We start from the raw sequence: 60,948 nt of genomic DNA on the forward strand, positions 1-60,948 counted from the left end.
TCTCAGAATTAAATATATAACAAAATAGCAAATGAACCAAAATAGCATAACAACACACAACACATCACATAAATAACATTAAACTTTCATTGAACTTCACATAAATTCCAACATCAAGAGGTTTAGCTCATAGTGAGCTGTACAATACAAATAACAAGAGGAATAGATCTACACATCAGATGAAGATAGAAATGTAAACCTACAAACACGACCACCTAGAGGTGATGTCTCAACCTCCAAGTCAGCAGCGTCGCGCCTCCAGTTATCGGAACTGCATCAGAGTTGCGACGGCTCAAGTGGCTCTCCAAACTAGCACCCCTTCATCTTCTACTTCTTGCTTTCCAATGTTCATTTAAGTATATCAGATCTAGGGTCATTGGCTCCTTTATATACAGATCAATTTTGGATCATGGGCCATAACCAATTAGAATAAGATAAGCCCAAAGAATAAAGCATATTCCCAAAAGATGATAACTCTGTAATGGGAAATCCTCCAGCTGTCTTATCTCTTGTCCGGTAGTGCTTTTGTCTTCTTTCTCAGTATACGTGGAGCTTTGGCCGCAAATGCAACGTCCACGCAAGCAGTTGTATGGCACTCAAGTCTTGACTGTAGTTAGCATGAGATATCTCTGGACCCTTTTTGTCTTGCTTTAGGTCCAGTGGTCTGTCTTGACTCAAGTTATCACTAGAACTCCTCTTTTTTGGATGAAGGATTACACTTAAGTCCTAGTTACATGCTAGACTAAAAATACATTAAAATGGCTCAAAACATTGAATGATCACCTTATGGTCAGACAATAATTAAAGTAAATAGGGACAACATAAAGTGAGTTATCACACCCCCAAACTTGAATCATTTCCTATCCTCAGGTAATGCAGTAGATAGCATAAACCATTAAGAAATACTCACTTTATTGACACTAAAACAACACATTCAGACCTTAAGCTTCAAACCTTGGATTGCATTTTAAAGATTGGTATAACTCTTGTATGTCATCTGTCAACAACAGCCTTGCCTGTGTGTGTGTACTGCCTACTACAACTAATCAGAGACATGCCAGGATCCTTCTCCAAAACTACTCAATCAGGATACTAAGTCATCAGTTTTCTCTCCTACAACTTAGAGTTTAGGTTCAGATTTCAGCAAGGGGGGAACTATAGCTTTTCATGATATTACATGCTTTTTGATACTTAGAGTTCATTTTAATTAATGCTTTAGGTGCTACTCTACCTTTTCACCTGACGGGATCTCACTTGTAATGAGTCCAACCTGTTACTCAGAGTAGAGCACCCTACACAGCATTGTTCCTCCAGTTTCGGGCACAGGAACTTCTCACACAAAACACATGTTCATCCATGTTGAGGTTTTTATGTCGGCTACATTTTGCAAAAACATGTTATAGCCATAATGCTACACAGGATGTTGTAGCATCGCGTACAACATTGTTGATGCTCTGTTTTACGCAGAACTTTTATATCATATCTTTGGAAGATTTGTTTCAGATATAATTTTTGTGCTTATCTAACAAGCCAATATGTGCCTTGTCCCACAAGTATCTGAAGGCGGTTTATGTGATACAAAAATATATCGTGATATATTTTTAAATTTCATCAAATATTGTTTTGGAGTAAATCTTTGTTGAAGAATTATTTTGAAGGAAATCTTGTGAGCTGACCAATGAAGATTTCAGCTATTTATTTGAAGCCTTGCTCCTCAAGCTTATGGAAGGCGGTTTGCATGCTTTATGTGAAACAAAAATATAACATAATATATTTTGCGTGAAATCAATTATTGGTTTTATTTTTAAAACTAGGCCTGGCCGCAATTCCTACAAGTGTGAGTCTGGAAACGTAGCTTGCGTATCAAGACAAATTCTGGTTATAAATACATGAAGAATCAGACCTATTTTTGCACTGAAGCCATTGTTCATCAAGATGTAGTCTTTAGGGTTTCGTGTCTTTGAGCCACTCTCTAGGAGAGTTGGTGTAAGTGAACCACTCGGGTTGTGAGATGGTCACTATGTCCTCACTCAGAAACCTGTAGGTAATGAGTTGAGTATTGTACTTGGAGGAAGCTTGTAAGCAACTCCAAATTGTGAACTTAGTCAAGTGTTGGCTAGGTATTAGTTTCTTAGGAGGGTGTCTCCATCTTGATCGTTATAATTGACAGCAGCACAATACATGTTGTTAGAGAGAATTTGGAACGAGGTCTCATTATCTAGGAGGTTTCTAGATAGGATTGCACGGGTAGTGTCTAGGTGAGAAGTCAAGTACCGGGTGTTGGTCGACGGCTTTGAACGAGAGCTATTATAGTGGATTCATTCATGGATTTGTATCCCTCAGATTAGGTGACGTTGCACCGAACTAGGTTAACAAACGATCTGTCTTATTTATCTTCCTGCACTTAATTTATTTATAACTTGTCTATTGTGTTCTGTACTAGTACGAGATGTTGTAGCATCTTTTGCAGCATCTTTCCACCAGCCTGCCAGAATTTCACTCCAGATTTGGCACATGAACTTATTCTTTTTTTCATTTTTTTTTATACAGCCATGTGGTGTCCCATCATAAATCAGCCATGATCCATCAATCAAGCAATCAAGTTTATACCCCTAAACTTAGTCCTAATCATACCCCTCATCATGGTCAATACTTCAGATAACTTAGGCTAATGATTGAGTATTTTAAAGACTTATCAAGGCATTACTAAGATCAACAGTATTCAACAGTTTGTGCATTAATGTGCAAAGGCTATCATATCAAGAATCAAAACAAAAATTCCCAAAAATTTCATCAATCCTACAGCTACATTCACTTAAGATCATACAAACTCTGTCAAGTGTCAATAAAATGCTTAACGCAAAATTTTAAATGCCAATCTGACCCAATAACACTAAACAGACTCAATTTATTGACTCTTGCCTATCCCCCACACTTAAACTAAACAGTGTCCCCACTGTTGACAGGTAGAGGCATCTACTGACTCGATAGAAAAATAAACTAACTAACTTATTAGACAAGATAAGGCAAGATAGTTACCAATTAGGCTTTAAGCCTAGAGCTTTTCCTAGGTCCTTCAAAATGAACCTTTGACTTCCTCTTCTTGGCAAAGCCCTTTGATTCTGCCACTCCTTCCTTGGTATGCTTCTCTTTTGCTACTGGAGTTGGCTCAAGAATGGGACTGGCAGACTTATCAGCAGTTGTCTGCTTTACAGCTTTTGTTGGTGTCTTTTTATTCTTCTTTGGAGGGGCAATATTAATTGCGGGCTCCTCAGATGCTGCACCCTTATCCGTCATAGCCAAACCAGCTTCTGGGGTAGTCACCCCATGCTCACCTTCCTTGGGCTCTTCATCTTTCTCAACCAACTGCTTCTCAAGCAAGACAGTGGTTATCTCAGCATCCTGGCCTTTCTTCACTCTCAGCACTTACTTCCTCATCTTCTTCCTTTTCTTCCTTCTCTTCTTCATTCACCAGATCGTCATTGTTTTCTCCTTCCTCCTCAGCTTGCAAAATTTCTTCAACAACCTTCTTCACAGAACTCTCCCCTTCCTCAGCTTCCTTCTCAACCTCCATAGATTTTTGTTGTTCCAAGACCGGCTCCTCTCTGTTAGCATCATCAACATGCTTTAACAAGTGATCATCCTCAGGCAACCTCTGATTAGACTCTTCAGTGTTCAATGGAGGGCTTTGCTCTGAGTTGATAAGGGTCGTCTTATATTCTCCTTCTTTCTTCTTCTTACTGCTTTTTCTCTTCTTGCTCTTCTTCTTTTCTTTAGCAGGCTTGGCAGGTGTTGCCTCCGACACTGCTTCTTCTTCTGGTATCACCTGAGGGAAAGTGTTATCATCAATTAGCTCCCGAGGGAATGGTGGCATAGCTAATGACTTGCCCTCAGGAAAGGCAAATATAAACTAATTCTCGATCCAATCACTGAATCTAGCTTGCCACCCCTAGTATGTCTTAATCTTTTCCTTGAAATCCAAAAACTCTGTAGCTTCAATAGCTTGGCTCCCAGCAGTGCCACTCGGTGTGGCTTCAGATAACTGCTGTCTTGGCTTCCTTCTAGTGTTACCCTTTAGCAAAGTCTCGATAGACCTTTTGTCAAAGCATTAAGTTGGGGAAAACACTTCATCCTTTCCATCGACATGAACCAAATTCTTCTTACACAGATCAGTAATCAAACAAGGGAAATAGAGCATATCCTCTGTAGTCTTCCTTGTTGAACAGTTCACAATCTCTTGATAGATAATCTTGCCCACATTCACCTTTGGTTCAGCGGTTATACAGTGCAACAGAACAAGATGAGCTTTGTTGAGTGTCTCGTTGTGAGTGGTAGGCATAATGGAATGCTTCAAAAACTGGTACCATACTCTAAATTCAGGCTTCAAACTCATCCACTTGATAGACCATTCATTCACACCTTTCCTATAATTCCACTGCGTTCCTTCTTCAGTCATGCCTTGCATTATCTCAGTCAGTGAGGCATCAGTCAAGATTTTCCTCATAGTCATCCAATTCATCGTCAACAAAAATCAACCCATAATACCTATTGATGTTGGCTTCAGAGTAAAGCACTCATTTGCCTCGAACATACACTTCCTTCTTTTTTTGGTTAGGGTTGGTCAGGTTTGAATAAAATTCCTTCACCATCTGGGCATTATAACTTCCTAGTTGCTAAGCTAGCTTCTTCCACTTAAGTTTTTCGATCAGCTTAGCAAACCTTTCTGGTAGACCCAAATTCTCTTTCTCAGTGTTGAAAATAAATCCACGTTCAGAGTGGAAGCTCTTAGAACTAAAGATCGTTACGAAACGATCAGCAACATCACTGTTGACAAAAGTGTTGATCTCAGAATCAGATCCAGAATTAGCAGCACTTGACCTTCTTGTTGCAGACATGGTGTGATTTTGATAGAAAAGTGTTTGAGTTTTATGGTTGAGAGAGAAGAGAGGTTAAGCTTTTTGTATGTTTGAGATTTGAATAATTGAGAGATAAGTGATTTAGGGTAGAGAAGAGGTGGTTATATAATTGATGAGAGAAGATGGAGAATTTTTCGCACAAATCATGGAAAGATCCGTTTGAAATTAAAAATCGTGGGATAATGGGCTTTTTGAAATGATGAAGGTTGCAGGAATTGCAGACTAGCGGTTACTTGTTTAGGTGGAAAAGTAGTTTCCAATGGGCAATTCAGCGCGTGCATGTTACTCTCCTGACACAGCCTCAGTTATCTGCCAGATGGCAATAACTATTGTCTCTTCTGTTTACAGCTATCCTCCACTTGACCTTTACATCTTCTGACGCCAGCTAACCATCAACTTGACAACCTAACGATCTGGTTCCATCTTTCAGTTGCATCACAACGAGCTAGTTTCCTTCTCCACAGGCAATTAGAATCAAGACACGACAATGACTGACTTGCCTTAAGTTATCTCATAACAGCTCTTGGTAACTTGTTACACTTAACCTGTCTTAGACAAACAAAACTAAAATATTTACATTAGTAATCTGGGTTGCCTCCTAGTAGTGCTTGGTTTTGAAAGTCCTTAGCCAGACTTATCAATTCTTATCAGGGCTCAGCAAGAATGGTGGTGACTCTCATCCTTGAGTTGTCACCCTAATAATTTTTAACTCTTTGTCCATTAACTTTGAACTCTTGCCAAGTTGACTCATCAAGAAGATCTACAACACCATAAGGATAAATTTTCAAAAGTTTAAATGGGCCAGACCATCTTGATTTCAACTTGTCAGGAAATAACTTAAGCTTAGAGTTGTAGAGTAAAACATGTTGTCCTTCTACCAAAACTCTTTTTTGAATCTTTTTATCATGCTATAGGCTTAAGTCTTTTCCTTGTAAATCTCAGCAAGATAAAAAAATATAATGGCAATATAGTGGAAATATTTGATGTAAATTCTCATTGATTTTTTGGTATCTGAAAGTTGAATCAATTATCTCCCGAAACATTATTTTCCTTACTTATATCTGTCTCTCGAACTTTCACACTTTCATCAGCAATCATCTTTAGTGTATATCTTTGTATTAAGGCGTGAAATTCAGATAATAAAAATCTAATTTTTAACTCATAATTTCTCTTTTCCATACAACATTAATTACATTTCTTAATTTGTGTAATTTGTTCAAAGTGACTTACATTTTGGAACGGAGGGAGTATAAGAGAATATATACTCCCTCCGGTCCTATATATAAGATATTCATTATAGAATTGATGTATGTAAACAATAGGCTTAATTAGTTAAATGGTCCTACTCTCATACCTTCCGCCAACCCCGGATTTACGTGGCTAGCTAAAAATAAATCACCATCCCATCTCCAATCATTCAAATTCCATTCTCTAGACCTCTTTCCCATACTAGTCAATTCAGATGAACCACCAACACCATAAAAATGATAACCTTCACCACCCAACAATTTAGTTAAAAGTACAAAATTAACAAATTAAAGTACAAAATTAACAACACAAATCAAAGTTACTAAGCTTCAATTTATCCCCAACAATCCAAAATAAAATCAACATCTTGTGCTTTAACAATGTTTTTAGGATTTGGGTTTTTTGATTTAGATTCACATGAAAAACTTTGATTTTGGATTTTAATTTTCTCAGATCTGCGTTTTGGTTGAAGGTTTATGAAGATGATGATAAATGTGAAAAAGAAATTTAAAAAGAAGATGAGAAATAGAGAAAAAGTTTAGTTGATAATGGTGCATTATTAGATATAGTGTACATTCAAAATTCAATGGCTATTTTTTTTCCCAATAAGATCAAATGGCTTAAATTAAAAGAAGTATTGAGATCTATGGTAGACCACATGCAATAGTGGTCCACCTAATACATTTGGTGTTAAAAATTAACGGAAAGGACCATTGTGACTAACGGTCATATAGTTAAGGAAACAATCCAGACCTTTTTTTTAAGGGACCATTATGAAACATAAAATTTCTTTAAGGAACCATTTAACTAATTAACCATAAATAATATTATAGTCTAGATACATCATTTTTATAATGAATCTAAAAAGTGAAAGTTTTCTTATAGGACTAAAGGGAGTAATTTTTAAATTCATTGAGAATCTAATGTATTTCCTCTATATTATAGGCTAGATATATATTAAATTCTCAATGTATCTAAAAAGTAGATGTTCTCAATGTAGTCAAACAGGTCATTTATTTTGAGACGGAGGGAGTAAGTATTTTTTTGACTAAGTTAAATACTACTCCCTCGAGTCCTAAATACTCTGGCCCTATATATAAGAAAAACTTTACTAGTTTTTATATTCATTATAGAATTGATGTATGTAAACAATATTATAGTCTAGATACATCATTTTTATAATGAATCTAAACAGTGAAAGTTTTCTTATACTCCCTCTAGTCCTAATTATAAGAGAACTTTTACTTTTTAGGTACATTGAAATGCTAATGTATCTAAACTATAATATAGTCCAAATACATTAGTTTTCCAATGTACCTAAAAAGTGGAGTATATAGGACTAGAGGGAGTAGTTTTTAAATTCAATGAGAATCTAATGTATTTCATCTATATTACAAGCTAGATACATTGAATTCTCAATGTATAAAAAAAGTATATTTTCTCGATGTAGTCAAACAAGTCATTTATTTTGGGATAGAGAGAGTAAGTTTTTTTTTGACTAAATTAAATACTACTCCCTCGAATCAGATTCTCAATGTATCTAATGTATTTAGTATATATTATAGGCTAGATACATTGAATTCTCAATGTATCTAAAAAGTAGATGTTCTAGTGTGTGTTTACATATGATTATTATTTGTCGTTTTTCTTCTCATTCACCTATAAAAAGCACACTTCTTTGTACTTCAATTCATCAGTATTCCAACAATAAGCATAGCAGTAAGATATGGCGCACAAAGTTGTTCTCTTTCTCCTCCCTTTTGTCTTGCTTTTCATCATTGTAAGTAGTTTACTTGCATACAATGCATTCATGCTTATCTCTTTACATTTATTTATTTTTTTTTTGAAATGGCTATTTGCGGTTTTGATAATTTATTTATAGTAGTCCGTCATTATTTTTCATTCTTTAGCACGCTCTTGATTATTGTGAGTTTACACAGAAGCGGAGCTAGTGGTGGCCCGGTCGGGCCACGGTCCACCCAAAATATTAGGAAATTACCATGATACCCATAGTACTTTTGTAGTGTTAATACTTTATATATCAGATTGGGCAAATTCAAGGTTGAAGGTGCCAACTTCCACTCCTGGTCACTTCCAGTTTTTGCATTTTGTTTATTTATTTATTTTTTTTAACAAAAAATCAACTTTCTTAAGCTTATTCGGAAAAAAAATGTTATTAAGCCACATTTTTCTAAAATATTTAATTTTGATGTGTATATAGAAAAATTAAAAATGTATAATTTCTATTTTCTCAAAAAAAAAACATTTAAAAATTAAAAATAATATGTTTTTTTTTTGTGAAGCATAAAAATAATATGGTTCTCGTATTTAATTTACATGTTATAATTTTTTGGCGGCCCACCCAAAAAAAAAATTCTGGCTCCACCACTGAGTTTACATTCATGCATGTTATATCTTTACATTTACAGTTTTCATCATTTTAATTAGTGCTGCTCTTGATCATAATGAGTTTATAATTTATAATTTGGGGTTGCTAACTTACGCCCACATATTTAGGTGGGAGTAAGTTAGCAAGTATACTCCACTTAGTTTTTACTAAAATATCATCTCTTATTTTAAAAATAGCATTTTCAAAAAAGAATACTTTTGTAATTTCCATTTATTTTTATATAAAAAACATATAAGAACCTCTTCTTTGTTAATAATTACTGTTTTTTCCATAACAGTTTTATCGCTATCTTTTTCAATTTATTTTGGTATACTTTTTTTTTTTGTCAAAAAAAAAAAATAGCAGCAAATGATCATTTTGTGCATAATACCATGAACGAAACTACTATATATTCTTTAACCTTTTTATTACCATAATTACAGTTGGTATTATTGACTAAGAAAAAAGAGTAGGTGAGTTTAAGTAAGTCTCACAATAATTAACACAAAAAATCTCACAAATAGAATATCACTGCCCGCAATAATGTAAGAAACGGTTATGATGTTTTTTTGAAAAAAATAACAAACTTACAAAATTACCCTTTTATTTAAAATTGGTTTTAACAATAGAAAGTGGGCTCTTGGTAAATAACAAGTGGGTGTATGCTTTGCTAACTTACTCCCACATGTTTTAGGTGGGAGTAGCCCCTTTATAATTTATCTTAATTCATAGTTATTTTTTGACAAATGATAACTAGTGCACCTGATGCATTAGTTAAGAGTATATATTTTAAATTTTTTTCTTTAAAGTTGTATAGCCAAACACTTTCTTTAAAAATCTAAATTTTTATTTTCTCAATATACTTTTTTTTTAATTTCTTAATTAGTGCGGGGTGCACTAATTAGCAACACCCTTATTTTTTATCCTTGTGCTGCTCTTGATCATCGTGTTTACTTGCATGCATGTTTGTATCTTTACATTTCATTTGCATTTATTTATCATATCCATCATCACTAGCTCACTTTCATCTTTATTAGCAATTGGGCTCGTTGAATTTATATTGCATGCATGCTTTAATATCTTCCTCTTAAGTTGTTTTTATGTCCATTATATGTTTGATTTTGTAAAATGATGTTTATACTTTGTAAATATGTTCTCTATTTTTATTTTCTAAAATATTTGTTAATTTACCTTTTTAATAATAAAAAAAATATATATAACACTTTTGGAAAGAATAATTATGATCGAAAGAAGATGAAATGCTAGCGAGTAATGATGCATTTGTGAAAAATAATGAAAATATTTTTTTGACACATTTTTATTGTTTTTGAAATAATGCACATAATTGTTGATTTCAATAGTATGTTATCTTATGCCGTTCACAAATAAAATTATCAACTTTTAAAATAGTGAATGATTTCACACAAACTAAACGGGCCTATATTATTCGTTATTTAAAATATGTATCTCATAATAAAACATTTGTGTTTGTATATTTGATCATATATATCATCCAAAACATGTAGTTAAATTGTTATTCGCTAATACTTATTTATTCAATTGCATTGTAGAATGACCACAGAAGCTTTGCCAGAGATATGAAGATTCAGCAAGAGAATGAAAAACAAGCTGATCAACCTTATCTTGATGGTTGGTTGAAAGATAGTCAAGTAAAGTCGACCCCCAACGCCAATCCAGCTTATCTTGATGGATGGTTAAAAGATGGCCAAAAAGCAAAATTCATCCCAAATGGCAACCAAGCTTACATTGATGGATGGTTGAAAGATAACCAAGCTGAGAAGGCAAAATCCACCTTAAACTCCAACCAAGTTTACCTTGATGGCTGGTTGAAAGATAGCCAAACAAAGTCGACTCGAAACTCCAACCAAGTTTACCTTGATGGATGGTTGAAAGATGGTCAAAAGGAGAAATCCAACCCCAACTCCAACCAAGTTTATCTTGATGGCTGGTTGAAAGATAGCCAAGAAAAATCCAACCATAAATCCAATCAAATTTACGTTGATGGTTGGTTGAAAGACAACCAAGCAAAGTCGACCCCCAACTCCAACCAAGTTTACCTTGATGGATGGTTGAAAGATGGCCAAAAAGAAAAATCCAACCCCAACTCCAACCAAGCTTACCTTGATGGCTGGTTGAAAGATAGCCAAGAAAAATCCGACCATAACTCCAACCAAGTTTATCTTGATGGATGGTTGAAAGATGGCCAAAAGGAAACATCAACCCCTAACGCCAAGCAAGCCGAGAAAACAAAATCCACCCCTAACTCCAACCAAGTTTACCTTGATGGATGGTTGAAAGATAACCATGACAAATCCAACCCTAACTTCAATAATGTTTACCTTGATGGCTGGTTGAAAGATGGCCAAAAAGTAATATCCACCCCGAACTCCAACCAAGCTTACCTTGATGGATGGTTGAAAGAAAGTCAAGCCGAGAAAGCAAAATCCACCCCTGACTCCAAACAAGTTTATCTTGATGGATGGTTAAAAGATAGCCAAGTTGAAAAAACAAAAGCTACCCACATCTCGACTCAAGCTTACCTTGATGGTTTGTTGAAAAACTCACACGCAGAACCAATTGATAAATTATCTTCTAAAGTTGACCATACAGAGGCATTCAAGATGGCTTTTTTCGCTATAGAAGATATGTATGCAGGGAATGTAATGACCTTGTCATTTCCTATCAGAGAATATGCTAATTTCTTGCCAAAAAAAGTAGCCGACTCCATTCCTTTATCCAAGTCACAAGTACCAAGCCTTCTTCAACTATTTAAGCTTACAAAAGATTCTCCCCAAGGTGAAGACATGCAAGACATAATTGATCAATGTGAATCTCCACTACAAAAAGGGGAGACCAAAGCTTGTCCTACTTCAATCGAGTCTATGGTTGAATTTGTTCATAGTGTCATTGGTTCTGACGCCAAATATAACGTTCTCACAACTCAATACCCCACAACATCAGGTGCAGCTTTGCAGAACTACACCATTTTGAAAGTATCAAAGGATATCTATGCTCCTAAATGGGTAGCTTGTCACCCAAGGCCTTACCCTTATGCTCTTTACTATTGCCACTATCTAGACATAGGAAGCAGGATCTTCAAAGTTCTTCTAAAGGGTCAATATGGAGACACTATGGATGCTTTGGCCATTTGCCACCTAGACACATCTGACATGCCTCCTAATCATATCATATTCAAGTATCTTGGAATGAAGCCCGGGGAAGGTCCACTATGTCATTTCTTCCCTGTAAAGCACGTTGTTTGGGTGCCACTCCCATCAGAGGCCTCCAACTAAAAAGAAAGGAACTAACTTATGTCTTTGTTGATTGTATTTCTGTGTCATTTTCTATGTTTTTCATTGTGTTTCTTTGTTGTTAATTTCTATGTATTATGAGATCTTGTTTCTATGTACTAGGTAAGCTACTAAATAAGGTTTTATCTCAATGTAGTAAATCAGTTTGCTTAAAATAAACATCAAATTTGTCGGTGGAAGATTGAGTTGTCGTCTCTTTACTTTACTCTTTCAATTTTACTAGCTGTTATGTCATGAAACTCTTTCAATTTTACTAGCTTTTATGTCATGAAAGTGACATTTGTTGATAAATAAGTAGTAGAGACAACTCTATAATACAGGAACAACACGTTGTTAAAACAGAGAAACAACCAAAATCAACCTCACCAATATTAAGCTTCAATCTAATATACAAGACAAAGCACATCCTTATCAAAACAAACAAATAATACAACCACAAAAGATTAATACACTATGGTTGTATTCATTGAATTGTTCTCTCCTATTTCTTTATAGTTTAACTTCTTGTTAAATTTATTTACCGTTTTGAGTAAGAAGACAAAGTTATTTAATGTTCTTGATTATAAACTTGTGTTTCATAATTATTTTTTTTACCAGAGTTAGAAACCCTTGTAATGATTAACCTCTATCATCGATTTCCGACTCTGTAGACTTGTAAGCCTATGTCCCAACTTTCTTCTTCTAACTAAGAAAGCATAGACAAAATTTTAAATAAGGGTCGGCAGGACAAGACTGGCCAAGCCATAACTTGAAAGGTAGCTTAGCCTTTAACCAAGTTGCCTTCAGTCGTAACATTGTAGACGAATTAGTGTGGTTAAGTTTACGTTTAAAAATAATTGTGTCATCCACCGAAGAAATTATTGGGTTGAGTCGCAGACTAGATCGCTCTCTTTAAGACGTTTCGCGGCACTGCCCAAAATTGTGCAAGCAAACTATCAATCACGTTGTCCGCAAGATAAAACAACCAAGTTACAACTGTATAGCGATTTACTACTGCACTGTAGAAATTGAGCAAGGAATACACCTTTGTTAATGGTACTACCATACCACATGTATTGATACTACAATATCAATCAATAATGCACTGAGACCATTCTAATATGGTACTAAGATCAATCTCATATGATAACTAAAACCATTTTTAAGTCAAGGGAATTATGGTACTATGACCATTATTAATTTGAAAGAACTAATGATACTAAGATCACTTTAAAAATAAATTAATACTAATATTAATATTAGTAACACACAACACATAAAATAAACTTCAATATTCTTTACACAATTAGGAACAAAAACTAATAAAAATCTCTTAATTTGCATAACCAAATAAAAAAAATCAATCAATTTGTTTATTCTAACTTTTCACATGACACAAGTCACTTAAGTTAAACTCAAAGTTTCAAATCTTTCATTACTTGAACAAGCCATAAACAGAATTCATTTTCCAAAACCTAGAATTAGTGTTAGCTAAATTAAACAAGTGGTCATCATATCATATCATATATTAATTAGCAAATAGCTTAAGGAAATAATGACCTATCCAATTAATCAAATATGAAATGAATGAACTAAAACAGAATTTCAACATTTAACAATATAAAAAAAATAAAAATAAAAAAAAAACTCAATTAACACACACTCATTAAAACAACCGATCGATAATGATGATTCTCAAATCATTTGTCATTACTAATCGTTAGTTGGTCTAGTGATGATTGCCACTGAATTTAGTAGGGAGGATCACGGTTCAATCCCCGCAACTGCGATCGGAAGGGGGCTGAAGTCACTTTGTAACGACCCAATTTTCATATTATTAGTGTTAAAATATTTTATTGGCGTGGCATTTTAATTAAGTTAATAACTTGAGTTATTTACCGAGCACTTTAGTTATTAAGCGAGTAGTGAGAGTTAACGTGTTATTGGGCCAAACCAATTGGGCTTGAGGCCCAATGGGCCTTGTGTGTGTGTGTGAGGGGCGCCCAAATGGGCATAGTGAGGGAGAGAATTCATTTCTCATTGTTCTTGTGAGTTCTAGAGAGAAGGGAGAGCTCAAGAGGAAAGCTAGGGCAAGGGAAAGTGAAGGGATTCAAGATCATCGTCGTGTTTTCTTCGAATCCAGGTATGAGAGTAGGTTCCATAATCGTGGGTGACTCGAGGAAGGGGAGAATGTCGATTTCTCCTGACCCGAACTTCCTCCACCCCATTTTCGTTTTAGCTTGGAATGGATTTTCTTGATGGAAAACGTTTCTAAGGTTCTTAACATGCTTAACATGCTTTTAACATGATGAATGAACGAATTTAATGGTTAAAAACGAGTTTTATGAAAGATTAAACTCAAGAACTTTGTGTTCTTGAGAGTTTTGATGAAAAAGTGTTCAATCTTTACTTTTTCGATGTTTATGATGTAGATCTATGAAATGAACTGTCCTTTTGTGTTTATCCATGTTTGTTATGCTTGAATACAAACTCTTTTGGGATTTATAACATGAAAAATGGGATTTTTGGGTGATTGGAGTGGAAAACGCAAGTTCTGAGTTTTCATGACAGAAGGCGTTCGCAAGGCCTTCGCTCAGCTAGAGCGTGGCGAACAGCTCGCCACAGCTCGCCACGAGCAGGTGATCCACTGGTGTGGTTCGCTGAGGCTCACTGAACCTTCGCTCAGCGAACAGCTCGCTGATGCTCGCTGATGCTCGCTATGAGTCAGTAATTCTCTGGTAGTGTTCGCTGAGGCTCGCTACAGTTCGCTTAGCGAACAGTACTGGAACTTCAACTTTTTGTTGATGTTTGTAAGTGTAATTAGACACTTGTAACATGGTTTAATGGTATTCTTACATGATTGTTGATGCTTGTTGATGCTTATAATGCTCATTGCTAATCGTTAAATGATTGTTAATCGTGTATGAAGTATAAATGAAGAATATTAAGGTTTTGTTAATCTTAATGATGAAGTATGTTGGATAGTGTTCCACATAGTAAATGAAGAGCTTTAATTCATGAAAAACAAATACATGCATTCATGAATTAAATAGGATATTGGATATTCCAATAAAGAAGTATATCGGATTATATTTATCCGATAAAGAAGGATATTAGACTAATTGTGATAATTGATAATTGATTGTTTGAGTATTCGATTATGTGTTTAAGAACTTATAATTGGATGATAGATGTGTTGGAACAAAATTGATTTAAAAATGTTTGCCCCTAAATCTATTAAGGTTTTGATGATAACAAAGTATTAATATACAATTGGAAGGACTAAAAATAAAAAAAACTACTATTACACCCGCTCGAACAATTCATATTTGCGAATACAAGCTCTGAACCTCTGAACTAGTGTTTTTAACTCTTAGTCCAAATACTTTGTGCTCATTGTATTTGTTTATTAAGGTTCTCTTAGAGCAGTTGTATTCTTTCAACAACTTTATTATCTCTGTTTTGAGAAGTCTTAAGCTTGTGTGCTTGAGCATAGTTGTGAAGTCTCTTGCTTGTGTGCTTGAGCATTTGTAATCTTGTGTGATTATAGTGAAATCCCTTGGAAGTGCAAGGGGACTGGACTACTCTCGTTTTGTGAGAGGAACCAGTATAAATTGCTTGTGTGCTTTCTCTCTCTCTTATCTTATTATTGTGATTTTTATCCGCTGCCAACTTAGTTAAGTTAAGAACTTTGAAAAAGTTTCAACTTGGCTAAAACACAATTCAACCCCCCCCCCCCCCCCCTTCTTGTGTTTTCACACCTTCAATTGGTATCAGAGCACTGGTCTGTTACTTTCACTTAACAGTGAGACAGTAAAGATCTTGTGAAAACATTATGTCTGGAGGAGACGAAAGTACTAATACTGGTACTCCTGGTGATGCCAGTGGTAGTGGTAGAACTGGATCTGCCTTTGGTTTTGATTATTTAAATAATGAATCACATGAACATAGTGGCAATAGAAAAGCCCCTATATTCAATGGTGATGCTTCATTATTTGAGTGGTGGAAGGAAAGACTTTATAGCAATATCACTGCTATTGATCATGAGTTGTGGGATTTGGTTGAGCTGGGAGTAACTTTTGAAAACTTAAATGAACATGGAAGGTTGTCCATTGAGCACAGAAAGTTACTCACACCAGCTAACCTAAAAACCTACACTAAACATCACAGAGTAAAGGACATTGTTGTTGGTGCTATTAGACATGAGGATTATGTCAGAATAGAAAACAAGTCATCAGCCAAATCTATTTTTGACTCTATGTGTGCTACCTATGATGGTAACGAGAAAGTTCAAGAGGCTAAGGCTAGTCTCTTGATAAGGCAATATGAACTTTTCACCATGCAACAAGATGAAAATATTGAAACTATGTTCACAAGGTTTCAAATCCTTGTATCTGGTCTCAAAGTTCTAAAGAGGAGTTATTCTACCTATGACCATGTTCAGAAGATTCTGAGAAGTTTTCCTCTTGCATGGAGACCTAAAGTCACTGCAATTGAGGAAGCTCAAAATCTCAAGACTCTGAGTCTTGAGGCTCTGATAAGCAATCTCAGAAGCCATGAGATGGTTCTGGAAGCTGATTCAGAAGCTAAGAAGAAGTCCAAGTCTGTGGCTTTACAGTCAACTAGGATTTCTTCCAAAGCTCTTAAGACTCAGCTTCTTGACATTGAGGAGGAATCTTCTGCAGATGGCCAAGAGGAAGAAATGGGGGAAGATGAGTTTGCCCTATTCACCAAGTTTCAGCAATGGAACAGGCTTAACAAGAGAAATTTCAGAGGAAACAGCTCAAGAAATTTTGTTAGCAAAAAGGATGATCAAAAGAACTGCTTCAACTGTAAGAAGCCAGAACACTTTATTGCTGATTGTCCAGAAATGTCTGCCAAAGACAAAAGCAAAAGATACAGCTCAAAGAAGCAACAATTTAAGAGCAAATTGAAAAAGAGTCTGATGGCTACTTTTGAGGAGCTATCATCTGAGGAGGAAGAGAAAGAGGCAAATCTAGCCCTAATGGCTTCAACCGACTCAGATGTAGATTCAGAGGATGAATCAGAATCAGACTCAGAAGTTACAGATGAGGTATTTTCTGACTGTTCTAAAACTCAACTTATAACAGCTCTTAACAAAGTTATTGAGAAACATCTCAGAGTGTTAAGCAAACCAAAAGCTTTACAAGAAAAGCTTAATGGTCTAAGTGAACAGGAAGGTCATTTTCAAGGTCTATATCAAGAAACTCTGAATAGAGTAAATGACTTTGAAAAAGGTTGTGCTGTTTGTCACAAACCTATTGATGAGCAGGAATTGGCTCTTCAACAGTTTGTGCATCTCAACTTTGGAAAGAGCAAAGCTGCAAATTTAATTTATAATGTCATGAGACATAGAGGAGAAGGAGTTGGCTATGAATATGGTAGAACATATTCAAGGCTAAAAACTTATCCCAAAAAGGTTGGAAAATCTTGGGTTTATTTTGTTGTACCCCAAAGTGAAGAGGGGAAGAATTTTGGTACTCTGGGAAATGAGGATGATGATCTGAGAAAATTAGAAGCTGACAGCTCAGAGGAACCAAGTGTTGGAGTAAGCCCTAAAAGCCAATCTATTTTGATAGAATCGTCTTTTGTGTTCTTTGATTTGTGATTAATGGTTTAATCAAGATCCGTTCATCGGGATTGTTCCGCTAAGAGGATTAGTTATTTTGAAAAACCTCTCTTAAATCCCTTCAGTGGTATCAGAGCATCGGTTCTGATTAAATCATTAAATTCAAATTTTCTTTTATGCATATCGATGGTTATATGATGATATGATCATGTTTATATGCGTTTGTTTGATTGAATGCGTTAATCACGTGTTTCGAATTTTATTATCCGAAATTTTTATGGGCTATGAATTTTGAATTTGTTCAAAAATATGCTATACATGTTTTCGTTCGTATGTTTGTGTATTCTACTATGATTTGCAAGAGTGTGCTATATATGAAAGTCATATTTGCTTTTTAAAAGATATAAGTGCATCGCTTTTAGTTCTAAAACAATCTATTAATCTTGACAACAAGAGTTGTTCAAATGCCACTGTAGGTTTGAAAAACTAGTGTTTTGCATTTTTTCAATTAATTAATCTTTTTATATATTTTGTTAGATAAATGTTGTTAGTGGTTGTTGATTTAACTAGGGAAGGTATTATCTAGGAAAAGTAATTTTTAGCTTTGTCATTTAATAGGGAAGGTAATTCTGCAACACAAACTTTACCCCCAAGTTTCAAATTCCTTTGTCTATAAATAGCAAAGGATTGATGCATCAAAAATACAATACTATTTCCTTTCATTTTTTATCCTTTCTCTTTTCTTCAACACAAGAGAACTCATCTTCATTTCCTTTTTGTTATTGACTTCTGTTTTACATTGAATTCTTGAGAATTGATTTCTTGAACCTGAAAAGAAAAAACTCATTTGATTAGATCTCATCCATAATCAATATTTAAGTGAGGCATGAATATATGAACAAAGATCGAGGCCATGAACTATTTCTATATGCAATTTATTAGTTACTTTGTTTGAGACTTACATTTTATTATTGATTGGTCTTTTTTATAGGTGACACTCACTTCTATCAAGGATCTTGTGTCTGTGTTTCAAAGGTAAATATATGTTTTTCGAAGATCTCATTTCTTTCATGAATTGTCTTTAGTAATAAATTCTTATATTACTGACCTCATATCATTTTGGTGACATTATGCTTAGTTCTATTATGTACTTTTATATTCATGCTCAAGAATTGATTTTGCAGGAACCATTTGAAGATGAAAATAAGAATAATTTTGGGAGGGAACTTTCAGACAAGGTGTTCAAATAGCCTAAACAGTTTGAACTTGAAGAATATTCATTCAAAATTCATCACAAAACAATTAAAGTACAAAATTTAACACTAATTTTATATTACACACTCATGACATCTTACTATGTCTAAACTCATCCTCTAATAGTGAGTAAATTAATAGTTTTCGTTTGAAGTTTATGACTTTCATCAAGTTTATTTGTCTTTCCTTTTCTTTCCTTTAAAAAAAGTTGAAATCATGATAACATGGACAATCAATCAAACTCTCTTCTATATTGGGATTACTACTAACCAAGGAAATGTAACAATTTTCATTCATAATGCTTTTTTCAATTTTTAATAACAAAGTCAAAATCTTTGATTAATTCCCTTTCAATTTCAAACACATTGGATACAATGAACTATTTATATTCAGTTTTTTATTGTTTACCCCACTCCAATCAGTTCTTACATGAATAATGTTTTTAGTAATACACTATTAAATCACTAACTTCATAATTTTAGTTAGATCATGTTTAACTTTTATTATGTGCATTTATAAATCTAAGAGTACATATAAAACATAGACAATTACAACATTTTTATTTATAACTCTTTAATTAAAAGCTAATAATGTATAGTTTCTATTAACATGTGATATATTAAAAAAAAAAGTTATTGCTATGCAAAGTTGACAAAAGATCTCATAATTAAGCCATATACTCTATATATGTAATAGAAGCAGAATAAACCTAAAATCTCATAATCCCGAAGAAGCAATATTAACAAGTCACTTGCTTAAATAAAATTCAAAGTAACTAGGCATAACCAATCAAGTTTAAAGACATGTGATGCCAAGAGTATCTCCCAATGTAGTCACTTATTAATGTCTTAACCTTGGCTAATTAGTAATTATTTTGTGCCCAAAATTGGAAATGTGGTATACATGATTGTTTCAGTTTAAGGACCTTTTTTAGTGAAGAGCCTTTGCTTTAAAAAAATGAATTCAATCTGTTGCATCATTCGGATGAAATCTTTAATTGATTAAGAATCCTAAGCAATCTCACCCAACTCTTTTGCGGATTACCAACTATGGACTTCCCTCCGTTTACTCGAAAGACATAACCCTATAAACCTATGAATTCCACACTTGAGTGATGATCACATATCCAAGCATAAAAACTAATATTTCCATATTAATATAATGTAAAGATGTTCAGAAAGAACAATTGTAGATAGATACTTTCCATCAGTTTGAATCATTTGATAATGCAAATAAATGAAAAAATTTATTTATTTACTTATTTAATTTTAAGTTGTAAAGTGAATTTAGAAGAAACTTTGAGTGGGAGTTTGATCAAGATTATTTAAATTAGTATTACTTCAAAATTTATCAGATAAATGTTCTTAAGTTGAAAATTTAACAGCAATTACAGAACTAAAATTTTGAACTAAAAAAATCAAATAGAGTTCCTTAGAAAAAACATGCAGTCATAAAAGAGTTTGGGTTAGGTTTTCATCATAAAATCAATCTAAAACTAGGAGGTTACACATACCCAAAATATCAGTGGCTACGATGAAGCATGAAGTTCTGTTGACATCGAGATTCCAATTTGACTGAAACAGAAAAGAAAAAAACGATTTCTCATGAGAAGTTAAATCAAAATAGAACCAGAAGGATATTTAGGAATTTGTTCATACCCGTAGCGGAGACGATTGTCGGCGGTGGTTTCCGGTGACGGTGCCCAGTTCTCAAAATGAAGATCACATATCAATCGCTCAACTCCATGGACGAGCTCAGACGTGGTCGAAAACAGAGCTTTTGGCGACGGAGTTCGATAACACATGATGTTGATTTCACAGCCAGCTGGGTCTGTAGCCGGACGGAGGAATGCAGTGGATAGGTGTTTTTGCTAGGGTTTGAAGGATGAAGAAGAGAGACCGTGTCTCAATAATTGATGAGAGAGAAAAATAAATTAAAATGAGAATGGAAATACAAAAGAAACAACGTGATGCAACAAAGGCAAATATGGGCTTCACAAAAAAAAAAGGCAAATATGGGCTTTGCTGATTTTTTTTATAAGAAAAAACACATGATTTTGCATATAAAAAAGAAAGGAATATTGATGTTTGTGTTGTTATTATAGTATTGTTAAGGAATATTGATGTTTCGTCGGGTTTATACGATGATACACGTCTCACTATTTTATATATAGGGAACAATTATCAGTCCTAAAATTGTAACAGGAATGAATATTGGTGATAATACCATCAGATGCAAATGTTTCAATAAGTTTATGGAGGCGCCAATTTCTTTTGTGTGTTTGCTTATGTATGACAATTAACAAAAGTTAGGGACAAACACTTTCCCGAGACCAGTTTTTACTCATGTCCAGTTATATGCTCAATCATATGTTGTTTTGTATATTAATATCTTAATTTTTAAACACAATATGTCTACCAAACAAAAACCAATTGCCTGTAAAACAAAATGCATTATCAATTTATTATTAAACAAACAAACAAATTAAAGTAGAAAATTTGTGTTGCATCATTTTTAAATATTGTCATTATTTTAATATAATATTTTATTTTAATATTCTAATTTTAAACACAATATACTTTGTTTACTAAAAAAAATTAAAAAAGAAAATAAAAATCGTGCATCGCACGGGTAAAAAACACTAGTTGTATACCATATGAATTCAATATGTTGAATTGTGAGATTGATTTAATAATAATTTATATAGTAACAGTTACTAATGTGGTTTGATTATCTGATAATCAAACAAGTTTATTTCATTATAAACTATAAATTATTAACCATCATGATTTATTCCTGAAAGTGTTGAATTTGATTCAAAAGCTAGTGGATAATATTGGTTCAGTATGATACACGCTTTATTCTTGTCAAAAGAGTTTTGATTATATAAATTGCTATATTCAATGATTGCAGAATTGTCAAAAATATTTGATTCAAAATATTTTATTTAGAATTAAAAGATTTGAATTAAATTAATTTGGTAATTTAAAACAATCATGAATCAAAAGGTTTGATTCTGTTTTTGGATTAATTGTTTGAATTGATTACATATATATATTCAAAATTTAATTTTGTTTATTTATTAAATAAATTGCCAAAATATATTTGGATACTTGATCCTAATTTATAGCCAATTTAAATTAATTCTTAGAGGTATATAGTTATGGCCTTAGCGTGTTTGGCGTTTATTTTATTTGGTTTAAATACGACCTGCGTGTCGTGGTTTATTATTTTATAAATACGGCCTGCGTGATGTGACAATTTATTTACTTTATTTATTTTAAATAATTGTAATTGCTCGTGATGACGGGAGACAAAGCCAAACGAAGGATGTCGACGGAGTAACTTGAAAAGTTTGCTCGAGGGTCAAAGAATTGTAATAAATTAGTTTATTTAATTCTTTCATTTTAGGAGGCCATAACTATACTACCTTAGTTTATTTTATGTATGTGATGCATGAGATGAATGTTTTAATTATATATGTTTTGAATATTTTATATAATTGTTAAACATATATTTACATGAGTGTCATGTAAATTGAAACACGTTTTGTATGAGATACAAAATACGGTGAGATTAAATTTAATTAAAATCCCTTAAAAGAAATATTAAGTTGAAAGCTTTCCAACATTTAGCACTCATCAAGACTAATATCGAATTTTGTGGGTTCGCCAAAGCGAGATGCATTTTCTATACTAGTAAGGTGCGATAGGATAATTGTAATATCCGACTGCTATTTTTTGGGTTAACTTAACTAAACCTATTATAATACAATTATAAAAGTTTAGAAGCAAGAGTTGGGAACAATCTATATGATGGATTAGAATAAGGAGTTATTCACCCAACTAAGTAATATTCGAGAATTGTATAGGATACAATTGGAAGGAGTTCCTACCTAAATAGCTATGTTTTGGGTGATCAGCCAAAGCTGACTTAAGACATGGTGAAATACGGATCTCGACCCACTAGAAAATCTTCCAACAGGATTTTCCGAATTAAATGTGAAGGGTCATTTGGTTTGAGTAAAATAGTGGGAGCATATTTAATTAAAGACCTAGTTAAATATGTTTTAATCATGATACAAATATTCTTATTTTCGTAGTTAGATATATTTGGCATATATTTTATATTTTACTGTAAAATATCCTTACGAAGGATAAATAGTTCAGAAAGGAGTTTTTGAATTGGTACATGTATTGAGAATTGTTCTCTCAAATACGAGAAAAACTACTAATGATTTTGAAAGAGTTAAAGTTGAAGAAAGAAGTAAGACTTCTTCATAGACCTTGTTATAGAATGTTAAATTATTATCCACTTTTTATCTTAGGTATATGATACCAGTTGTTAATTTCATATTTGTTGAAATATGAAGTTGTTTTAAAGAAGTGAAAATTTGACCATAGATAAAGTCAACCTACGTTTAGAATGAAATAGTTTCATTGATTGTAGAAGTTGAGTTTGACATGGAACCAAATAATTGTTATTATGTTTCATTTAATAATAGAAACATTGGACTTAAACCTTGTATTGACAAGAAAAAGGACCGCTTGTTTGAATAATAGACAAGTGTTGTTTCATTATCCAAATAATGTTTTCTATTCTATTATTCTAATTGAGTAATGGAATTGAGTTCCATCAACTTGATAACCTTATCTATAACAATGATGAATAAGGATCAAATAAGATTTGAACCTTGTAAATTAGTGGCAATTAATATTGTTTAGTACTAATAGGTGAGACACACATTTCCATACTCCATTGATAGGAATTTTTGGACTCATTTGATTTATATCATTTGAAGGATGTGAGTTCCACTTTTGAAAATAGTTCGGTATGTCAATTACCAACTAAGGAAAAGTGACATTTGATCTATTTGAAATATATACATATGAGATGTATATGAACCACTAAACTAATTATTTGCTAGATATAATTTTATTTCTTTTACTTCATTTACGTTACTAATTAGCTTAGTAGATGTGAATATGTGTGGTTGACACAAAGTATGATTCTTTGAATTTGTTCAAAGAATTTATGAAGTAAATGAATAATTTTGAAAAAGTATTAAGACCATACAAACAAGTCGTAATGGTAAATACTTAGATAAGGAGTATAGTAATAACTATTTATATTACATCATGTTGGACATGATTACAAATAAGATAGTTCGTTTATCTCCGACGACGCTTTCGAAAAAAAATTATTTTAATTAGAGTTATTCTTTACCCACAAAAGTTTCAATAAAAGAAATCATAAAGACACCATATTTGATATGGAGGTAAAAGTACCTAGTTTGACTTTATGGTAGTTTGAGATTGTAAGGTTTATAACATAAACATAATTCCAACTTGGATTAATGTGTATTTGTGGAGGGATCCTAAAGAAAATTAGAAATACTAATTCTACAACACTCTCTAGGACAAAAGTTGTTTTGTTACTATAATTAAAATATTCTTTTAGAAGGAATGTGTCTCTAGAAGAAATAGTGGGAGTGATGTAGAACTTGAGTAAATTCTAGTACCACAAAACACATATTTTTGAGAATGGAACATGAATCGGTTCAACAAGAGTTGTTGGATCAACAGTTCGAGTAGCACAAGACCTATATAAGTCGGATATGTCATATCACACAGTTGAGAGTCACGGTTTTACCATGACTCGACAAGGTGGTATATGATGCTCATGGAAGATGCGAATGTGACTTATAAAGAGTCCATGTACACAAAACATATATGGATATTGTTTTGTCATCCAATTGAGTAAGACTCATGAGATAAATATGAGTCTTGTTGTAAAGACTCACATGGATGGTATTGTGAATACATTTAAGGTGTGATTGAATGTGAAAGGTTTCATACAAATCATGATGCAATTATGATGAAACCTTTATTTCAATCATAGTGCTTAAACTCATTTGATTCCACTTGCAATTATTGTATGTTTTACTACGAGTTCTGGCAGATGGATAATGAGGTTGCATTCCTTAATTGGAATGACCTTACATATGTATTTGACATATGGATAGGGTTTCGTTAATCTATAGGATGCTAGAAAAGTATATAAATTTCAAAATTCATTTATGAATTTGTTCAAATTTCTCAAAGTTGAATTATCAGTTTTATTGATCAAGTTTTATGAAAACTAAGGTTAATAAAGGAACTCTTGTGCACACAAGAAAGTCAGTGGGAGTATTTAAATTAATCTGGTAATGTATGTGGATGACATACTGATCATCAAGACAATTTTCATACACTACACATGTAAGACATGATTAGGTAATTGTTTCTTGATGAAATACTTAGGCGAGACTTCCTAAAAGTTAGGAATCAAGATCTATAGAGATAGATTGTTGACATATCTCAACCTTAGCCTATGTACAAATTTGATGAAGTGTACAGACACCTCATGTGCTTAATTTTATTGAAATTATTGCATACGTCACATGATGTATTTTTTTTGTCTCAAAGACAATATCCAACCTCGTTGGATGAGAAGGGGATGCATGAGAAGTATCCAAATGCTTTGGCAATTTGATTGATCATGTATATCATGATATGTACTAGACCAGATGTACTATATGTTATTAGCATAAACAATATGTACCAATTATTTCTAGTGATTTCATTAGATCACCATCAAGAATATCCATGGATATCTTAAAATCACTAAGGATGGCTTCTTGATCGGATCTGGAAATGATCATTGTAAATGAGTTACAATGATACTGATTGTCCAAAACCGAAGAACAGTATACCCAGATTGTAGTCTGGAATAAACTTTATGCTTGGATGTCAAATCTGTAAGCTTATAAGCTTCAGAAGATTGATATATCTATTACAAAGGTCAAATATATGATTTGAATCATTTGTCTCATAAGATGAGGAAGAAAATTGTTTTCCTTACGTTGCAGATTCCCTTGACCTCATTAAAGATGGTAATGGTTTAATCTTGCAAGCAACGGAAAACCAGATCTCACCAACGATTCAAATACAAGTTTTGACACTTTATTTCCTTTTGATAGAAGATCAAAAGTGTGAATTGGAAGATGTATCGGGTACCAACATAGGAAAGAGTTCCTTATCCACTAATAGAAAATCTTGCATAGAATATGCTTGATGATGACGCTAGTCCAATAGATGTTGAGTTAATATCTGATTGGCTTTAGTGCTAGTGGGAGATTGTTGGAGTAAGCCCTAAAAGCCAATCTATTTTGATAGAATCGTCTTTTGTATGATGACTTTGATTTATATATTTAATAAATATAATAAGGCATTTCTTTATTATGTTTATTTGAAACTAATAAAGTCCCTAGAATTGCTAGTCTAATTAATGGAACATTAAGTGTGACTTAATAGTGAGACTCCATTAAACATAAGGACACTATTCTTAAAGTATCCATAGTCAAGTTTTACTGTGATGTGGGATAACGATAAAACATAGAGACTATTATGTGAGTAGACTGATGACCTCATCTCACGAGTCATGGATATGAGATATCAAGTCTTCACATAGATATAAATATTAGGAGTAATATTTATATTGGATTGACCCGCCATGAGAATACTACATAGTATGTTATGAAAAGTGTCATAAGTTATTCTCATAGTGATAATGGTGTATACCACCCTTCGACCTGAAACCACTATGGACCCTAGATGTGGAGTAGAGTGCTTAGTTGCCGTTCAAACATTGTCCGTAACAGGATGACTATAAAGTCGGTTGATGGGTACTCCACAAATCATGCTGAGGGACATGAGTGACCTAGATGGAATTTGCCCCTCCTACATAACAGGAGCAATATCTGTAGGCCTCTTGATGGAATATGACTGATAAAATGCGTGGCCACGCCGAACTAAGTCAATATGAGATATTGAGCTTATTCGTTGCTTAGTATATTCTGGGATCAAGAAATAAAATATTGAACCATACAAGGGTGACACGATCTATGTCTTGTGTTCAATATAGATATAAGGCAAAGGGGTAATTATACACACGATCATCATCACGGAAAGGTTTCGTCAGATCACATGACATTCTCGTCACTTGGGTAGCAGTGATGTGTTGCTAGATACCGCTCATTGTTTATAATATTAAATATGTGATTTAATATTATTGCCAACGTTACGAGAACCTATAGGGTCACACACAAAGGACAAATATATGAGAGAAATAAATAAGACTTAATTATTTATAAAATAATAAGTAGGACTTATTAGTAATTAAATAATTAAGTATGACTTATTATTTAATTTATGAAAATAGAGAAATGCGGTCCACCGTAAGGTACGGTGCAGTGCTTGGCTTGATGACCACACAAGTGGTTCTATAAATAGAACCCTTGTGATGAAGTTTTAAAGAGAGCTTAACCTAATTCACAAAGTGAAAACCTAGCCGCCGCTCTCTAAACCCTATTCTCTCTGAATTTCTGGTGGAATTGGCTAGCACCGGTCATCGGAGAAGTTCTGTTCGTGTGGACTGAGTAGATGCATCGCTACTTTGCTTTGCTCGTGATCAGAAACAGTTTCTACCTCAAAGGTTCTGCACTTCAAGAGGTAAACACATAAACTTGTGGTTTTGTGTTCTTTGATTTGTGATTAATGGTTTAATCAAGATATTGTTCCGCTAAGAGGATTAGTTATTTTGAAAAACCTCTCTTAAATCCCTTCACCAAGTTCCTCAGGATCTGGAAAGAAAAGTTCAGAAGATAGGAGTTATTCAGAACCTGAGAATATTAATTCAGATGTTCTGAAAACTTCAATCTCTGAGACTTCAACTTCTAGAACTAAAGGAACTTCAGTACCTGAGGCAAGTCAATCTAAAAGCTCAGAAGTTTTTAAAAGAAAAAAGTCAAACTTCAAACCTCAGAGGCAATACAGGACTCAGATTATTTATGATTCTAGAGTCAGTAGACATAACCAATCAGAACAATGGATTGGTGATAGACACAAATTCTGGAATCATAAACAATCCAAATCCTGAAATAATAACAATTTTCAAACGAAGAAAAGATTTCAAATGAGTTATTATGCCAAACCAAAATCCTTCTCTAACACTCAGCAACATAGTAAGCATTTGTGGACTAACAAGCGTGGACCTAGAAGAAAATGGGTACCAAAAGCTGAAATAATGTACCATTCAGATTTACCAACTTCGAAAGGATATGTCCTGCCTAGAGCATGGAAATAAGTCCAATGCAGAGGAAGAAGGGCTTGTGTCCTAAACAAATGGCTGATAAGATCTCAAGTTTGCAATCAGAACTTGAGAAATGAAGAGGAAGAATACTGGGATGACTTTATCATTAACTGTGATGAAGAGTTCTACCGCAATGATTAAGTTGTTTCTCATACAGCCTACCACTCAAGGAGGTATCATGAATCACTCATGCTATCTGGACAGTGGATGCTCGAGGCATATGACTGGTGACAAACGATTATTTTCTAAGTTAACTCTAAAAGAAGGAGGCTCTGTTGGCTTTGGAGGCAATCAAAAGGGAAAGATAATAGGTACATGTACAGTAGGTAACTCTTCCCTTTTTATTAATGATGTTTGGTTAGTTGATGGACTCAAACATAACCTATTGAGCATAAGTCAATTTTGCGACAATGGTTATATAGTTGTCTTTAATAAGGAATCATGTACTGTAACTAAACAATCTGACAACTCCATTGTATTCAAAGGTATGAGAAAGAACAATGTTTATAAAATTAATCTTTCTGATTTGAATGAACAAAAAGTGGTGTGTCTTTTGACCTTGAGTGAAGAAAAATGGATCTGGCATAAGAGGTTAGGCCATGCTAACTAGAGGTTAATCTCTAAGCTTAGCAAGCTTGACCTTGTCAGAGGTTTACCTAAAATTAAATATCACTCAAACACACTTTGTGGTTCTTGTCAAAAAGGAAAGATTACAAAATCTTCTTTTAAACCTAAAAACATTGTTTATACCTCAAGACCATTGGAACTTCTTCACATTGATTTGTTTGGGTCAGTTAACACTGCCTCTATCAATGGAAAGAAATATGGATTAGTAATTGTTGATGATTACAGTAGATGGACTTGGGTAAAATTCCTAAGAACAAAAGATGAAGCTTATGATGAGTTTAGCATCTTCTTCAAACAAATTCAAAATGAAAAAGGCTACACTATTTTAAAAGTTAGAAGTGATCATGGTGGAGAATTTGAAAATGAACCTTTTGAAAACTTTTGTGAAAAATATGGCATCTTGCATGAATTCTCTTCTCCTAGAACTCCTCAACAAAATGGGGTTGTAGAAAGGAAAAATAGAACTTTGCAAGAAATGGCCAGAACCATGATGCATGAAACTAATGTAGCAAAGTTTTTATGGGCAGAAGCTGTAAACACAGCATGTTATGTTCAAAATAGAATCTATATCAGATCTAAGTTGAACAAAACTGCTTATGAATTGTTCAAAGGAAGAAAACCTGACATTTCTTATTTTCATCAGTTTGGATGTACTTGTTACATTCTAAACAACAAAGTCCATTTAAAGAAATTTGATGCTAGAGGTTATAAGGGTATCTTTATAGGATACTCTGAACGCTCAAAAGCATACAGACTGTATATTTCTGAAACACATACTGTGGAAGAAACTATGCATGTCAAGTTTGATGACAAAGAGCCTGACCAAGTGTCAGAGCTTGTGGAAGACTGTATATTTCTTAAATGATGCATATTTTTACTAAGTTGTATTTTGACCAGAGACAAAAGATAATGATTCCTATGCAAGAGATTTCATGCATTAATATAGGTCGTTACCACTAAAGTGGAACCGCTTATATTATTGATTTGATGAAACTTTTCTTTGTAGTTTTAGGAATGTGTTTTTAATTATTGATTCCTATGCAAGAGAATTTTGTGCGTCGGTATAAACTGTTACCACCAAAGTGAGACCGCTTATATCGATTGATGAGATTTTCTTTGTAGTTTGAGGAATGTTTTTAATTGTAACATGTAGTTTTCTGCCCAAAGGTGATTATTATATGTTACGATTAAAAATTAATTTTAGATGAAGTTATTGGAGGATGTATTGATCGGAGGAATTTGCCTGCCTAAAGGTGACAAATTTCAAAGTTCAATGTATACTCATTGATTAACTCATATAAGGTTTTGACTAGGGTTTTTATCCCTAGTGAGTGCATTCTGCCCAAAGGTGATTGTACTATTATATTGGCCTCTTATGATAATACCAATGTTTTAAGAACCGGACCGGAAGTCGAACCGTTGTGACCACCGGTTCAAGGTTCAACCGGTCGGACCGGTTCAACCATTATTGAACCGTTTATATTGAACCGTTCATATAATTTTACTATAATAACAAAATAGAATAGAATATTTTTTTCTCTATAACAAACTAACAAAACACAACTTAAGAAAGTAATAAATAAATAAATATTAAATAAAATAAAAAAATAATACTTAGCTCAACAATAAGCCCAATTTATTAGTGAAAAAAGAACATACTTGACCCAAGCCCATTTACTAAACCCTAAATATAAATATCTAATCTAGTCTTAGTATACAATACAAACAATATGCAAATGTAATGTAATCAGCCGTCACTGTTCATCTTTCTCTTCTCAATCACGTGAGATTTTTTCTTTCTTTCTTTTTCTTTCTTATTTTTTGTTGGCACATCTTTTCTTATATCTCTTCTTCAAGCTCAATCTTGTTATTTTTCTCTCTTTTCTTTCTCTTCTTCAAGCAAATCTCTCTCTTTTCTTTTACTTTTTTAAACAAATAAGTTACTTTTATTTGTATAAAAGCAAAGGAAAAGAAAATTGAATCCTTCTGGCGTGTATTTCTATGTCCGGATCTTTTTACAACTCTGTTAATTAATTACCGTAAAAGACAAAGGCAAATCTTAATCAATGGATAAAAGGAAAAAAAAATTCTTGACAAAAAAAGAGCGTGAAAAGAAACGAAAAATAGGGGAAAATATATATATATATATATATATATATATATATATATATATATATATATATATATATATAATTTTTTTTTAAAGCTAGATTCCGAACCGGCCGGTTTTTTAAAACCGCCCCCGGTTCGATGGTTTGAGCGGTTCAGGACGGTTCAGAACGGGTTCAAACGGTTTTTTTTTCGGTTCTACAGACTACCGGTTCTTAGCACTCATGCGGACCGCTTCTGTGTCCGGTTCCCGGTCGAACCGGTCGAACCGGCCGGTCCGGTCCGGTTCTTAAAACATTGGATAATACTAATTCAATTTGGTTTTGATTCAAATGAATTTCTCCAGTTATGTTTCCATTGAAATGTTGAACATCATAGATCACTTGATTAGTAGGAGATAACTTATATTCTCTTGATATGCTTGATTAGTGAGAGTTTAAAATTTTATATTAACTCCTTCATAATGTTGAAATTATTTTAATCAAATATAAATAAATATTATAGCCCAGTGTTGGGATCACTATGCCGGTGATCAACACTATTTTGGAGCTGAGGCATTATGTGTAAACATAAATAAATATTATAGCTCAGTGTTGTTAGGATCACTATGCCGGTAATCAACACTATTTTGGAGCTGAGGCATTATGGTATCTTAAGAATCATGTAATTTTTCTGGCTTTGATGCATTTGAGAGAAATTATGTCTAAAATATTGGAACTCGATGTTGATTAGATCATTATACTGCAGTAGTCAACATCATTTGGGAGCTTGGACTTGTGGTATCTTATGGACCATTGAATTTCTCTGGCTTTAATGCATTTGAAAGAAATTGAGGACTGACGAAGAAAATGATAGTATGGTTGAGATCACAAACATATCATTTTCTCGCTACCCTCTAACACAGATGACTAGTCGACGGAGTTTGGTGGTATTTGTAACCATGGAAGGTGTTGTATAAATAATAATATAATTACCGCTATGATTCAATATCATTTAACTTTTGTTGGACGGAGTCTTAATTAGATGTTGCATCTTGGGATCAATGTGGCCACGTTAAAATATATTATCAACCCGAGAGTCATTTTTCAAAATGTTTTATTCAAATTATAAATATACACAATTCATTTTGCCAAAGTGGGAGAATGTTAGAATATTTTCTAATATTTTGTGTGCTGCAATCAATTGTGGGTTTTGATTTTAATAAAAACGGGTTGATGTTGTTGTGATCCATTTGATGATTCTTAAGCCCGATAATTGTGATCAAGAATATTGGGCTTTGGACACTAATTCTGATTTGTGTAGAAACAAAGTGTAGGCCCAACTTCTAGTGTACATGATGGGTAGTATGGCTAGGGTTGTTATCTTATAAATAGATAGGCTAGGTCCCCTTTGGCATCACGACGTTGTCAAGCTACCAATAAGCTGAACGCTCATTTGTTGTCTTCCCCATCAAAGACCTCAAAGACTGGAGCATGTGATTAGGCAGAGGAAGACCTTGTCTAGTATATCGATGTTTTCGATATTGGTGCGCTTCCGGTAACGATGGTTTGTGATTATGATTATCAAGTAAGTGTGTTCTAATTTCATATAATATATCGATCTCTAAATTGTTAATTATTACAAATAGTACTACTAATTCCATCTTAGTTTTCTCTTTTAGGTTGAGTTCCTCCTATTTTCTCACAACAACTCAATAACCACTTTTTAGATAGGGTTGAAAATATAAATAATAAATAAATAAAGTGTATAACCTCACCAATGTGGGACTTGATTTATTTATATTTCCAAATTACACATTAGTATGCTCTAATATTCAATAAGGGACTAAACAAATATAATTTCAATACACACACTAATGTGCTCTTCGTTTCAACAATTCCCCACTTGAATTTATAACAAATATCCAAAATAGCATAGGACGCTTCTATAAGATTGTGCATAAGTAAATGTGTCTATGACTTGAACGTTTGCATACCGATTCAGCAAAAGTGACACTTGTCTTGAACTCTATCTCGGGCCGCACTCAATCTTTTCTTAAGGGTTGAAAATTTATATGAGAAATTTATAGAAGTGGTGATGATGATTATGGTAATTATAATGATTAGAATGATGGTGATGATTATCTTGGATTTATACCGAATGTTTGTTGAAAATAAATGTGCAATAGATGACTTAACTAAGTTTGTATCTCAATAGTGCAGTTAATTTCATTTCTCTTTGGTCGCTTTGTTTTCCAATGACCTTGGTCCATTTTCATAGTTTTTCTTTTTGGCTTGTATATCACCATTTTTTTTGTCCACTAAAATCATTTATATGTGTGTAAATGTGAAACCTATCTATTAAACCATTCTTATGAAGTTATGAAGGTGTAGATGTATCTAGATTATCAGTTGGAATGGACGTGAAGGAACCTGTGAGTTAAAAGCAGAGCAACACAACCAGCATAAAATTGGAGGTTCATACATACTTTCATGAATATGACATGATATCAAATCCCAGTTTGCACATGTTTCTTCGCTTTACATTACTCTGATATGGTTATAGGCAAAAGTCGATATTATTTTGTTAAACCAACATGTATCATGTTCGTTCAAAACTTTCCTAATTATTCAATTTTGTTATTCTTTGGCTCATAAGAACTTAGTGTTATCTTATTGTTAGGAAGCATTTGCTATTGGGCCTAGATTGATTGGGTTTGGCTACTTATGGCCCAACTATTGTAAGCCTATATATAAGGCATTTGTGAAGAATGAATAATGATGGATCATTGATTACCAACAAGTGGTATCAGTTAAGCCTTGATCCAAGACCTGTATTCACGCGCGCTAACTAACTTTCAAGAACTGCAGTTCTCTTCTCCGGTGACAATTCCGGTGACAGTTAGAGTCGTTACGGTGGTTGTTAACCGTCTTCACCGCTTTTCTTGCACAATTTCGCCTTCTGTTCAACTCTTTCTTTCTTCTGCATCGAGTTATCATGGCAGAATCCTCAAATTTCGCTCAACCATCGATCTCAAAGTTCGATGGTTACTATGAACATTGGGCCATGCTTATGGAGAATCTTCTCCGATCCAAGGAGTACTGGACAATGATTGAAAATGGAGTTCTTGCAGCTCCGGCCAATGCAACGGTGCAACAACAACAACTTGCAGATGCAAGTAAGCTCATGGATTTGAAGGTAAAAAACTACCTTTTTCAATCAATTGATCGAACGATCTTAGAAACGATATTGGAACATGACACTGCAAAGAATATATGGGATGCAATGCGACGCAAGTATCAAGGTTCAACCAAGGTAAAACGAGCGCAATTGCAGTCCTTGAGACGTGAATTTGAGATTCTTGAAATGGAAGAAAGTGAATCTGTCACTGATTTCTTTGCAAGAACCCTCAAGATTGCGAACAACATGACTGCACATGGTGAAAGGATGGAACAAGTGACAGTAGTTGAAAAGATTCTTAGGTCAATGACTGAGAAATTCAATTACGTGGTGTGTTCAATCACTGAATCAAATGATGTAACTACTATGTCCATAGATGAGTTACAAAGTAGTCTTCTTGTTCATAAGAAGATAATGAAGGGGAAGAAGAGTCATGGTGTCACTGCTGGTGAGGAGCAAGCTCTCAAAGTTTCCAATGCTGGTAGAGGCACTACAAGAAAATTGTTACTTTGCGACACTTGCATTGCGACCATTAGACCAAAACCGTTGCAATGTGCTAAATTTTAAAATTTTGCAACACCTTATGTGACAGTTAGATGAACCGTTGCAATGTTTTGGCATAATTTTAGAATTTTGTGACAGGTAAGTGGACCATCCCAATGTTTTTGGCTTTGGCGCGCTGTGAAAATTTTGCCCCTTCTTTTATAAATAAAAAATTTACTCACAAATTATTTTTTATTTTATTTTCCTACAGAAACAATATACTATAACTTTTTTTTTGTTTATCTTTCCCCCAACATTTCACAAACCCTCCTCCTGGAAAACAAATCCTCCGCTGAATCGCTAATATGGAACCACAAACCCCTCCGTTGAATCCATAATCGAAGAACCTCAAACTCCTTCACCGTTCTCGTTCGTTCAATCCGTCAATATCTCCGTCGTTCTTCTTCAATTCCTCCACCGTTCTCCTTCAAATCCTCCACCGTTTGTTCACAAATCTGATTTTCTCGACCGTTATTCTCCTTTCAGAAGGAAGAACACTGTGAGATGTTCAATCTGCGTTCACTAATCTTATCCTGACTAATCGTTCACTTTCTTGATCAGGTTTGGCGGATGGAATGAACTCAATGATTCTTACAAGATTCGAATCACATTGAAACTCTGGATGATAAACACTAGCCTTTTTGGTAAGTCTTTATTTGCGTTTGTTTGAGAATTAGTAGTTGTTATTGGCCTCCATGTCAATCATCGTTGTAATTTTTCTTATTCCTATAGTTCCTATATATGTTTTTGAATAGAGTGAAGCTAATAACAAGTATTTTTGGCTTTCTAAACCAGCAACAAGACAAAGTTTAACAATTTTGCAATTTGAACAGTCTTCTTTTGGCTTATGAGTTTTGGAAATTATTCCTAACAATTTTATTAATTTTGCAGTGGGAATGTCAAGTTAACTTGATCATATGGAAGTGTTCTTATGGAAGTGTAGGAACTGTGGTTTGAGTTTTTTTTGAGCTGCTTGAATATCACTTTCTTACTTATTCGTGTCATTTCAATTCTGGTTCTTGTCCTATTGTTTTTGTGGTCCAATGCTCATACCTTTCTTCATAGGTAAGATTCTATGATACTTGTTGATCTATCTATTGAATGTAGACACAATTGTGCATGATAGAATATAAGTTTAATTTTGATTGATACTACTTGTATGATGAATGGTCTTTGGTACATTATTGTAAACTTTTGTCTAGTGCTTGAACCTTATATCTCGATTGAATATTGGTATGTTTGTTAGTGCATAATAAGATTTATTGATTGATCTAAGTTAGGCCAACATTTTTGCGGATTATATAAATAAATCAGAACATATAAATGATTCTACAGGGACCTTTAAAAGGTTAAAGATGCAAGAACTTGTAGCCAAGTTAGGGTAAAAATTGAACTGTGAAAAATGGTGGTGATTGAAGAAAGTTGAAGGAAGGAATAAGGACTAAGGAAGGAAAAGAAAAACACTTGAAGGACATTATGTACTTTTAGTGGCATGGATGTGAAATAAATCAGTGGAATGGAAGTGAAGTAAAGTTTCCAGCATGCTACTAGATGGAAGATAAGGTGGGGGGGCATGAACTATGCAATCTTATGCCATGAACTAAGTCAATTTGTACATCTCAATTCGTTATTTTAAGTATGCTAATATATACTTATTTTTTTTCAGGTAACCGAATAAGAAGGGTCAAACGATGGTAGGCGTTTCTGAGTCTAGTTAACACTAATTAAGGATTATGAAGCAACATCACATACTACGGATATTTAGATATTTTTTTAACTTATTTTGACATAGTGTTATGTTTAACCACTCTACTAATATTTATGTTTTAGTTTTTGAAGGTTTGGACTACCATTAGTTTCTTTCATTTGGAACTTTGTGTACTTGAATTAAATTTTTGATGTATGGATCTTGTCACTATTGAATGAATTATATAAATGAGATTAAGTTATTTATATTTATATATTTGTGCATTTAAATTTTTTTACTCTTGTATGAATATTGTAATTGTTCTTAAATAAGCCATCAAAATGAATAAAAAATATTTTTTTTAAATAGTGAATAAAAAATGTTTTAAATTAATTTAAAAAAAAAAAAAACAAGTCTGCGACGGTTTTGTAACCGTTGCACCATTAATTTAGTGTTATGTGGGGAAAAACATAGCGACGGTTTGAAACTGTTGTAACAACGATTTTCAGAACTGTTGCAAAGTTCTCTTGCGACACACAAATCAGCAATGGTTTGGCAACCGTCGCAAATGTACAATTGCAACAGTTTCAACCGTTGCAAATTGCAATTTTAACTGTCGCAAAGTGCTTATTTTCTTGTAGTGATGGAGAGGTCGTAATTATTCCTCAAGAGGGAGAGGGAGAGGAAGACAGAGTAAAGAACATGTAGAGTGCTATAAGTGTCATAAACTAGGACAGTATAAGAATGAGTGCCCTGACTGGGATGCAAGTGCAAACTATGCTGAGTTTGGTAGTGAAGAAGAAATGCTTCTAATGGCATTTTCTGACATGAACACTGAATACAAGTATGAGGCATGGTACCTTGACAGTGGCTGCAGCAATCATATGGTTGGCAACAAAGATTGGCTGTTTGAACTTGATGAAAGTTTTAGAGAATCAGTGAAATTGGGGAATGACTCAAAGATGGCTGTAATGGGCAAAGGTAATGTGAAATTAAACATTGAAGGAAGAATTCATGTGATTACTGATGTATACTACCTTCCTGGCTTAAGCAACAATCTACTTAGTATAGGCCAATTCACTAGTACAGAAAACACTTTTTACATCTGGCCAAAACCCCATTTTACATCTGAACCAAGTCAGAGGTAGACGTACAAGATGTAGTAAGTTTACGCTTTTTACATCTGACATTCGCCAGATGTAAAATTATCCCCTTTTACCTCTGTTCTCGTGTTTTAGCTGACCAATTTTTTTTTTAATTAAATTGGACCTTTTACATCTGACCAAGTCCAGCAGATGTGAAATAGTAACTTTATTTAATTTTTTTTCTTTCAAAATCCTGCGTTTTTTTTTTTTATATTTTAAATCCTATTTTGTAATTAAAAAAAACTAAAATAGCATTACAATTCAACATTCAACCAAAATACAATTACATAATATGATAAAATGTTATTAAAGCAAAATACCAAGTCATTATAACTCAAGCAAAATAGCAAGTCATTCATCCAAAATGTTATAACATTCAAGCAAAATACCAAGTCATTACAATTCAAAACATCATAATTAATATGAATCCACTGTAACATCACACAAATTAACCTAGCTAGCTCCTAAGCCTCATCATCGACAACATCATAATCTACCTCGGGATTGTATAGGTCAAGAAAACAAGTTGCCCAGCTGTTTCGCAATTCATACAGCTCCTCCTCTATTAATGACGTGGGATCATCGAACACCTACAATATGTATACATGATCAACTTATTCATACTACATGATCTAAAATCGAAAAAAATGCAATAATCCAGGATCTAAATAATCTAGACTTTCATAATTGATGCTAAGATTAGTGGCATCTTTAGATACTATATACAGTCACTCTTACTAATTACTCTTACAGGATACTATTTTTACACATCCTGGATTAATATAGTCAAGATAATGCAGAAAACTAACGCAGAAAAATAATAGCCTGAAAGACACATTACTTCCATCCATATATGCAGAAAACTGTATAACACTAATGCAGAGAACTGCAGGAAACTAATGCAGAAAAATAATAGCCTGAAAGACACATTACTTCCATCCATATATGCAGAAAACTGCATAACACTAATGCAGAAAAATGTTCGGCCTGAAAGACACACTAATGCAGAAAACTAATGCAGAAAACTGGAAACTGCATAACACTAATGCAGAGAACTGGAAACAGCCATATATGCAGAAAAAAAGCAGCAATCAAGACAAAAAATAATACCTCCATCCAATTCTTTGTAATACTAATGGTGACAATGTCAAGCATGTTCTTCATTACATAATATTCACAGTCATTACTGTTAGGTTGTATCCTTGTCTACATATAAACGACATTTAGTTAATACATAAATAAATATCAATCATGTGTTATGAACGTAAATAAATATTAAAATTTACACCACACTTACTTTGGGAAAAATCCATGTAGTCTTCTTTCTATTACCAAAAGTTGCCAATTGATGAACATTAAAAGCACTAGAAAAATTTAAAAATCAACAAAGTTTTAATAGGCAGGAAGTGGACGAACAGAGGCAAACAAAAGGCAAACTAATTAAAATAATAACTTACTCTGTAAAAAAATTCTTCGCTGCCTTAGGTATCTTACGGTGTAATGAACAAAGACAAACTATAACATTGTCCTTATGACACATAATTATTAATTGCCAATGCCCGCTGTACACGTGAAAGAATGAGGTGAATCAAAACATTGTAATGAGGTGATGACAGAATGAATAGCAAGTGAAGTGAATCAAAACTAAAGGTTTAAATCAGAGCTTACTCCAAAAGATGTGGTGCTAAGTAGCACACTTTGTTTAGATCACGCAAATGATTTTGCAAGTTCTAGAAAATAAACAAATTCATGGATACTCTCATAAGATATAAAAAGATAATGGCAATATAGTGGAAGTATTTGATGTAAATTCTCACTGACTTCGGTATTTGAAAGTTGAATCAATTATCTCGCAAAATACTATCTTCCTTACTTGACTCTGTCTCTCGAACTTCCGCACTTTCATCAGCAATCATCTTTAGTGTATATATATCTTTGGATTAAGGCGTGAAATTCAGATAATAAAAATCTAATTGTTAACTCATAATATCTCTTTTTCATACAACATTAATTATATTTCTTAATTTGAATAATTTGGTCAAAGTAACTTACATTTTGGAACGGAGGGAGTATAAGAGAAGATATATTCCCTCAAGTCCTATATATAAGATATTCATTATAGAATTGATGTATGTAAACAATAGGCTTAATTAGTTAAATGGTCACTTAAAGACATTTTAGGTTTCACAATGATCCCTTAAAGAAAAAAATGTCAACTTTGGTCCCTTAACTATATGACCGTTAGTCACAATAGTCATCTCCATTAATTTGTTTTTATATGAACCGTTTGATCATTTTGTTAAAAATGCAATGGTAGGATTTGCAGGTCTACTGAATGTAATGGTGAACCATCATCAAGTAAATATATCTTTTCTTCTGCATCTTCTTCTCTCTCTTATCCTTCATGTTCATCAACAACTTCATAAAAAAAATATAATCCTTAAATTGGTAAGAGGTATTAGACGAACCCCAGCCACCGAGATCCCAGACTCGAGAGGGAAAAATTGATGTCCTACTCTCATACCTTCCGCCGGCACCGGATTTACTTGGCTAGATAAAAACAAATCACCATCCCATCTCCAATCATTGAAATTCCATTCTCTAGACCTCTTTTCCATACCACTCAATTCAGATGAACCACCAATACCATAAAAATAAGGGATAAATATGTTTTTGGTCCCTATAGTTTTCTAGAATTTTCATTTTAGTCTCTGAAGATTTTTTTCACACTTTTTAGTCCCTAAAGTTTCTTAGAATTTTCATTTTAGTCCTTACTTTTCATTCAACTCGTGCATACCATTTTAAATTTTAAATTTTTTTTTGCGATCATGTTTAGTACATTATATGAATCTCTGTTATAAAAATTTAAATTCTTTTAACAAAAGATGAATTTAATATGAATTTTTTAGTTTTTTGCACATAAAAATTCATAAATAATTCATCTGATGTTAAAAAATTCTAGTTTTTTTATCGGAGATGTTCTTATAATATTATAAACATGAATACAAAAAATCATTCAAAAATGTGAAAGTATACACAAGTTGAATGAAAAGTATGGACTAAAAACATTGACGGAAAAAACTTCAGGGACTAAAAAGTGTGGAAAAAAAATTCAGGAACTAAAATGAAAATTCTGAAAAATTATAAGGACCAAAAACATGTTTAACCCTAAAAATGATAACCTTCACCACCCAACAATTTAATTAAAAGTACAAAATTAACAAATTAAAGTAGAAAATTAACAACACAAATCAAAGTTACTAAGCTTCAATTTATCCACAACAATCCAAAAAAAATCAACATCTTGTGCTTTAACAATGTTTTTAGGATTTGGGTTTTTTTGGATTTAGATTCACATGAAAAACTTTGATTTTGGATTTTAATTTTCTCAGATATGAGTTTTGGTTGAAGGTTTATGAAGATGATGATAAATGTGAAAAAGAAATTTAGAAAGAAGATGAAGAAATAGAGAAAAAGTTTAGTTGATAATGGTGCATTATTAGATATAGTGTACGTTCAAAATTCAATGGCTATTTTTTTTCCTATAAGATCAAATGTCTTAAATTAAAAGAATTATTGAGATCTATGGTGGACCACATGCAATAGTGGTCCACTTAATACATTTGGTGTTAAAAATTAATAGAAAGGACCATTGTAACTAATGGTCATATAGTTAAGGGACCAATCCGGATCTTTTTTCTTTAAAGGACCATTATGAAACATAAAATGTGTTTAAGGAACCATTTAACTAATTAACCATAAACAATATTATAGTCTAGATACTAAAGGGAGTAGTTTTTAAATTCATTGAGGATCTAATGTAATTAGTCTATATTATAGGCTAGATACATTGAGAATTCTCAATGTATCTAAAAAGTAGATGTTCTCAATGTAGTCAAACAGGTCATTTATTTTGGACAGAGGGAGTAAGTCTTTTTTGACTAAGTTAAATACTACTCCCTCGAGTTCTAAATACTCTGGTCCTGTATATAAGAAAAAATTTACTAGTTTTTATATTCATTATAGAATTGATATATTTAAACAATATTATAGTCTAAATACATCATTTTTATAATGAATCTAAATAGTGAAAGTTTTCTTATACTCCCTGTAGTCCTAATTATAAGAGAACTTTTACTATTTAGGTATATTAAAATGCTAATGTATCTAAACTATAATATAGTCCAAATACATTTGTTTTCCAATGTACCAAAAAAGTGGACTATATAGGATTAGAGAGAGTGGTTTTTAAATTCAAAGATAATCTAATGTATTTACTCTATATTATAAGCTATATACATTGAATTCTCAATGTATCTAAAATGTAAATAATGTAGTCAAACAAGTCATTTATTTTGGGATAGATGGAGTAAGTCTTTTTTTTGACTAAATTAAATATGACTCCCTCGAATCAGATTCTCAATGTATCTAATATATTTAGTATATATTATAGGCTAGATACACTGAATTGTCAATGCATCTAAAAAGTAGATGTTCTAGTGTGTGTTTACATGTGATTATTATTTGTTGTTTTTCTTCTCATTCACCTATAAAAAGCACACTTCTTTGTTCTTCAATTCATCAGTATTCCAACAATAAGCATAGCAGTAAGATATGGCGCACAAAGTTGTTCTCTTTCTCCTCCCTTTTGTCTTGCTCTTCATCATTGTAAGTGTTTACTTGCATACAATGCATTCATGCTTATCTCTTTACATTTTTTTTTTGAAACGGCTATTTCCGGTTTTGATAATTTATTTATAGTAATTCGTCATTATTTTTCATTTTTTTGTCACGCTCTTGATTATTGTGAGTTTACGTGCATGCATGTTATATCTTTACATTTACAGTTTTCATCATTTTAATTAATGTTACTCTTCATCATAATGAGTTTATAATTTATAATTTGAGGTTGCTAACTTACTCCCACATTTTTAGGTGGGAGGAAATTTATAATTTATAATTTAGCAAGTATACTCCACTTAGTTTTTACTAAAATGTCATCTTTTATTTTAAAAATAGCATTTTCAAAAAAGAATACTTTTGTAATTTCCATTTATTTTTATATAAAAAACATATAAGAACCTCTTCTTTGTTAATAATTACCGTTTTTTTCTATAACAGCTTTCTCGCTATCTTTTTCAATTTATTTTGTTAGTTTTTTTTTGTCAAAAAAAAATTATTTGCAAATGATCATTTTGTGCATAATACCAGGAACGAAACTACTATATATTCTTTAACCTTTTTTATTACCATAATTATGGTTGGTATTATTGAGTAAGAAAAAAGAGTCGGTGGATTTAAGTAAGTCTCACAATAATTAACACAAAAAAAATCTCACAAGTAGAATATCACTGCCCGCAAAAATGTAAGAAACGGTTATGATGTTTTTTTTTTAAAAAAAATAACAAACTTAAAAAATTACCCTTTTATTTAAAATTGGTTTTAACAATAGAAAGTGGGCTTTTGGTAAATAACAAGTGGGAGTATATGCTTGCTAACTTACTCCCACATGTTTTAGGTGGGAGTAGCCCCTTTATAATTTATCTTAATTCATAGTTATTTTTTGGCAAATGCTAACTAGTGCACCTGATGCATTAGTTAAGAGTATATATATTTGAACTTTTTTTATTTAAAGTTGTATAGTCAAACACTTTCTTTAAAAATCTAAATTTTGATTTTCTCAATATAAATATTATTTTTTTTAAAAATTTCTTAATGTTAAGAATATAGTTTGATAGTTAATCAACTAGAGTTAGTTGATAGATTATCAAGTTAGTTAGGAGGTTAGAATGTTAGTTAGGGAGTTAGTTACTCCAAATAATCCTATAAATAAGCCATCCTTTGTACATTTTATTCATTCTTTTATTCATTCAATATGAATTTCTATGAGTATCTTCCTCATGAATACTCTTATGCACTCTATCTTGCCGACATCTATGATCTTTATCCCTTCGATTCCATGATTCATAATATGGTATCAGAGTCTATCCTAGATCCATTTGTTGTTTGTTGTGGAGACCTCCCATATTTGGGCCACCCGTTGTTGTTGATCCCACGTTCCAGCTTGTTCAGTTCTGGACGTGAGGGGGTGTGTTAGAAGTCCCACATTGGCTAGAGATATGGCAAAGATAGCCTTTATAAGTGTAGTGCAAACCTCAACTCTCAAGCTAGCTTTTGTGGTTGAGTATAGGCCCCTAAAATTCTAATACTTAATTAGTGTTGGGTGCACTAATTAGCAACACCCTTATTTTTTATCCTTGTGCTGCTCTTGATCATCGTTTTTACTTGCATGCATTTTTGTATCTTTATTCTTTACATTTCAATTTACATTTATTTATCATATCCATCATCACTAGCTCATTTTCATCTTTATTAGCAATTGGGCTCGTTGAATTTATATTGCATGCATGCGTTAATATCTTCCTCTTAAGTTGTTTTTATGCCCATTATATGTTTGATTTTGTAAAATGATGTTTATACTTGTATTGAAATTCAAAATAGTATATTTTATTTACTTTGTAAATATGTTCTCTATTTTTATTTTCTAAAATATTTTTTAATTTACCTTTTTAATAATAAAAAAAAATATATAACACTTTTAGAATGAATATATATATATATATATATATATATATATATATATATATATATAAAATATATATAACACTTTTCACACAAACTAAACGGGCCTACATTATTCGTTATTTAAAATATGCTATTATACAAAATGAATTTATCTTCATTGTGCAGTAAAATATGTATCTCATAATAAAACATTTGTGTTTGTATATGTGATCATATATATATATATATATATATATATATATATATATATATATATATATATATATATATATATATATCATCCGAAACATGTAGTTAAATTGTTATTCTCTAATACTTATTTATTCAATTGCATTGTAGAATGACCACAGAAGTTTTGCCAGAGATATGAAGATTCAGCAAGAGAATGAAAAACAAGCTGATCAACCTTATCTTGATGGCTGTGTAATATCCCGACTTTAATTAATAGAAGAATATTAATTAGAAGTAAATTATTGAAAACTAGTTAGAAATAAGCGAACAAGTGTAAGAAAGTAATTATAAGATGCAATGCAAGTACACTTTGGAAATAAGAGAAGGGTAAGGTGGTAATTACACGTAAAGTTACATATGTTGGTATTATTAAATGAATAATGCTAGCAATACACTCTTTAACAAACACACTCTAACACACTCTCTTTTATTGGTTGAAATTCACATGGGTCCCATAAAAAAATGTGGACCCATATAACTTTTATGGGACCCATATAAATTTTAATCAATAAAAGAGAGTGTGTTAGAGTGTGTTTGTTATTGGAGTGTGTTGCTAGCACTCCTCATTATTAAATAGGAACCAAAGTGGACTTTCAATTCATTCATTTCCCAAAATCAGTATACTCTCATCTCTCTTTCTCTCACGCCAAGTTCACCACCACCATCCTCATGTCGTTTCCACTACAAGCTATCTTCTACAAGCCTTGCATGATCTCTACCTCACGAACCCAATTTTCAATGAAGCATTTTAAGAAAGACTGCAACTTTATTCTTCTAATTTCTTTGTGGACCGAAATATAACCCAAAGCCTTAATCCATCACCTACTTGAAATTAGGTCCTTGCATGTGTAAATCAACACCTCAACTTATCAATTGAAGTCATCAGGAAGTCAAGGTAACCCATCAAACACCCTATTTCTCTTCTTCAAGGTTCAAGCTCAAGTTTATTAGAAAGGGTTGTGTTCTGTTACATGAGTGTTGGGTGGAATCAAGACATGATTACATGTTAAAATGAAAAACTGGAAGCTGAGAAACAAGAATTAAGAAGAGCTGAGTTTGAATGAAATGGAAGGTCAGAGCTGTGTATATAAAGAGAAATTGGAAGGAGTTTGTGAAATTCGTAGTTAGGACAGACGTCCAATCAAAAGTCGAGAAATGAGGTCAGTAGCTATTTTTGAAGTTGGTGCTCCGATGCAGAATTATGCAGAAAATTCTGATTATGGGTTTAAAGTATTTCAGTTGCAAATTATGCGTTTCGGCGAGCTCTAGAAGTGTCGCTGGTATTGTTCAAGCTTCTTTTCAGGTGGGTTCCCTTAGAAATCTTCACTATTAAATAGAATAGATCCATTAGTTTCCCCAAATTTATCTATGAATGATAACCTTAAGAATGTCATGTTACTTTAGGATTTAACTCATAAAATGGATTAAATAAATAAGTGAAACAAGCCCTTGCATGTGTGATATGACTGTGATCTGTGGAATTTAGTTTAAACCATGAACACATAAGTTGGATTGTATATGGACTGTTTTTAAATTATGCAGGTCTGTGTGTTGAGCCGGTCTTGAACCGACGCATGCTTCCCCTTAACTAAAAATATGTATTTCTGGGCTTTATGAGTCGGTTCACGTGAAGCATGAACTGGTGCATAATTCCCAAGATGCATTTTTAAAACCTGGGTTGTTTGCAGCGGTGCATAACTACCTTGAACCGGTGCAGCCTGAGGATAGTTTATGAAAAACCTTGCGGCTTATGTATTGGAGGATTATACCAACTATTTTATTCAAATAAAACCCCTCCGACATATAAATCATTTTATAAATATAACAAGTGACTGAATTCCACGAACACGGTTCCCTCACATGCCTTAAAATCAATTAAGCTCAGGAATTAGACAGGAACATCAGGAAAGTTAGTAATTACCCGGGAGGGAATTCATGGGCAGGATATCAATCAGGATTATTAAGTTAAGTTAAGAAAGTCAATCAATTATGGTGGTTACTTATGTACCACGTTATGGGATTCGTTAGAATCCAATCATGTTATGATTGTGAGCTTCAGCCGTGTCGATGTACATTATTATCGCAGACGGACATGTCAGGCCTCTGAGACCGGCTCACCTCAGAGTGCCTTTGTTATGAATAAAACGAACAAGATAAATAATGTGTTACACCTTTATGTATTACGTTATGAAATTATGTTATGTAAATCATGTTTAGAGATTGACTATCAGGATCAGAGAACTATTAGTTCATCAGTTGCCCCCGGTGTAGATACCAATAGTAACTGGGTAGTAGGAATCCACTGAGACGAAGTGACTGTTCTCATCCCCCACTTATTTGATTTCAGATAAACAGGTTGATCGAGATATAATGGTTTGCAAGCATGGAGTTCAGATACTTGGATTATGCTAATTGAGCTGACGTCATGTTATCTTATATTTTGTATAAGATTTAGTTTCTTTATGTTTTTAGTTGTTAGCTCAGTTTAGTATTAATCTCTTGGATTTTGTAATCCTATTTATGTATTCGGACGATATGTAATGAAAATTTAATGTTTCCCGATTCAGTTATCTACACTCTTGTCGATATTCTAGATAAATTGATATGGGGTGTTATAGGCTGGTTGAAAGATAGCCAAGCAAAGTCGACCTCCAACGCCAATCCAGCTTATCTTGATGGTTGGTTAAAAGATGGCCAAAAAGCAAAATCCACCCCAAATGGCAACCAAGCTTACCTTGATGGATGGTTGAAAGATAACACAGCTGAGAAAGCAAAATCCACCTCAAACTCCAACCAAGTTTACCTTGATGGTTGGTTGAAAGATGGCCAAAAAGAAAAATCCAACTCCAACTCCAACAAAGCTTACCTTGATGGCTGGTTGAAAGATAGCCAAGAAAAATCCAACCCTAACTCCAATCAAGTTTACCTTGATGGTTGGTTGAAAGACATCCAAGCAAAGTTGACCGCAAACTCCAACCAAGTTTATCTTGATGGATGGTTGAAAGATGGCTAAAAGGAAATATCAACCCCTAACGCCAAGCAAGCTTACCTTGATGGATGGTTGAAAGATAGTCAAGCCAAGAAAAGAGAATCCACCCCTAACTCCAACCAAGTTTACCTTGATGGATGGTTGAAAGATAACCATGACAAATCCAACCCTAACTTCAATCATGTTTACCTTGATGGTTGGTTGAAAGACAACCAAGCAAAGTCGACCGCCAACTCCAACTCAGTTTATCTTGATGGATGGTTGAAAGATGGCCAAAAAGTAATATCCACCCCCAACTCCAACCAAGCTTACCTTGATGGATGGTTGAAAGATAGTCAAGATGAGAAAGCAAAATCCACCGCTGACTCCAAACAAGTTTATCTTGATGGATGGTTGAAAGATAACAAAGACCAAAACGAAAAAACAATCAAACAGGCTTACCTTGATGGTTGGTTAAAAGATAGTCAAGTTGACAAATCAAAAGCTACCCACATCTCGACTCAAGCTTACCTTGATGGTTTGTTGAAAAACTCATATGCAAAACCAAATGATAAATTATCTTCTAAAGTTGACCATACAGAGGCATTCAAGATGGCTTTTTTCGCTATAGAAGATATGTATGCAGGGAATGTAATGACCTTGTCATTTCCTATCAGAGAATATGCTAATTTCTTGCCAAAAAAAGTAGCCGACTCCATTCCTTTATCCAAGTCACAAGTACCAAGCCTTCTTCAACTATTTAAGCTCACAAAAAATTCTCCTCAAGGTGAAGATATGCAAGACATAATTGATCAATGCGAATCTCCACTACAAAAAGGGGAGACCAAAGCTTGTCCTACTTCAATGGAGTCTATGGTTGAATTTGTTCATAGTGTTATTGGTGCTGACGCTAAATATAACATTCTCACAACTCAATACCCCACAACATCAGGTGCAGCTTTGCAAAACTACACCATTTTGGAAGTATCAAAGGATATCTATGCTCCTAAATGGGTAGCTTGTCATCCAAGGCCTTACCCTTATGCTCTTTACTATTGCCACTATCTAGACATAGGGAGCAGGATCTTCAAAGTTCTTCTAAAGGGTCAATATGGAGACATTATGGATGCTTTGGCCATTTGCCATGTAAGACCCGTAATTACACAGTACTTTTGTGTAAGGAAAATAATTATTGACTAAGAGATTTTAGGGTTTTCGTTAAGTTATTTCGTAAGTTCCGTTGTAACAACAGCATCTTTGCTGAGTTAGGGTTTGTTTTGTGCTCGTGCGTTGGAAAGGCACAGACTTTTGGTCTGTGATCCTCTTTCATGAATGAGAAGGTTTCTATGAATTCAGAATGACGAGTTTTGGATTATTCTCGTTTTTGGAAAAACGCGTAGGAAATTTTACCCGCTGACGTAAAATTTTACGGTTTCTGAATTCAGTAAAATTTTGGGTGGAAGTTTTATATATCTGCGCGAGTTAGGATATGTCCTGAGAATAATTTTCAAGAGTGTGGAAGAAAATTACAGTCGCAGAAAAAGATTCGGCGATAAGTTTTGGAAATCGTTTACGGAGGACTTTTAGGTTATAGATTTTCTGTCTGTGCAAGTTTGGTCCGTAACCGAAGCATGACTCGTCTGTGAGGCGAAGACTTTTAGAACCATATGAAAATATCTAAAGTGGATGGGATTTGTTTGATCCATTGGCTAAGGTTCAACATGGCTTATGGTGCACCTTTGATCCAAGGGCTAGGAATGCTTATGACCAAGGTATAGTAAGGAGGTTTAGGCACTTGTGGACTTAGCAAAAAAATCAGAATTTTCACTCACCTCTCTTCTCTCTCAAACCGTGAACCACTCCCCCATTTTCTATTCATCACCAAATTCTCATTTCTTCACCAAATCCTTCCATTCAAGGCTTGTTGGATCATAAGAACTTGCAAGGAATCACTTCACTTAAGGTAACTAACCTCCTCCTTTCTTTTAGTTGGTTGAAACTCATAGATTTTAGGATTTGTTATGAATATGTTCTTGAGCAAATATTCTAGAAATTTAGTTTGGTTCCATGGGAGTGTTTATGGGTAGTAGACTAGCTTGTTTAAGCTTAGCATGTGTTGATTTCCATGGTGATTAAAGTTTTCACAAGATTTTTGTTTTGGGTTTGAAAAATTGATTTGAATTGCTCATAACTTTGAAAATTTGTGTTGTGCTTTTATTTTTGGTGTTGTTTATGAGCATTGTAGTGAAATGGATGTTAGAAAATGGCTTTAATTTTGTGAAACAAGAAAAAAATATTTTTGTTGTGTGTTCTTGAGGATTTCATGAACAAATTTTGGAAATTCTTGCTTTGGCCCTCAAAATTAGTTGGTTGATCAATTTCATAGACTTGTGGACTCATAGAGGCTTGCTAGGACTTTGCATTGGGAAAATTTTGAGTGTGGTCCTTATTTTGAAAACTTTTGGTCATGAGAAATTTCGGAAAAGTGTGGTAGAGGTTTCAAAATTGGTTAGGGCTTTGAGGGAGGCACAATGGTGGCCTAGGGCGAATTACCATGCAAAAATTTTTGGGAAAAAAATGGTTTTAGTGTTGTATGTGTGTTAAAGAACCTAAAATTGAATTTTCGAAATTTGAGGCTTTGCCCGGAAAATTTTTTGGGGCTTGGATTAGTAACTCGGGGGTATTATGGGATATTACCATGCCCTCGTAAGCGAAAAATTTTGAGCGGAAGTGGGTTTTTCATTTTTGGGGGCAGCACCTAAAGGGAAAAATGGGAGGATTTCTAAAATTTTTCTAAGTCCACAATTTGGGAAAAATGATCATGCTTTGATGAAATGATCATAGGTGGGTCAAAGTTTGATTATAGGATTGTATTTGGAAAGAAAAACTTGAAACTTGCGACGCAAGAAAAACTCGATTATTTTGTCGAGATATTTTCGTAAAATTTTTAGGTTGTTTTCAAGTGTTTTGGTAGTGTATGAAAGTGTCCTTTGAAGTTTAAAACCATAGAGAGCAATGATATGCTTTGAAAACGAAAATGTGTTTGTTTTGTGAAAAATAGTGTATTTAACTTCGGGAATTTTTAATCACTATGGGGAGGACTCGGAAATAATATCCGAGGGTGTTAGGAAGTGCCTTAGACACCTCTAGACCTTTGTGGATAGGTTTAGTTTCGTTGGAATATTTTGGGAGGAACTTATGAATTGTACGCTCCTTATTTTAGGGCGCGCAGAGTGTAGAATTGTTCGGAATTGTTTGTAATTGGAAGCTTGCCGAGGTAAGGGCACCTTCTTACTTCCGTATTAAATTCCGTCGATAGCGTAGTTGTATGCTTGTTGTTGTGAATGCTTTGTGTGTTTGTTTGTGCACTATTTGTGAGTGCTTGGCATGTTTGTATTATGTATTCTCGATATGAGTTCGTGATGAATACATGAGGTTACTTGTCTGACATAGTATTTGATGAAATATATGTGTTGACATGCTTGTTGGGAGATTACATATGATTGTGATAATATATGTATTGTTGTTGCATTGGTATAGATAAGGGTATCGTATGCTCATGCGTCCATGGTAAGAGGTGGTTGCGGGAGTGGACCCCGGGTTGTGATTGCGGGAGCGGATCCACCCAAATGTTTGAGGGAGTGTGATTGCGGGAGTGGATCCACCTTAATCCTACGGGATTCTTGTTGAGTTCAATACGTGGTTGCGGGGGTGGGCCACGAGGTGTGATTGCGGGAGTGGATCCACCTTAACCCTTCGTGGTTTTATTGATCCTCAGTACGTGGTTGCGGGAGTGGACCATGGGGTGTGATTGCGGGAGTGGATCCACCTTAAATCCTTCGAGATTTTATTGATTAACTTTTTAGTAGGAACATGGTTGCGGGAGTGGACCATGGGGTGTGATTGCGGGAGTGGATCCACCTTAATCCTTATGGATTGTATTAATTTTTGTACGAGTGTTTGGGTGTGTGAGACCAGTGGCGGTCGTCGCATTTGTTGTGTTAGAGGTTAGCGAGACCAGTGGGGGTTGTCGCATTCATTGCATTAGAGGTTTGCATTAGGCTTTTATGCTTTGGTTTATATGAGCCCGTTGGTCGGAATGTCTATGTGTTTAAAGAGCTTTCTCCGTTGGTATTTGTTTGTTTGGTATTTGTATATGTGTTTCCAGTTGGTGACCCTTGCTTGTTTGTATGTGATACGTGAACGGGTTATCCCCCACCTTAGATGATGGAGTGCCACATGAGGCCGTTGGTCGTGAGGATGGCGAGGACTTCGTGGATTATGCCGGAGAGTAGAGAGTAGCACTTGGTTAGGCTACATTTTGATTAGGCTTAGGGCCTAGGATTTTATGGATGACTGTATATTATACTCAGACATGTTTAGTGGCTTTTGGCCTTGTGATATATTCGGTTCATAACTCGTGTCTTTTGGTTGATGAACTTAATGTATCCGCTGTATGTAAATTATTCAGGTACACACTTTGCTTCGAGGAAGCCCTGTAATATAATGTGTTGATGTTATATTTATTTTCTATTGAATGACGAATTGCCGAGATAGCTGCGGGCGTTCACGCGCGCCATTTTATTTAAGCGTGTTGATTTAAAAAAAAAAAACCCCTTTTTATGCTTTGAAAAACGGGGTGTTACATTTTGGTATCAGAGCTCGGCATTAGATCTTCAAAGGGAAAGTGTGTACATGGGTTAACAGTCTGAGGTCAGTCATATTAGAGTTAGAGTCGGGTTTAGTGAGCATAAGTGCTTGGGTTCTTATGTGTTTGTTGTCTTGAGTCAAGCATGGGTTAAATGCTTAGGTAATTGATTGTTTCTCAACCGAAACAATGTTCCCTATAGTGCTTCAGTGAGTAGGACAGTTAGCCCCTAGAGCTTTGGTTGAACTGGGTCGACGAGTGTCTCCGAATTTTCTCAGAGGCATCGGTCCGAGGAGGATGGATTTGAGGAGAATAAGAAATGCAAGGGATTCTTGGAAGTTAGATTATTGATTAGAAGTGCATTGGACGTGGTCACTCGGAGATGTTGAGTGTGGACGAGTGGACATCATTCTTGTAAAGGATTTCATGTAAGGACTTGATTCGGGGAACTTTTTGAAGAAAATATTGGATGTTTGCTACGGTGAGTTCGGGATGAGACTTGATGAAGTCATTTGGTTGTCAAGAAGATGCAGCCAATGAGGGATGGTGGAACAGACAACAATGTCAATTGGAATTAATTACGATGATTGGGTAATCATCGGGGCGAGCCGTATTTGAGTTAAAGTGGATGTTGCGCGTCAAGAGTGAGCGAACCTGGTGGTGTTAGATGACAGTTATACGTCGATGGGTACCTTAAAGGTTTAAGTTGAGTGTTTAAGATGTGTTAGGATTTTGAAATGTGAGTATAGTTGTGGTTACGAGAGGAAACTTTAAGTAATTAATTGTGGGATAGTACGAACTCGGATAGATGTTTAGGTAAAGAGCGAGTAGTTCAACCTTGGAAAGGGAGTTGTATGTCGATGTTAAGTGATGCTAGAGGTATATAGTGTGGAAATACCTAGAGAGTTGTAGCCGTGTAAGCTAGAATTGTTAGTTTTGGCGGGTAAAACCTAAGAGAAATTAAATTTCTCAAGTAGTTTGACGGGATTAGACCATAAGTGAGCAGAGGCTCGGTATGAATGGGCATTTAAGTTAACGATTTCGATCGACCGAGAGGGATGAGTGATCTAGTAGCACCTTGAGTTTATGATATCATAGGAGTTGAAGTGGAAAAATTCTAAGTAAAACAAGCTATGGACGGAAATTTTCAGAAAATTTTCTAGAAATGTCGTGGATGAATAGAAAAAGGGTTCGTTAGTGAGAGCACTAAGACGATGAGAGTGATAGTCGGAAGGACTTTTTGTTGAATGTAAGATGAATGGAGAAATTTAGATAGCGTGGCTAGTATTTTAAGTTTTTGAGGATTAAATTCGAAGAGATTGATTTAGGAATCAAATGTAATGAGGAAGTTATTGTAGCGTATGGTTTATTCTTGGTGGGTAGTCTAAAGAAGACGAGCATTAAGAATTGAGGAAAAACATGTAGGAAATCTCGGAAGAGACGGAAAAGGGTGATGTTGGAAACGTCACGTGTTAACTTAGGTGCGTGGACCTTCGTAAAGTAATCTGGGTGATTACTCTTGCTTAGTTTCGAGGACGAAACTTCTTTTTGGTGGGTAGTAATGTAAGACCCGTAATTACACAGTACTTTTGTGTAAGGAAAATAATTATTGACTAAGAGATTTTAGGGTTTTCGTTAAGTTATTTCGTAAGTTCCGTTGTAACAACAGCATCTTTGCTGAGTTAGGGTTTGTTTTGTGCTCGTGCGTTGGAAAGGCACAGACTTTTGGTCTGTGATCCTCTTTCATGAATGAGAAGGTTTCTATGAATTCAGAATGACGAGTTTTGGATTATTCTCGTTTTTGGAAAAACGCGTAGGAAATTTTACCCGCTGACGTAAAATTTTACGGTTTCTGAATTCAGTAAAATTTTGGGTGGAAGTTTTATATATCTGCGCGAGTTAGGATATGTCCTGAGAATAATTTTCAAGAGTGTGGAAGAAAATTACAGTCGCAGAAAAAGATTCGGCGATAAGTTTTGGAAATCGTTTACGGAGGACTTTTAGGTTATAGATTTTCTGTCTGTGCAAGTTTGGTCCGTAACCGAAGCATGACTCGTCTGTGAGGCGAAGACTTTTAGAACCATATGAAAATATCTAAAGTGGATGGGATTTGTTTGATCCATTGGCTAAGGTTCAACATGGCTTATGGTGCACCTTTGATCCAAGGGCTAGGAATGCTTATGACCAAGGTATAGTAAGGAGGTTTAGGCACTTGTGGACTTAGCAAAAAAATCAGAATTTTCACTCACCTCTCTTCTCTCTCAAACCGTGAACCACTCCCCCATTTTCTATTCATCACCAAATTCTCATTTCTTCACCAAATCCTTCCATTCAAGGCTTGTTGGATCATAAGAACTTGCAAGGAATCACTTCACTTAAGGTAACTAACCTCCTCCTTTCTTTTAGTTGGTTGAAACTCATAGATTTTAGGATTTGTTATGAATATGTTCTTGAGCAAATATTCTAGAAATTTAGTTTGGTTCCATGGGAGTGTTTATGGGTAGTAGACTAGCTTGTTTAAGCTTAGCATGTGTTGATTTCCATGGTGATTAAAGTTTTCACAAGATTTTTGTTTTGGGTTTGAAAAATTGATTTGAATTGCTCATAACTTTGAAAATTTGTGTTGTGCTTTTATTTTTGGTGTTGTTTATGAGCATTGTAGTGAAATGGATGTTAGAAAATGGCTTTAATTTTGTGAAACAAGAAAAAAATATTTTTGTTGTGTGTTCTTGAGGATTTCATGAACAAATTTTGGAAATTCTTGCTTTGGCCCTCAAAATTAGTTGGTTGATCAATTTCATAGACTTGTGGACTCATAGAGGCTTGCTAGGACTTTGCATTGGGAAAATTTTGAGTGTGGTCCTTATTTTGAAAACTTTTGGTCATGAGAAATTTCGGAAAAGTGTGGTAGAGGTTTCAAAATTGGTTAGGGCTTTGAGGGAGGCACAATGGTGGCCTAGGGCGAATTACCATGCAAAAATTTTTGGGAAAAAAATGGTTTTAGTGTTGTATGTGTGTTAAAGAACCTAAAATTGAATTTTCGAAATTTGAGGCTTTGCCCGGAAAATTTTTTGGGGCTTGGATTAGTAACTCGGGGGTATTATGGGATATTACCATGCCCTCGTAAGCGAAAAATTTTGAGCGGAAGTGGGTTTTTCATTTTTGGGGGCAGCACCTAAAGGGAAAAATGGGAGGATTTCTAAAATTTTTCTAAGTCCACAATTTGGGAAAAATGATCATGCTTTGATGAAATGATCATAGGTGGGTCAAAGTTTGATTATAGGATTGTATTTGGAAAGAAAAACTTGAAACTTGCGACGCAAGAAAAACTCGATTATTTTGTCGAGATATTTTCGTAAAATTTTTAGGTTGTTTTCAAGTGTTTTGGTAGTGTATGAAAGTGTCCTTTGAAGTTTAAAACCATAGAGAGCAATGGTATGCTTTGAAAACGAAAATGTGTTTGTTTTGTCAAAAATAGTGTATTTAACTTCGGGAATTTTTAATCACTATGGGGAGGACTCGGAAATAATATCCGAGGGTGTTAGGAAGTGCCTTAGACACCTCTAGACCTTTGTGGATAGGTTTAGTTTCGTTGGAATATTTTGGGAGGAACTTATGAATTGTACGCTCCTTATTTTAGGGCGCGCAGAGTGTAGAATTGTTCGGAATTGTTTGTAATTGGAAGCTTGCCGAGGTAAGGGCACCTTCTTACTTCCGTATTAAATTCCGTCGATAGCGTAGTTGTATGCTTGTTGTTGTGAATGCTTTGTGTGTTTGTTTGTGCACTATTTGTGAGTGCTTGGCATGTTTGTATTATGTATTCTCGATATGAGTTCGTGATGAATACATGAGGTTACTTGTCTGACATAGTATTTGATGAAATATATGTGTTGACATGCTTGTTGGGAGATTACATATGATTGTGATAATATATGTATTGTTGTTGCATTGGTATAGATAAGGGTATCGTATGCTCATGCGTCCATGGTAAGAGGTGGTTGCGGGAGTGGACCTCGGGTTGTGATTGCGGGAGCGGATCCACCCAAATGTTTGAGGGAGTGTGATTGCGGGAGTGGATTCACCTTAATCCTACGGGATTCTTGTTGAGTTCAATACGTGGTTGCGGGGGTGGGCCACGAGGTGTGATTGCGGGAGTGGATCCACCTTAATTTTTGCGGGGTTTTATTGAGTTCAATACTTGGTTGCGGGAGTGGACCATGAGGTGCGATTGCGGGAGTGAATCCACCTTAACCCTTCGTGGTTTTATTGATCCTCAGTACGTGGTTGCGGGAGTGGACCATGGGGTGTGATTGCGGGAGTGGATCCACCTTAAATCCTTCGAGATTTTATTGATTAACTTTTTAGTAGGAACATGGTTGCGGGAGTGGACCATGGGGTGTGATTGCGGGAGTGGATCCACCTTAATCCTTATGGATTGTATTAATTTTTGTACGAGTGTTTGGGTGTGTGAGACCAGTGGCGGTCGTCGCATTTGTTGTGTTAGAGGTTAGCGAGACCAGTGGGGGTTGTCGCATTCATTGCATTAGAGGTTTGCATTAGGCTTTTATGCTTTGGTTTATATGAGCCCGTTGGTGGGAATGTCTATGTGTTTAAAGAGCTTTCTCCGTTGGTATTTGTTTGTTTGGTATTTGTATATGTGTTTCCAGTTGGTGACCCTTGCTTGTTTGTATGTGATACGTGAACGGGTTATCCCCCACCTTAGATGATGGAGTGCCACATGAGGCCGTTGGTCGTGAGGATGGCGAGGACTTCGTGGATTATGCCGGAGAGTAGAGAGTAGCACTTGGTTAGGCTACATTTTGATTAGGCTTAGGGCCTAGGATTTTATGGATGACTGTATATTATACTCAGACATGTTTATTGCCTTTTGGCCTTGTGATATATTCGGTTCATAACTCGTGTCTTTTGGTTGATGAACTTAATGTATCCGCTGTATGTAAATTATTCAGGTACACACTTTGCTTCGAGGAAGCCCTGTAATATAATGTGTTGATGTTATATTTATTTTCTATTGAATGACGAATTGCCGAGATAGCTGCGGGCGTTCACGCGCGCCATTTTATTTAAGCGTGTTGATTTAAAAATAAAAAAATACCCCTTTTTATGCTTTGAAAAACGGGGTGTTACATGCCACCTAGACACATCTGACATGCCTCCTAATCATATCATATTCAAGTATCTTGGAATGAAGCCCGGGGAAGGTCCACTGTGTCATTTCTTCCCTGTAAAGCACATTGTTTGGGTGCCACTCCCATCAGAGGCCTCCAACTGAAAAGAAATGAACTAACTTAAGTCTTTGTTGATCGTATTTCTGTGTCATTTTCTATGTTTTTCATTGTGTTTCTCTATTGTTAATTTCTATGTATTATGAGATTTTGTTTCTATGTAATGATTAACCTTTATCATTGACTTCCGACTCTATAGAATTGTAAGCCTTTGTCCCAACTTTCTTCTTCTAACTAAGAAAGCATAGACAAACTTTTAAATAAGGGTCGACAGGACAAGACTGGCCGAGCCACAATTCGAAAGGTAGCATAGCCTTTAACCAAGTCGCCTTCAGTCATAACACTGTAGACGACTTATTATTGTTAAGTTTACGTTTAAAAATATTTTTTTCATCCACCGAAGAAATTACTGGTTGAGTTGTAGACTAGATCTCTCTCTTTAAGATGTTTCGCGGCACTGCCCAAAATTGTGCAAGTAGACTATCAACCACGTTGTCCCCAGGATAAAAGAACCAAGTTACAACTGTATAGCGATTTACTACTGCATTATAGAAATTGAGCAAGAAATACACCTTCGTTAATGGTACTATCATACCACCTGTATTGATACTACAATATCAATCAATAATGACACTGAGATAATTCTAATATGGTACTAAGACCAATCTCATATGATAACTAAGACCACTTTTAAGTAAAAGGGATTATATGACCATTATTAATTTGAAAGAACTAATGATAATAAGATCACTTTAAAAATAAATTAATACTAATATTAATATTAGTAACACACAACAAATAGAATAAACTTCAATTTTCTTTACATAATTAGGAACAAAAACTAATAAAAATTGTCCTAATTTGCATAACCAAATAAATAAATCAATCAGTTTGTTCATTCTAACTTTTCAAATGACACAAGTCACTTAAGTTAAACTTAAAGTTTCAAATCTGTCATTACTTGAACAAGCCATAAACAAAAACAATTTCATTTTCCAAAAAGCTAGAATTAGTGTTAGCTAAATTAAACAAGGGGTCATCATATCATATATTAATTAGCAACAAGCTTAGGGAAATAATGACCTATCCAATTAATCAAATATGAAATGAATGAACTAAAACAGTGATTCTGACTATATATATATATATATATATATATATATATATATATAGTCAGAATCAAATGACACCAACTAGTTTGACACCAAATGTTACACCCCTCAATAACGTTTTAACCGATATAAATTTTATAAAATCTACCTTTGGATTGAAAGTTTATTATCATATAGATCATTTATGTAAAACTTCAGACAAATACAAAATCATTTGATATGTTATTGAGATGCATCAAAACTAACAAATTTTACACAAATGATCTATATGATATAAACTTTCAATCTAACGGTGGATTTTATAAAATTTATATCAGTTAAAAAATTATTGAGAGGTGTAACATTTGTTGTCAAACTAGTTGGTATCATTTGATATATATATATATATATAGGGAGCCCCTAATATGATCCTCATTTTTTTAGGTCCATCGGTACTCCTATATATATATATATATATATATATATATATATATATATATATATATTAAAGCAACTAATCGATAATGATGATTCTTAAATCATTTATCATTACCAATCGTTACTTGATTCAGTGATGATTGACGCTGAACCAACTAACGATTGGTAATGATTTAAGAATCATCATTATCGATAGGTTGTTTTAATATATATATATATATATATATATATATAGGGTTTTTAGATTTAGGTTGGGAGAAAACTTAGATGCAATAACATAGGTATTGGTGGTACTGTTCTCTAATAAATATATGACCAATGTTTTAAGAACCGGAGCGGACCGGCCGGTTCAACCGGTTCAACCGGGAACCGGACACAGCAGCGGTCCGGGCTAGTGCTGAGAACCGGTAGTCTGCAGAACCGGAAAAAAACCGCTTGAAACCGGTATGAACTGCCCGGAACCGTTCAAACCGGTGAACCGGGGGCGGTTTGAAAAAACCGGCCGGTTCGGAATCTTTTGAAAATTAAAAAAAAAAAAAAAATCAGTGTATTTAACTTTTTTTTTTTTTCCTGTAACCCTAATTTTTTCCTTTTCAAAGAGCGTGAATGTAACACCCAAACCCGTTATTTAATTAACTCTGCCTTTATAAAATCTTTTTCGAAAATACGCCGCGGAAAAATTGAAAATCTGATTTATAAAGCGCTGGTTTGAATATCACAAACTTCATTCAAAGATAATACTAATACATTTATCTAGTAAAATATTCGAATGAACTAAAAACAAAACCTCGCATCGAACGATGCGTTATTAGTTATACAAAACGGATACTTTTCAAATGAAAGCTTAAGACCAACAGAGTATACTAAGAGGACTACATGCATATACATATAAAAACCCCTTTTTCCCGTGTCTCAATCAGAGCAGAGCTTCACCATTGCACTCGGACGAGGCTAACACATAACCTGTCAACCTGGACCCCCAAAGGTCCAGCAATTAACACAAAGCAGAGAGTTAGAAAACATAAACATAAATATAAGTGTGAGTAGTATACTACACACTTCACACGCTATCATACATTTCTAACTCACGCACATACATCGTCAAATACGACTACCAATCAATCATTCATTTACAAACACACCAATCATATAGTTTCACGTCTTCTCGGACACTACTAAAGTGTTCATTTTATAGTCATGACGGACTCTACACTTGTTCATTTTATAGTCATGACGGACTCTACACTTGTTCATTTTATAGTCATGACGGACTCTACACTTGTTCATTTTATAGTCATGACGGACTCTACACTTGTTCATTTTATAGTCATGACGGACTCTACTCACATACCAAGTCATGGCAACAATCACAGTATTAAACAATTAGTAAATTCCAAAGCTTAACACATACGGAAAACACATTACAATCCAATCAGATATTGTCACATAACAATTATCAAATACATGTGCATTTACCCTAATGCATCTAATGCCAATTATCCAATGTCATGTCATCCCTAGACACGACTAATGCATGTGGTACCAAGGTGTCTCACCAACGGTGGACCAAGAACAGTTTTACATCATGCTGGATAAGCGTCTCACCAACGGTGGACCAAGAACAGTTTTACATCATGCTGGATAAGCGTCTCACCAACGGTGGACCAAGAACAGTTTTATATCATGCTGGATATGTCGGAACTTACCGAACCATCTTATCTCCCTTGGATAAGCCAACACAGTTTTACATCATGTCGGATGCTGCTATTCACCCCATTTAAGATGAACCCAGTTTTACATCTTGTTGGATGCGTCGGAACTTACCGAACCACCTTATCTCCCTTGGATAAGCTCAATAACAGTTTTATATCATGTAGGATATGGTTATCATCAACCATCTCTCCCATAAAGAGGAGTCACACAGTTTTATATCATGTTTGGATATGGGCTCCAGATCTCGGATAACATAATCCCATCTTCGGCCACTTTTCATAAACATAGTCCATTTTCATCAATTATTGGAATTCACATGATTCCCATAACACAATTATTCATGAATGCATGATTACTTTTAAACACATCAAATACATGACGCTATCTAGCTCGAAGCTATTCATTCACTGATGCGGAAACACAATTCCAACATCTAACACATTAGGATAACACAATATCCTATCACTCCAATCATAATTATTCACATGATAATTATCTGCATAACCATTTTTATACACATAAGGTTTCATTTACACTTATGTCATAAAACACACATCATTTCCTTAACATTGTAAATTAATGCTAAAACATAAACATAGTCACTTGAACTACAAGTCATTGCATACGCGTGCGAATCATATAACGATTAACAATAAGCATTAACAACATCAACATGTATCAACAAACATGTAAGGATACCCTTAAACCATGTTACAAGCGCCTAATTGCACTTAAAACAATTATCAAAAAGTTGCTGTCACAGTGCTGTTCGCTGAGCGAATCCGTAGCGAACCCGTAGCGAACACGTAGCGAACACGTAGCGAACACGTAGCGAACACGTTCGCTGTAGCGAACAGG

General features: G+C 34.1%; 3 protein-coding genes and 4 long non-coding RNA genes across 7 annotated transcripts; 5 read left to right on the forward strand and 2 right to left on the reverse strand.

The window, feature by feature from the left end:
- Positions 1-3,042: 3,042 nt before the first annotated feature.
- Positions 3,043-3,874, reverse strand: LOC123905361 (protein gar2-like). Its single transcript, XM_045954966.1, has 2 exons — positions 3,431-3,874; positions 3,043-3,366 (listed from the first exon to the last, which is right to left on the reverse strand). Exons 1-2 carry the CDS (start codon positions 3,872-3,874, stop codon positions 3,043-3,045), a joined length of 768 nt encoding a protein of 255 aa, XP_045810922.1.
- Positions 3,875-7,890: 4,016 nt separating this feature from the next.
- On the forward strand, positions 7,891-11,907 carry LOC123911191 (BURP domain-containing protein 9-like). The gene is made up of 3 exons (XM_045962565.1): positions 7,891-7,944; positions 10,125-10,653; positions 10,750-11,907. Exons 1-3 carry the CDS (start codon positions 7,891-7,893, stop codon positions 11,865-11,867), a joined length of 1,701 nt encoding a protein of 566 aa, XP_045818521.1. The 3' UTR covers positions 11,868-11,907.
- A 6,125-nt stretch (positions 11,908-18,032) lies between these two features.
- LOC123911193 lies at positions 18,033-20,970 on the reverse strand. The gene is made up of 3 exons (XR_006810393.1): positions 20,367-20,970; positions 20,222-20,282; positions 18,033-18,282 (listed from the first exon to the last, which is right to left on the reverse strand). It is a non-coding gene; the product is annotated as an uncharacterized LOC123911193 (long non-coding RNA).
- On the forward strand, positions 18,282-19,051 carry LOC123911194. The gene is made up of 2 exons (XR_006810394.1): positions 18,282-18,489; positions 18,639-19,051. It is a non-coding gene; the product is annotated as an uncharacterized LOC123911194 (long non-coding RNA).
- Positions 20,971-34,531: 13,561 nt separating the features above from the next.
- On the forward strand, positions 34,532-36,287 carry LOC123911195. Its single transcript, XR_006810395.1, has 4 exons — positions 34,532-34,982; positions 35,230-35,403; positions 35,674-35,901; positions 36,005-36,287. It is a non-coding gene; the product is annotated as an uncharacterized LOC123911195 (long non-coding RNA).
- Positions 36,288-44,566: 8,279 nt separating this feature from the next.
- On the forward strand, positions 44,567-46,552 carry LOC123911196. Its single transcript, XR_006810396.1, has 2 exons — positions 44,567-45,289; positions 46,334-46,552. It is a non-coding gene; the product is annotated as an uncharacterized LOC123911196 (long non-coding RNA).
- Positions 46,553-47,591: 1,039 nt separating this feature from the next.
- On the forward strand, positions 47,592-56,895 carry LOC123905362 (BURP domain protein USPL1-like). The gene is made up of 3 exons (XM_045954968.1): positions 47,592-48,046; positions 52,921-52,970; positions 56,751-56,895. Exons 1-3 carry the CDS (start codon positions 47,609-47,611, stop codon positions 56,893-56,895), a joined length of 633 nt encoding a protein of 210 aa, XP_045810924.1. The 5' UTR covers positions 47,592-47,608.
- Positions 56,896-60,948: the final 4,053 nt, after the last annotated feature.

This window comes from Trifolium pratense, linkage group LG2, assembly GCF_020283565.1.
Source record: "Trifolium pratense cultivar HEN17-A07 linkage group LG2, ARS_RC_1.1, whole genome shotgun sequence".
Lineage (NCBI taxonomy): Eukaryota > Viridiplantae > Streptophyta > Magnoliopsida > Fabales > Fabaceae > Trifolium > Trifolium pratense.

Excerpts from the sequence above, each read along its gene's own strand:
- LOC123905361 (XM_045954966.1), bottom strand. The coding sequence starts at position 3,874 with ATGCCACCATTCCCTCGGGAGCTAATTGATGATAACACTTTCCCTCAG. Across the intron at positions 3,367-3,430 it reads AAAAGGAAGAAGATGAGGAA|TTGGTTGAGAAAGATGAAGA; the intron begins GTAAGTGCTGAG and ends CTTGAGAAGCAG.
- LOC123911191 (XM_045962565.1), top strand. The coding sequence starts at position 7,891 with ATGGCGCACAAAGTTGTTCTCTTTCTCCTCCCTTTTGTCTTGCTTTTC. Across the intron at positions 7,945-10,124 it reads TTGTCTTGCTTTTCATCATT|AATGACCACAGAAGCTTTGC; the intron begins GTAAGTAGTTTA and ends ATTGCATTGTAG. Across the intron at positions 10,654-10,749 it reads TGATGGATGGTTGAAAGATG|TTTATCTTGATGGATGGTTG; the intron begins GCCAAAAAGAAA and ends ACTCCAACCAAG.
- LOC123905362 (XM_045954968.1), top strand. The coding sequence starts at position 47,609 with ATGACCTTGTCATTTCCTATCAGAGAATATGCTAATTTCTTGCCAAAA. Across the intron at positions 48,047-52,920 it reads TAGGGAGCAGGATCTTCAAA|ATTGATTTAGGAATCAAATG; the intron begins GTTCTTCTAAAG and ends AAATTCGAAGAG. Across the intron at positions 52,971-56,750 it reads GTTATTGTAGCGTATGGTTT|ATGCCACCTAGACACATCTG; the intron begins ATTCTTGGTGGG and ends ACGGGGTGTTAC.